The 72,089-nt window shown below is 41.8% G+C and overlaps 2 protein-coding genes across 7 annotated transcripts; both read left to right on the forward strand.

Moving 5' to 3' along the window:
- The first annotated feature begins 278 nt into the window (after window positions 1–278).
- tmem183a (transmembrane protein 183A) lies at window positions 279–7,360 on the forward strand. Of its 2 annotated transcripts, none has more exons than XM_085406227.1 (8): window positions 279–495; window positions 1,596–1,685; window positions 1,760–1,930; window positions 3,147–3,306; window positions 3,716–3,896; window positions 4,292–4,372; window positions 5,093–5,248; window positions 5,984–7,360. In XM_085406227.1, exons 1-8 carry the CDS (start codon window positions 432–434, stop codon window positions 6,167–6,169), a joined length of 1,089 nt encoding a protein of 362 aa, XP_085262353.1. In that variant the 5' UTR covers window positions 279–431; the 3' UTR covers window positions 6,170–7,360. The 2 variants fall into 2 exon arrangements, with proteins under 2 accessions (XP_085262353.1, XP_085262354.1); XM_085406228.1 differs by having other exon boundaries at window positions 5,096–5,248.
- Window positions 7,361–10,296: 2,936 nt separating this feature from the next.
- On the forward strand, window positions 10,297–37,667 carry tfeb (transcription factor EB). 5 transcript variants are annotated; one of them, XM_085406229.1, is made up of 12 exons: window positions 10,297–10,516; window positions 20,677–20,741; window positions 24,460–24,564; window positions 25,654–25,830; window positions 27,241–27,339; window positions 27,457–27,645; window positions 28,343–28,432; window positions 31,619–31,736; window positions 31,880–31,936; window positions 32,453–32,528; window positions 32,637–32,784; window positions 32,882–37,667. In XM_085406229.1, the coding sequence occupies exons 3-12, from the start codon at window positions 24,535–24,537 to the stop codon at window positions 33,452–33,454; spliced, it is 1,557 nt and encodes a 518-aa protein (XP_085262355.1). In that variant the 5' UTR covers window positions 10,297–10,516; window positions 20,677–20,741; window positions 24,460–24,534; the 3' UTR covers window positions 33,455–37,667. The 5 variants fall into 5 exon arrangements, with proteins under 5 accessions (XP_085262355.1, XP_085262360.1, XP_085262359.1 ...); XM_085406234.1 differs by having other exon boundaries at window positions 31,886–31,936; XM_085406231.1 differs by lacking the exon at window positions 10,297–10,516 and adding an exon at window positions 18,277–18,582.
- Window positions 37,668–72,089: the final 34,422 nt, after the last annotated feature.

Consider the following 72,089-nt stretch of genomic DNA (forward strand, 5'->3'; position numbering starts at 1 on the left):
GTGTGATAACACTTCAGCCAGGCAGCACTCGCTGGAGAATAAAGCAATCAAAAACGTGTATAATCTGTCTGGTATCCATATTTACATGCAGTCATCCTCAAAAAGTAAAAATATATATAATTCACCTTAAAGCTATTTTATAAAAAAAAAAAACAATTAACAGGTTTTAAATGGCATACAAGCTGTAGTCCCGATAGACTGAAATCTTAACAAACGCCTACAGATGGCAGTAGTGCGCGGCAAGGAAAAGAGTGAAAACGGTACTCTCGCGTTATTTGCAACGTCACGTCAGTCCATGATGGCTGAAGATCCTGGCGGAACATTTTTCAATTTCTCTGTGATTTTTCTTTCTTTCTCTTTACCTCAGCTTGCCATAGAGACATGGCAGGACTCACAGCCACGTTAAGCGTCCACAGATATTTGGTATCGTCATGCCCAAGAAAGGGAACCGAAAACGGCTGAAATTTAAGGCCGGGGACGTTTGTTCGGAATCAGGTAGGATATGATTAGCCAGAAAGCTAGCCCGCCTTCTCACATTCTGCTGAAGTTTCTGTCATGTTCTCCCAACATCATAAAGCCAAAAGGCATTCTGCGGTTTTACAGGTGACCAATGCGATTTGCAGTGTTTGTGTTATTCTTTTAAGATCATTTTAAGTTCATTTGAATCACGTGACAGGTCAGCAGGGTGCGCCGGTGTTCCAGATTAACTGGCTTTGGTCGAACAGATGTGGCAGACTTGCGTTTCAGGAGCTGCTACCGACAAACTAGCAAAAAAAAAAAAACCCGCCAAATGTGTCATCTGTGACACTTGTGAGGTTATCTCAAACACACTCTGTCAGTCTTGATGCTGTTGAACAACAAAATGTTTAGAAATGTCGCGAGTTTACCTGGTGATATTCTCATGTACGACACGATCGCGAAAACCGCAAACAATTAACACCACGCCGATGTTGTTCACATGCATTTCAAAGGTTTATTTGGATGACGCACAAACAGACACAATTGAAAGGAACAAATGCATTGTGCATGAAACGAATTCAAACGTGATGCAGATGTGTGTCACAAGTTGATCTGGCTGTAGGCTGGGGCACTTGGCCAGAGGTGGCGCTGGTTGATTCGAGTCCATGTTAGTGCACACAAAGTAAACTGCTCGCTTTAGTTGTGAAGCAAAAACGCTGAAATCGGAGAAATAAAACGTATGAGGGGGACGATAACGACGACTAGATTCTCCCGGTCGTTTACTCTTGCTGTCCGGTGAACAACATCGGCGTGGTGTTAATTGTTTGCTGTTTTCGCGATGAGAATATCACCAGGTAAACTCGCGACATTTTTAAACATTCTGTTGTTCAACAGCATCAAGACTGACGGAGTGTGTTTGAAATAACCTCACAAGTGTCACAGATGACACATTTGGCGATTTTTTTTTTTTTTTTTTTTTTTTTTTTTTTTTTTGCTGGTTTGTCGGTAGCAGCTCCTGAAACGCAAGTCTGCCACACATCTGTTCGACCAAATCCAGTTAATCTGGAACACCGGTAAGCTTCACAACTGTGACACTGTGAAAAGTTAAGCTAATGATCTGCTGTTCTTTTCCTTAGTCACTGTAGCTGATTATGCTGATGCCGACCCAGCCGTTGTGAAGTCGGGGAGGGTTAAAAAGGCTGTTGTAAATGCGATTGAAAAAGAAGGTAACCTTTGATGACTGAAGTTATACTGTGGTTGATTCCTGTCCTGGTGCTTTACTTATAATCTTCTGTTTCAGTGAAATTACTCTGTGGCCTGGAAGCATCGCAGGGTGCTGTAGAGGAAGTCCTCTCCTCCGCAGTAAGCGTCAAAGCAGACGCTTTGGGCAGTAGCGACGAGCAGGACCCTGAAGAAGATGGAGAGAACGAAACTAAAGTGTCCCGCAAAAAGAAGAACAAGAGGAGAAAGGGTATCATTTCACTTTATCGTTAATGTTACACCATGACAGTTTACTAGCATTAAGAAAAAGTGGATTTTCCATTCAATAAAGATAAAAAAAAAAAACAAGTCTCACAACAGTCAACTCATTTTGGGGTAAGCTGTTGCTCATTCATCTAGCAACTAGAAGGTCAGTGGTTTGATCCCTCCCACCTCCAAAGCTTATAGACGGATTCTTAGCAAGATGCTGAATCCTGATTTACTCTGGTGGATCCAATGGAGTTTGATGGGGTGTGAACATTAGGATAAGGATGCACAGACAAAAGCACTTGTACACATGAATGTCTGTAAATGAGGTTTGTAGTGTGAAGTGCTTTAAGTGCTTAGGTTGAGTAGAAAAGGACTATATACCAGTCCATTTACCATTACTGTTAATACAAGACCCAGTCTCAACAGCAGGTCGGGAACAGTTTTGCTCCACTTCAGAAAACACTGCAGTCAATCAAAAGCACACCGATTGAACAAACACCCTCTGAATTCCATACCCGATTAGTTTCATTGCAGCCCATGACAAACGTACGCATTCATACAAAAGCCTGTGCAGTCTGGCTGACTGGGGAGTGACCTGAGTGAAGTCAACTTGTATTGTAATGGGGAGGCAAGCAAATGCAGCCAAACAGACATGAAAAAAAGAAACTAGTCCTGCAGCAATGGATCACTTGTACTCTGCCTAGAAACAAATTCTTACTTACTTACAAATTCTCAATATTAAAGCTTTATTAGAGAGACATTTCAAAGCACAGCACTACAGTATTAGTATTAAAATACCTGGTACATCAATCTATCCTCACTGACCAGCAGCTGCTTCCACTCTCAAAGGGGCCCAGGTTTAAAATATAAAAAAAAACTAGATATAAAAAAAATTGCAAAAAAAATACTTTAAACACTATAAAGCAATACAGTTATTCTTGCACTCTAATATTCTGTGATGCCAACAGGGAGAGAGGTGTGCACTTTCCTCCCTCCACTGGTCTGATAGCAACTCACAAAACATCTGTTCCACCTATAATTGATTTTATGTACACAACACATCTAAGTAAGACGTGTGCCTTTTTTACTTCAATGCTAACGGCCACATTAAGTATATAAATATAATCACAAAAATTTGTGGACCATTGTGCAAAATACATTTCGAAACTAGTATGTTTAACTTGGTATTGATTGTGTTTTCTTTGTTTTCTTCACAGAAAACAGTGAGAGCAGTGATGGTGTAGATTATCCGGTGGACATTTGGTTGGTGCTCTCCTCCTACATTCGGCCTGAGGATGTGTGCAGATTTGCTCTAATCTGTAGGAATGCCTGGACGGTCACTTGCACTGCAGCTTTTTGGACTAGGCTCTACAGGAGGTGAGGTGGTTTTGTGATCACTTGCGTACTGGCACTGATAAAAATATTGACACAGAGTAGTCGAGTGTTTGTGATTTCCACTGTTGAAGGCACAGTATACGTTTATGATCTGCTGCTTACTGGATTCATGCATTTGAGTGGTGCTATGTGATTCACTTACAGCAGTAGTTCATGTGGAATACAAGGAAAGTGTACAGTTTTCATGCTCCCACCTCTGAGATTTGTATATATTGCCAGCATAGGGGGAAATTATTAAAGGTGTCATCCTACAGATAATAGTCCTTGTTAAAACATAGTAGCACATCGTTAATGTTGTGATAGAAGCGGTGAATGCAGTGAAAATGGTGTACTAAGTCCTAGTTAACATCACCTCACATCATTCCTCCTTCTCTGCTCTCTCTTTTTAAAGACACTACAGGATTGATGTTGAGCTGCCACTTCGCCTCCAGCCTGTCTCTATTGAGAAGATGCGTTTCTTACGGGCTTGTGTGATTCGTTCCCTTTTCCATTTATATGAGCCGTTCACCTTGCGCGTGTCAAAGATTCCTCCACTGCCAGAATCCACACCCACTACCTTACTCAACTCCAAGGTAAAGCTCCTCAAAGACCTTTTTATTATAGTTGAGGTGGAGCTGTTTGATTTACCTGCAGACATATGCAAGCAGGTGGATCTATTTGCGTATGGCTGATATTTGTGTGTGACCTCTGCTTTGTAGTTGGATAGAAAAGAAATTCAGTGTTTATCACGACTATTATCAACACTGATATGATTTTAGACTTGAGGATGCAAGTTAGTACTAGACCAAACTTTCTATCAAGTGAAGGAATTTCAGTGTGGCTTTACTGAAGACTCTGATCTCAGTTTTTCCACATGCAAAATGCATATTTCTCAGTTTGCTTAACGTCCTTTCCAAGAAATAATTACGAACATCTGCAAAGATGTTAGAATTTCATTGGGTAAATGTCTGCCTTTTTCCTTTTACAGTGTTTACTTTTCTGGGTCAAAAAGGTGTCGGGGACTCGGTCTGAAACGTTGTGGGAGTTCAACTTTAAATTTTTAAAGCAGGTAACATCATTTGCCATCATTTTATTTGGGGTGGGCATTTCTAATACTATAATGTATTCTCTGGGAACTATTCGACTCATCTTTAAAAAAATCACCCACCCACCTCTACTCACAAATGACAAGGCGTACTTGTGGTGCACCAGTGTCATGGCAGAGTTTGCACTGGAGCTCATTTTGGTTTAGTTTTCCGAACCTTTTCTCAGCTGTAGTAGTCATCAGCTTCACTTCTTTCTCCTGTTTGTGCATTGCTCCACACAATTTTCTTCTCCAAGCTGGAAATCCGTAGTTCTATTTTTGTTGTTTAATGCTGGTTGGCATTAAACAACAGGTGCATTATTGCCACCATCTGGCTATAGAGGTGCATTACATTCTGTGAAGCACTGGAAGGAGTAATTTTAAGAGACGTAGACAATACAGAAACTTTTTTGTATAATTAAACTAATATTTTAATAATTGAAAATAAATCATAACCATTCTTTTATATCCCCACATATATGTAGAGACTAAGATACAGCGGTTGAGTTTGATGATGTATCTTATTAGCCTCAGATAAAAAGAAACTGCTTGAAAAAGCTGTTTCTCCATCCATTTAGGTTCACTGCTTAATGTAGACTGACTCATTCATCACTAGCAACATTTCTGACAAACACTCTGACTTATTGTGAGTTCTGCTTTCATGTTTTCTGTTTTAAATGTGTCTCTCTGGTGTCTTTGTCTCAGCAGGGAAACGGTAGGAATGGTTGTGCCAAGTCCTTGCGTATGCCTAGACAGTACGAAGATGTTCACATGAATCCAGACTCTGACTGCTATGTGCTTCAGGTCACCACCCTCAACTTCATCTTCACCCCAGTAGTCATGGGCATGACGCTGAGCCTGGCAAGTAACTCACCTTGTTTTTTTGCCTGCCTTAATGTTCCTTTGAGTACTGGTGTGTGTTATTCTGCAGCTGATCTTTACAAGGTAGCAGTGTCAAGTGCTGCCTATAAAGTTTTTAAATGTGTATATAAAAAGAGTTTCAATCAGTGAAAGCAACTGTCTCATGGCATACACAACCAATCAGTAGGTTGTTGTGGTAACTCTTGTTTGAATTGATTGATGCTTTAAAATAAATGTAATACTCCTCACTAGTATATTATTTTATTAGACAATTGACATTAAATAGCATTAAGATTAAAGAACAAAGATCTGGATGAAGATTGCAACTACTAATTCAGCTGATGTGACCCATTAGTATGCTTTACCAGTTAATTATTTTTACTGTGTTAAACTGCTTGAAATAAGTTGAAGTTATAAAAGGAAATGTGATCAAAATGCAGTTCGGTGTCAGTGATCAATCACACAGGAAGGCTTCAGAGAGCTCTTATGTACTGTTCTGTTGAGTTTTACTAAACACCAGCTTTAGTCTTAACGTCATTCATTGACATACTTGGAAATACAAAATTTTAACCCTGTGTGTTGTTGATAATATAAGACATTTTTACTTTTCTTTTTCCAAAAATCTTCTGTTAAATAAAGTGACTGTATATGTTTCCTCACATGACAAAGGGTTGATTCTTCTTCTGAGCTACAGACTAGAAACTCATGGACTTTTCCTCTTGTTTTGCCTCCTAGTTCACAATAAATGTAAGCACAGACATGCGCCACCACCGCGTTCGGCTTGTGTTACAAGACTCGCCACTCCAACGGGGGAAGAAAAGAGTGGATCAAGGTGGGACCCAGGTGGTGTTGGATCCTGTACACAGTGTGAAGCTCATGGACTGGTGGCATCCACAGTACCCCTCCTTAATCTACTCATGAGTCTCTCTTCTCAGCCCCTACTACAGCAGGCATTGCATCAGGAACCTCATTATCTCGCTACACTCATAAAAGACGATACTTGATGATCTGTATATCATGTTCAGTGAAGGTTTTTGGCAAATACACATTTTGATTGTTAGATGTTTAGTAAAAACCAACACTGAATTGAAGTGTGACGGTCTGGTCATAGACACATGGGAGAGGGGACCCTGTAGTATAATTGTTGCGGTTTTTCAGACTACATTGCTGCATGTTGAATGTACATGTATAACACATTTTCTACTCTGGATAAAAAAAATCAAAAAGCTCAAAGGGATTAAAAGGGTGGGAAGATTGTACTTTGTTAGATATTTGATTTTATAGTCGCTTGACAGTTCTTAAAATACTTTGGCATGTTACTGCAACAACCTTTCGATTGATTTTAGTTTGAAGCGTCCTCACTTAGTATTATGTGAAAAAGATTGAATCAGCTCTGCACTGAAGGGGCCAAAGAGATGATTTACCTCAGACATCATCTGCTGATGCAGGCAGTGTTTTGTTTTTGCTTTTTCTTGGTTAATAAGATCTTGATTGCCTTGCTGACTCTGTGAGCTGTGTTCTGTACTGCCACCCTTGCAGTGTTTCTTCACCCTCAACTTTGAACGTGTTCAGTGTCTTCATGTGTGTTGAATGTGTGTACAGTTTTACCAGTCACATGATGATCGTGGGGGGAGCTACCACTCATACCGATTTATCCATCCATGTGTTTGACAGAGTCACAGTAGACTTTTTTTGTCCCCCCACAGCAGACAGTTTGACTTTGGGAATAGTTTGTGAAAGCACAGGTGGAGTTATTGATGATGTAATTTTGCTATGTTTCCCAGTAAGCTATTACAGCATGCAAAAGAGTAAGACCTCCCCCAGGTGGAACATAACAATCATTCATCAACCTGTGCTTAACTTGCTGTGACAAATTAAAAAGTCTGTTTAACCTGAACTTATTTGCACATCTGTTGTGGGGTAAGAAGTCATTAGATTTAACCATATGCAGTTGCCATAATGACTTTTTGGTGGCATTACCCAGTAGCAGAGGACGGCTGGTTTTTCTGGTTGGCAGCTGCTGATTGCTTTCGAGTCGGGGACTAGTTTTAACAAATGAGTTTCATTGATAAATCGCTGTAGTGAAATAAAAACTGAAACTGCCCTATCAGAGTTCTCTGGGTTGCCTTTGAAATGTTGAACAATGTATTTTTTTTAATTTTTTTTTATTTCCCTCTTACAGTCGTAGTAGGTATTAACAAAGACTTTATAAGGTACTATTTTACCAGTATAAAACCAGTCACCGATGATCCACATAACTGAGATGAGAATTTTCGGCTCCAACGTGCACCGGATAATCCTCCTCCACATCTCATGTGTGAAGGTTTTCTCATGCTGCTTCTAGAATTAAAGTAAAAGTTTGTTCTGTATTGAGAAATATGACACTGGGATCCATTCAAAGTAAATATACTGCTCAAAAAACAAAACAAACATCAGATCTCAGTGGGGGGGAAATGCGGGAAAATTTTACTGATATTTGTGATATCTTGAAATGTGTCGGGAACAAAAAGATGCCACATCGAGATTAAAATGATCAACCTACAGAGGGCTGAATTCAAAGTCTCCCTGAAAATCAAAGTGATTAAATGATGCAGCATGCAATCCACTTTGCTGAAATGTAATTGCAGCCACTCAAAACAGTACTCGGTCGTTTGTATAGTCTCCATGACCTTGTGTGCATGCCTGATGATGTTGGGGCATGCCTCTAATGAGATGACAGTGTCATGGGGGATTTCCCAGCTCTGGACATCAGTGAGCTCCTGGACAGCTTTAGGTGCAACCTTGCAGCATCACAGAGGTGTTTTATTGGATTTAGATCAGGTGAGTGTGGGGGACAGTTGATGGTATTATTTCATTACTCCTCCAGGAACGTCCTGCATCCTGATACTTAATGGCAGTCAGGATAATGTTGCCTAGCCTGTAGAGGTATGTGGGTCCTTCCATTGATACGCCTCCTCAGACCATCACTGACCCAAAAGTATTTACGGGGCTTCACTTATTCCACATTTTGTCATGTTACAGCCTTATTCCAAAATGGATTAAATTTGTTTCACCTCAAAATTCTACACACAATAACCCCATAATGACAAAGTGAAGAAAAAAAACCTCTTGCAAATGTATTAAAAATAAATAACATCCACATAGGTATTCACAGCCTTTGCCATGACACACAGGTACAACTGAGCTCAGCTGCGTCCTGTTTCCACTAATTGTCTGTCACACCTTTATACAACTTGATTGGAGTCCACCTGTGGTAAATTCAGTTGATTGGACATGATTTGGAAAGGCATGCACCTGTTTATATAAGGTCCCATAGCTGACCGATTATGTCACAGTACAAACCAAGCCATGAAGTCCAGGGAGATGGAATGAGGCACAGATCTGGGCTGCAATACAGAGGTGTTTTTACAGCATTGGAGGTTCCAGTTAGCAGAGTGGCCTTCATCATCTGTAAATGGATGAAATTTGGAACCAGTAGGACTTCCTGGAGTTGGCAGCCTGGCCAATTTAAGTCATCTGGGTACAAGAACCTTAGTTAGGAAGGTTCACTCTGTCAGAGCTCTGGCATTACTTTGAGGAGAGAGGAGACCCTTTTAGAAGGACAACCATTTCTGCAGCATTCCACCAATCAGGCCTGTATAATAGAGCGGCCAGATGGAAGACAACCCTCAGTAAAAGGCGTATGACAGCACACCTGGAGTTTACCAAAAGAACTGATGAAACAAAGGCTTTCAAATATTGAAGACCTCTTTTTCTTTTCTTTTCTTTTTTTAAATCAAGATTGAAGTCTCTGGTTTAAATGCCAAGTGTCATGTCTGGAGGAAACCAGGTACTGCTCATCACTTGGCCAATACCATCCCTACAGAGAATCATGGTGGTGGCAACATCATTCTGGGGATCTTTTTGGCAGCAGGAAATGGGAGGCTATTCAGGGTCAAGGGAAAGATGAATGCAGCAACGTAAAGAGACGTCACTGATGATATCCTGCTCCAGAGTGCTCAGGACCTTTGGCCTGGGGTGACTATTCATCTTGCAGCAGGACAAAACTCCTAAGCACACAGCCAAGATGACAAAGGACTGACTTCAAGACAACTCTGTAAATGTCTTTGAGCGGCCCAGCCAGAACCCAGACTTGAACCTGATTGCACTTCTCTGGAGAGAAGTGAAAATTGCTGTACAGCAAAAAAAAATTGCATCCAATCTGATTGAGCTTAAGAAGTTCAAAGTGCAAAGAAGAATAAGAGCCCCAAAACAGGTGTGCCAAGCTTGTAGTATCATGCTCAAAAAGACCTGAGGCATTAATTGCACTTTGAATAAAGAATTGAGCAAAGGCTGTAAATACTTGCCTACTTTTTCCCGCCTTATGGGTTATTGTGTGGAGAATTTTGAGGTGAAAAATGAATTTGAATGTGTTTTGAATAAGGCTGTAACATGACAAAATGTGGAACAAGTGACGCGGTGAAGAAGATGAATAGTTTCTAGATACACTGCATCGCCTCATGCTACCTGTAGTGACACTGACCCCAGCCACATGCAAAACTAGTTTAAATGAAAGGGCAAAAGATGGGGGAGGGGTGGTGACCTCCACCTGGAAAAACCATGACTGTTGTGGGCGGTTCTCATAGTTGCCTTTTTAGTGCACTGGTGAATATCATTAACACTAAAGCAGCTGAACTTGATTAACAACCCCCTCTCCTACCTGACTAACCAGATCAACATCCCAGAAGTTTAACTGAAGCTATGCTGTCTTTCAAAAGTGTTTAATTTTGAGCAGTGTGCCACAAAGACTGACATTTGTTAACGGAAGATCATCAACAGGCTGCACAATGAAACAGTCATACCAGATTTTCCTTTCGTTTAGTTCTTTGAGTGCTTTTGTTGAACGACTCGGAACTAACTTTGCAGTCAACAGGCATCACGTCACTACCTCAAAATAGCGCATCTTCTGGTTTACGCGATGTAAAAACTACATTTCCCACAAGGCCGTTTTGCGCTTTGCCATTGGCGGTGGCACAGGTGACCGCGGACGCTCTGAGTTGTGACAACTTGACCGTCAAAACGAAAACAAATTGGCTAAGTGTCATCGGTTACACACGCGCTGTCGGTGTGTGGAAATACGGGGAAAGTCAAACCTTTTAAACCTTGGTTTAAAACTCAGCTTGTGATAGTTTCTGACGGACTTGGTGCCAGAATATATAGAAGTGGCCACGCACTTTTTTTTCCTCCTGAGCTTGACTCTTATTTTGTACTGTCTGACCTTCAGAGCGGGTAAGTTAGATTTCACCAACGCTACTGAAACTGTTAGCCTCTGCTGAACCGCTGCTGCCTCTAGAAACCCCGTGAAAAGAAAAGACAAGTGCGCGTTTCTCTCTTTCAACGCAAACTTGGGCGATTTATCGACTTAAAATGGAATGGATTAGATTGAACTAATTGATTATGTAGCCCTTTTGGCGAAATAAAAGGCATAATTTCATCAAATTAATACAAAAATGAATTGTGCATACAGGCTACAAACAGAAATTATACAGGACATTTGTTCTACTTACGTAGTTTTGCCGCCTTGAATATATTTGTAGAAAGATTTGAGGTGTTCATGACACATTTCAGAATTTATTGCGTTAAATATTTTTGTACGTGTAGTTTTAACCATAATTTAAATATAAAGACACATTTGCCATTGTGATGAAGACCCTGGAACCACTAGTTTGCAGTGCGCTGCACCACTTTTTCCCTTTTACTGTCCTCTGCGAGTCTGCTGGGAGTTGCCTCTCTTGCCATTTATAAGCTGCAGCCAGACCGGTATCAGTAACAACACCTCAGCCTTGGGGTATGCTGCTATGTATAAGTCTGTGACTGTACAGACTGTATTACTGCTCTGCTTGTTAAAGTACTTACCTTTAAAGGTATGCAAGGTGCCAACGTGATGAAGGCATCCCTGATTTATGCAGCCTTTCCTCTCAGCACAGAGCGCTATTCCTATTTCCATGTGTGTGCGCGCATGTGCTGTATGTATGTTAAGTGGAAAGTAGAGTTTAGCATGACAGTTGCTGTCTGGTAATGCAGCGATAATAGTTGACTCTAAAGGCGCATGCGTGGTTGGGTTTAACAGTCGTTTCACCGTGAAGTTTTAGCTTGCTTTTTCTGGACTGTGGTTAAACTGTTTGACCAACAATTTACTTAGATAGATATGACGTTCCCCAACTAAAGGTGAAATAAATTTAGATGAAGCAACTTATTTAAAAAAGCAGATTCACATCAGCAGAATAATGTTTAGCATCAGCAACCCCTTATTTATTTACCCAACACCTTGGCTTCACATACTCCCCCTCCCCCCCATCCAGACCATGGGTGCAGTGGCTCAATGCCCCCCTCCTGCCTGAGAACATGTTTGCGACTCTATATTACACCATCAACGTTTGGCATAAGACTCTCTTCTCTGACCCTTGGTCTCTGCAATCATACATACTGTTCCCCAGAGAGCAAAGTCGCAGTGGAAATATCAGCAATCTGTTTGTATCATCTTTTGGGTTACTGCTTAAATTCATTTGTCTTTCCAGCTTCCATCCTTTCTGCATGTCTAACAAATCTGTGAAGCTTGGGTTAAGGGGAAATGCAGTGGGTTCCTTTTATTTGCGCTTGCCTTGAATCACTTCCAGTAAAATGAGTTTTGCGAAAAGGCATCAATGAGGTCAGGGTTCATCGTGATACGTGAATATATGCACATGGGTTTTGATATAGAGGACAGGGAGAGCTGTGAGGCAAGAGGATGTCTGTCTACATGTTACTGAAACACAAAAACACCCACAGATAAGTATGCATGTGACTGGATTTAGATCCGACTATGGGAATAATGTATAATTTGAAATATGCTTGATTAGAAACTTTCTTTTTTCCTTCTGCCTCTGTCTAGTTTGCCTCTGACTCTCTTTGTTTCTCTCTCATGACTGTGACCATGACTCTGTAACCAGTCAGAAATGATGAAAAAACTGGGCATCAGCATGGACAGATAGCATAGCTGTAACTAATCCAGTCTGCATGCCAATGAACCATTTTAATTGAATTATTGCCTTGTAATTTTATCACGTGCCTTTCGGCATGTTTACATAACGGAGATTATACTGCTTATTAGCTAAACTTTCAAATAAATGATGGATTGCTGGAGATATATCTACATAGAGTCAATTGATATTGAAACTAAATTTATAAGATTAAATGTATTCATGTGCAAGGTGTCTGTGTAGCTGTTTATACTCCTTTTGAACAAGTGTAGGCACACAGATAAGAATGGGACTGAAGGTCATCGTGAAACCAGCAGGGTTATGTAGTGCACACAATACGAGAGGGGCCAGGGTTATTAAACGCACAGAGCTGTCAGGTCACTGTCAGCAAGGTCAGAGGTCACTGGTCACAGTATGCAGAGCAGCAGTAACCCCTGATAGACTGACTGCACTCTAATTCTCTCCAATAGCACAGCTGCCACCTGTTCAGACAGAGCAGCACAAGAACCCAAAGTTGTGATGGAAACATCACAGGAAATGTGACCACATCAAGTATTCTAATTAAGATTTCATTTTAGTATTTCTGTTCCCTGATTTGTGTTCAACTTGGCACAGAAAGGCACAAATTAGTACAAGCATTGCATCCTGTGTGTGAGAGGGAGAGAGAGAAAGATGTTTTCGGCCTCATTGGGTATGTGTCTGCAGTCCGTTGGTGATGGGATTAATTTTCTTCAGGTAAACATAGGCAGGCAAGGTGTATACACACACACACACACACACACACACACACACACACACACACACACACACACACACACACACACCCTTGCACTTGCACACTGAGACACACAAGCACAGTGGCTCGGTTAAATGGATGTACTCTAGTGTGAAAGAGCATCAGGTGTGTGTAAACACAGCTTCATGCGTTTGCCATATGGACAGTTCTCCCATGACCTACACAGCTTTCTCAGCTCTTGTCCTATCCTGGTGGTTTGTTGGGTTTTCCTTAGAGATAATAATTTAAAAAAGGCAGACAGAAATATAACACAAACTACTGCATAAGCTTTTCACTGAAGCTCGGAGTTTTTCTAGAAAACCACGGGAATGACAGCGTTTCATGTGCTATATGACAACATGACCCATGATCTCCCAGAGGTAAGTGTGGGTGGGGCGTTTTAGGGCATGTGCAAAATGTGTGACTCCACTTCCTCATCTTATCTTCATTCCACAGTTTCACATCCTCTTTTTTTAACTGAGAGACAGTAGTGACAGGCTTGCTCAGTCTCATTTCTCTCTGTAAGAATCGCTGCTCATCTGCATCTGTGAGTTATACACAACTGGGCAGCTGCAGTGTGTGTTTCTACAGTTTTCTTATCATTGTGAACTGCAGTGATCAGTTGTAGTTGGTAGATGTGTCTCTCTTAAACCTCATCTCTTACAGTGGCCCACAGAAAATGTTACAGTTACCTTTTATCTCCTTATTAAGATGTTTTTCAGAAATATTAAACATAAAGTTGCTGCACACTTAACACACAATGTGTGTGACATTTGAAAGTTGTTCACACAAATGGGAATGAATCAGTTATTGTGTTAAAAGCTTTTCTTAATAAAGGAAGGTATGTGTAGTAAGTGTGTTTAATGAATATGAAAGAATGTCCTTGGTAGTTTCACTTCTTTCAGGAAGCTAACAGTTGAAGTGCATTGTGAAATTAACACAAAAAATATAGATTTCAAGGTTCAGTGAAGCACTGATGATAAAAGATAAGTGTTGTATCTGCTACTATTTAAGTTGTGCACAAACTCTCTCCATTTATAATCGTCTTCAGTGCTGTGAAAAGTAGTTCCAGCTGAACAGTTCAGTTCTTTACTAGGAACTTTCACATGTACTCCACAGACTGCTTCCTTAATGTTATGCCCTGTGGGCTCCTCAAACAGGTTTTCATAATGTGATTCCAAGTGTTGTTGCTATTGACTGTACTTTGAAACCACTGGTGATTTGAAAACACAAATCTGCTTTCTCAAGATTATCTCACCAGCATTTTTTAGCTTAGATTTCAGGCTAGTTTTAAGGCATAAAAAAGATCCAGGGAGAGTATTTATTGACTCACTGATGACTCATGATGACATATTTATCCATATTGGATGCATAATGGATGGATGCATCTTCTGCCTTTGACTAATTGTCGTTCGGAAATGGCTGATATCCCAAATTCCTGGAACTTATTATCATCTTGTGTTGACCTTACTTTTTCATCTAGGCTCAGAAATGTTCAATCCTCCTCAGCTTGTACCTTTTTGGGGTCGGGGTGGTCATACTGAGCTCCACAGTGGCGTCACATTGCTTTTCATGTTTGTACTTGAAGATTTAAAACAACAATATTTTACTCCCTCAACAGCATATCTGATTTAAATTTGCCCACTATCCCCTTCAAGGTCAGCTCATTGTGAGGTGCTGTAAGTGTTCCAGCACTCCTGCTCCTGCTAAGCTTGGATCGCTCCTTGGAAGTCCCATTTTGACCATTTCTAGGCATGCATTTGCAGTGCCCGATAACAACTGTTCAACTTGAATGTCATTTTAAGGAAGAATATGGAGTCAAACGGAGTAGTTCTGATTGTAAACAGCTCAAAATGAGCTGAGCCTGTTCTCTAAGTTCAGGTAATTTGAGCCAAATTTTCACTGACAGACATTTGACCTTCAGGGACAAATTTACAGTGACAACTTGTGAATTAAATAAAATGACATGGACCTGGTGGCGCTACTCACCTCATGATCTCCCTTCCACTCTCCCATTTAAGACCACTGTTCGGTCTTTGTGTCAAAAAAGAGAGGCCAGTGTCCCAGTTACCCATGATGATTAGCAAAATGATAGCTGGGTCCGTCTGACTCAGAGGTTGATGTTTGCTGTTCACGAAAGTTTGAGGTTCATGATGAAACTGCAGACAAGCATGGTACTTCCAGGAAGTGATTTAAAAATAGCAGGACTGCTGGAAATGGTGCAGGTCTTCACAAGGAGCCAAAATTAAATCTGGTATATTTTATATGCCTTATGGATTGAGTTCAAGAACTTTCTTTGAATTGTACCTTGTGCAGCTTTCAGTTATGAATTGAATACAAAAAGATACTCAAATTCCAAGTGATTATAACTTGATTCCTTAGATATTTTCTTTCCCCTTGCATTATGCTGTATGTTATATAACCTGAAGGTGGTTGGCTTCTCGCTGTCATTCCCAAAACACTGGCATATTCAGTGTTTTGGGAATGACCAGGGAAAAATCCTGAGTGAAACAAGCATGTATAAATTAATCCTAGTAATTTAATAGCTGCGTTTTTGTTGTTGTTGTTGTTTTTGTCTTTCTTTCTTAGGGCTGGTAATAGTCTATGGAAAAATCTTTAGATTATTCTTTGATAAAGTTATATACAGCATCAAGCTGTGTGTGGGTGTCTTTGTATAGATAACATTCCTTTGTCCATACTGTTTAAATAAAACTTGTCTCATTTTTGATCAGAGGACAAGAAATGCATTCTGATCGGAAACGCAGTCTTGTGCACATGTACAGGCACGTTCGGTTACTTTCCATCACTAAGTTTTTCAAGAGTTTTCTAGATTGCATTACAGCGATTTGATTTTTTTTGTACTCAAGGTGGTCATTAAGTTTGTGTGTGATAGCCAAAGTCAAATTAAGTTCACTCACTCACTCACGTGTGTGTGTGTGTGTGTGTGTGTGTGTCTTTGCCTTATCTCTCATCTCATCTCTAGATTGCCTTCCATTACATTTTCCCCGCATATGATGATGTTCACCCATGCAAAAAGAAATGTAGTGTAGCTGGTTGCTGGTTGGTTAGTTACTGTACTACCCACTCTTAAATTCACAAACAGAGACCACTACTTTTGTTTTGTCTATATTATTAGTGTATATTTTAAATTCTCCAACAAGAAATGGGATTGATTTAAAATAAACAGCTATTTGCTTCATACACGGTGACTGGAATATCATGACGTCGTTGCCTGTAAACTGTAAACGTGTATATTTCTTCAAATTAGAGTTGTAATATCCCATATAATTTATAGCATGTGACAAGTATCATTAAACCACAACAACACTCCTATTAGTCATACACACAGCATGGGGTCACCTCGGGCCAAATGATGTTATGTGCATAGTCGGGAAGTGCTGTGGGTTCTGTTTTTTCTTTTGTTTTCTTTTTCAAAGAGTTTCAGTTATTTAGTGTTTTTAACGTAAAGCAACTCTTACATAAGTGAATATTGGTTTCGTCAGATGCTGTGGTCTGCAAAATCTTGCAAACATCACTTTGGTTACCAAAAATATCATGTGTCATGCTGGTATAGTGGTGTGGCGCCACCTTCTCCCTTCCAAAAGAGATTTTAATCACAGCAGACTTCCTGGTTAAATAAAGCTTAAATGGATTTAAAAAAAGAAAGAACCCCCCCCCCCCCCCCCCCCCCCCCAAAAGAATGCATTTTAAAGTTCTAAAATAGTTATATTTTATTATTTCTTGATACATCTTACACAAAAGCACACACAGGTGAAGTTACAGGCTACATCCAGCTTCTCTGACTTTCCTGGCATATTTACGGCCCTGTTTTATCCTACATCAATAGCACACAGTATAGGTATAAGTGAGCATAGCCAGGTCAGACTTGATTCAAACATATCAAAACACGTGTTTTAGACTTTCAGCAGAGCCGCAGTACTGGTCTTTATAGAGTAGACAGTATCTGGCCCCAACTGTAGTGACTGAGGCACTAAAAAATGGGAAACTTGCGTATCGACAATGGAGAGGGCCTTGATTGGCGTATGTATGTTTGCGTCAATGTATGTGAATCCTTGAAAGGCCGTTGTAAAAGGGTACAAGGCTGTCATGGTCAGAGATTTTTTTCCCCCCCCTACTCCTACTGAAATTAGTTACCATTGGTAGCCTAGAACGCAGTTTCTCTGGCCAATAAGCTGAGGACCCTCATGGGTCCTGCCCCTGGACGAAAATAACCCAGTAAATACACTGTGGGCACTATGAGAACTGGAGCTGGCCTACTGTTTAAAGCTTTGTGTACAAACAAGGGATTCTTGTCAGCTGGGTGCTGCTGAACCATGCTGGCCTGTGTCCTCCTCTGTTGTGTTAGGAACAACTAGCATAGTGGCCTGTTTTTCCTTATTGAGGCATACAGGGTGTGGAGAGGTTGGAAGTGTTTGCATGGAGGGATGTAAATAACTGGGTTAGATACAGTGTTATTAATTGCAATAGTCCTTAACATAAGAGATTTTCAGATGAGTTTTGATGTTCTTTACTGTCTTATAGAGAGCCGCCTTCAGGAGCCATTCATCCATAATATCTCATTAATGACAGAAATACATGGAATACATTTCATATAGGTTTAAGTTTGCAATACTCTGCTGCGCTACTTCAGAAAACGTAAACCCTCATTGGAGGCAGTTTTTTGCTGGTCAGATCTTATGCCTGTAAAGCTACCACTAGTGTTTCAGATGTTTATTTGGATCACATTTTAGCTATGTGTGATGTATCCTGTGTGTGTTTTTTTTCTAAACATAAATTAAATCATACCTGAATAATGCAGAGATCACAGCTTTAGAAATCCATGGCTGTGTTTCATTTATTAGAAAAAGTCAGAAAGCTGTGGAAACAACACTGAAAAAATGCAGATCATCAATGTTAATGTTTTTGTGTGCTTTTTTGTTTGTGTGGTGTGGTTTTAGTGTGTGGGTGTTCAATTAAAGAAGTAAATGTGCTGATTCATTGCCCCATAGGTCATAAAAACACAGTGACCTGGTAGATAAAATAAGGAATTGCATTCAAATTGCGCACGCATATGTGTAGGTGTTGCTGTATGCAAATATTGTGCACTGAATTAAGAAGAGAGGCTGGACTGAGGAGGAGCAGAGAGAGAGAGAGAGAGAGAGAGAGAGAGAGAGAGAGAGAGAGAGAGAGAGAGCGCGCGAGCGAGCACGAGCACGAGCACGAGAACTAAAAGAGTTAGCTAGACACAGGGATCTCCTTGTTGTTGGCCCAGACGATTGCATTCAGGGTAATTTAGGGGAAGAGGAGGGAAACAGCAGGAGGAGGAGGACGTCTAGGAAGCTGAGCTGGTGGTTAGAAAGGGGGCAGAAGGTAACTAATAGTGACTGACACTGTACTTTAAGCAGTTCTGTTGAGGAAGGGGTGGCATCACAATCAGTGGAGCAGCACATGTAAGCTCTGGTTGGCTGAGCAAGCAAACGGCTCATGGTTTACTAACACGTGGAGGAGCTCATTTCACCTGGATACACTATGCTGTCTTTGGAGTAGTTGGAGAGTTTCTGGTAAGAACCTGAAGTTTAACTATACTGAACTATATCCATTGTTGTGTGTGTTTCGTGGTGCCTGGCTGTTGACAGCTGTCACCCTGAGTTCTGTTCGTGCTTACTATGAAACATGTCTGAACATATTATGTGCAAAGTATTTTTGTAAGAGGCAGAGGAACAGAAACACTTACAGCAACAGAAACCACTTTAGATCTGGTCTATTATGGCCCAATTTTAACGTACTGTCTGTGACTTTTAAAAAAGAAAAATGAAAGAAAAACGAAAAATATGATTGAGCAGCTTTGAAGCGTTGTTTAGCATTGTGATCGATTATGGCAGAGGGCAGTTAATCTTAGCTGAACTGCAAGCATAAAAAGAAAAAATGATCAGTGGAGGCCAGACTTTCAGAAGGTTTTCTGTGATGGGTTATCCTCTAGTTTATAAGTTAGCCTGCACTACACCTGCTCTTAGAGATGCTGGATAAAAGTATTATAATTTGCCCTATAGTGCCCTACTGTCTGTGTTTCACTTACATAATCTCTATATGGCTTGTGTATAATTCAGGTCTCGTGTCTGTTTAACCAGTTTGGTTAGATGAAATAGCTTAACTGATTTTAGATTAGACAGCGTTTGTTTTATTGTAGGTTTTTTCTTCCCTTCCTTCTAGGAGTTCAAGTGCTGTATGAGAGTGGCTGTCAGTGTCAAACAATTGCAAAGTTTTTGGTGTAAACTGTTCCTTACTCCTAATTTTAAAAAAAAGTCATGGCTTAAAAAGTTTTCGTTTTTTCCATGGCTTGCCTGGCAAGGAAGTTGCTTCACCGCCAACAGAACTAGGAGTTGTGAAAACTCATGGAAGGAAAGGGGAAGTAATGCGTTGTGGTTTTTATTGATGATGCTGGCTCATTGTCCTTCCTATATCTCTGTGTTGTACAATAGATACTGCGGAGAGCCTGCTGTTGTTCTTTCCGTGCTTTTTTTCACAGTACTCTCTGCTCTGTGATCACTGCAGCTGAGATTCGCTGTGCTCAGGGTCTCTCTTGAGCGACTATAAATAGGCTGTTGAATGTGACAGGCATTGTGATTCAGGCACAGTGTTGATGAGTTATGGTGATTCATTTAGATGACCTTCTGAAAGTTAGCCACTGAGTAGAATCACTCAACCTTCGCACTTCATCTTGGTGAGGAGATGGTAATAAATTACACAGATGTTTCTATCCACGTTACATTTACAGTCTTAAGACTCCTGACTATGTTTGAGTGGTTATTTTGCATCATATATACTCTTTGTGTGTGTGTACCATGTTTAGATATCTTTGTGATGACCAAAAATTGGAACGCTACTATACTTGTGGGGACCACCAGTCCCTTATGGCAACAAAATGCCCGTCCCCACGAGTTTGAAGACGTTTTTGAGACTCAGAATGTGGTTTTGGTGTCAGGGTTACTATTAGGTTTAGGCTAAGGGTTCAGGGATTCATTTTTGATGGTTAGCGTTAGGGTAAGCGGCTAGGGAAAGCAGTATGTCACTTAGATGTCCTCACTAAGATATTAAAAGTGTGCGTTTTGTATATGTGTGTATATTAGATCCCTTTTAACTCTAACCATGATATTGTGCAATGTTTTGATATTTCCTTGGGTGTGCATCCCTTTTCATAAAAACCTTTACATCCTTGACGCTCTTACTTTAATGATTAAGGTGTTAAAATGACTGGAAACCAGGTATAGGAAATGCAGTGCCTGAAGAATGAGCCGAGGTGAAAAAACAACAACTTTCAAATCAGTTATTGAGAATATCTTCCTGTCGCATGTGTTTATACTTAAGCCTCACCATGGTCTGTTGCTTCACTTGCTTCCGCTATGGAAATTCTGCTTTAAGTGTGTGTTGCACACCTGCAGCTCCCCCTTCTTAAATACTTCACTGCTTCCTCAGCTGCTTTTTCACAACTGCCAGATTTGTATGCTTTATTTATAGCTGTTCATTTTATCTGTCAGTTCTCTGTTCAGTTTTACATTTTATAACCAATCATTTCTTCTTTTTCTTTTTGATTGTTGTTGTCTCTTGGTTCTTTCATCCCTTCATCCCATTGGCCATCGACTTTCTCCATCATCCAGACATGTAGTCAGCAGCATAAGCAGAGCACACACTACTTTGTGAACTCTTATTTACTCTCAAACAGGTAATTGTATTTTGTGTGTGTGTCTGTCTGCGTGCTGTTAAGATATCTTTTCATATTCTACCGTCAAAATCATCATGCCAAGTGTTTGTGGCACTGTGCTTCATTCAGAATTAGAAATAAAATCAGTGTGCCTATATAACCCCTGTATACTCTAACCATATATATTTATGTCACAGATATGTTGTGGTAACAGATGAAAATGATCTGCCTGTTTGCCAGTGTGTATTCAAAACAGAGGTCTGTTTACATGTTTTCAAGGGGTCTGCATTAAAACTGGCAAACACCGTAGAGCACTAATACACATGCAGGCTTACTCTTCATGTGCATGCCCTCCTCTCACCTGTACCCGCACCTACAGACAAAAACATGCACAAATGCATGAGGCTACGCACACAAACACAAACACATGAAGAAAACAACAAAAAAACACATTGTAGTTCAGGGGAACATGGTGTTCCTGAAAAGGAGAACAGAGAGCAGGGGTTATTTTAGCCATTAGCACAGGAAGACAGATAACTTAATGAGAAAGCCAGCGTTTGTGTTTTGACTTGAAATTATATTCTTTGGTTTTCCAAGTTTGGTTTGTGAAAACTTTAATGTCTTGTCATGAGGAAGGTTAAGCAGCTTTTGCACTACATTGTTGACGTGTTGGTGTTCAGAGCAGGGCTAGCCATGTTGCACTTCTTGTCTCTATGCTCACTAACTGTGCAGAACTGATTTGCACAGGTCCTACACTTGCTTTAAATAAAGTTTTACATGCTGTTATGTATATGCAGGTTTGACAACATACATGTGCACCATGCATGCATAGAGGTAGGTGTGTGTGTATGTACACACCCCACATATAACTGCTGGTTGCCAAAAAGGCCCTTCTTGGCTTTGCACAGCCACTTCTAAAAATAAACACTCCACAAATTAACACGCTGTCTCCGAGCACAGGTGCTATAGCCCCACACTGCCCCCACATTAGTGTGTACTTCTGTGTGTACCTGCTGTGCTTCTGCCTGGAAGAAAAGCTGTCATCACTCTCTAAGTTGAATATATTACACACGTCTTGGATTTCTTGGTTAGCTGTCATTACCTAGCCATGTTGCCTCCTCACAGATGTATCTGATCAGCCTTTACTTTGACCTGATCTGAAAATGTTTTAATTCACACAAAGTACTGCAGTAACACATGCTTATGGTAGTTTAGACATGAAAGCTGGACTTTGGTTGAGATATATTTGTGTGACTAACGTGGCAGTGTTGGCCTCTGACCCGGGCTTCCTCCGCTCTGCATCCTACTACTGGCTGTCAGTGTTTGAAGTGAAGGGGTTGTGACATTACAGCGTCGGACACACAATAGCTGCTCTGTGCTTCTACTGCGTCACAAATGCCCCCAGTTGATGTCAGGCAATGGGAAGGCCCGTGTGGGGGATCACACTGCCTGGTAGCAGTGTGTCACCATATGATATCAGGAAGTGACATCCTATATGATGAAAATAAGTGTGCAACATTTACAGGACATGTAGGTCATGGATCATGGCTTTGTTACACTGGGTGGATGTATGATACATACTTTGCATGATGAAATGGAGGAAGTGAAATGTAAACATTGCAGCAAACGCATCTGCCACTGTCAGCAGCTTTACAAACAAGGTAGATTTGGAATCCTTTTACTCGTGCATCGGGGATTCAAATGTGTGTCTTTGGGCCATTATTTGTGCCACGTAGCCTGGTTTCTCTACAAAGTAGACCATTAGGTTAAAGTCAAATCTAATATGTTTTTATAAGTAAAGCTTGTGTCTGCAAAGAGCTTTTATGGTCAACGACAACATACCCCTGTGCAACTAGCCCTTGTTATGCACAAGTACACACCTTGAGGACATTTACTACTATCGCTGCAGGAAGGCTCCTTCTGTTGCAGCACTGCATCAACAGCTGTAAATCTTGCAGATTAAAGCAAGCTGGCCTTTAAGATCTGCCGGTTGGCCTGCCCTAAAGTCCAAGTTCTGGCACAAGTGTGTTTTGGAAACTGTATGTGTTTGAATGTGTATCTCTGCATGGGTGTGTGTTTTTCATGTGGGCCATCTAATGGGCACAAAGCAGGCAGTGTGTGCCCCCTCGGTTGCTGAAATGTACACTGTGGACAACAGGCGGCTTCAGTCCTTCTCAATAGGAGCTGCCCTTCTTATTGTACCTCGTGCACAATGAGCTTTTCTCTCTCTCTCGCTCTGTCTTTCTCTCTTTATGAGCATATACAGAGAATGGAGCAATCACATTCTGACTGATGCTGTGCTATTCCATCCCACATCACCGCAAGCACAAGATATTTGACTAGACACTGAGATGTAGCACTGATTTCATCACACCTTTATAAGGGCCAGAGAAGCTTAGTCACGCAGGGGCTAAACGCAAGTCACTGCAGAAGGGGAACTATCAGCCCAGGAACTCCCCAATCCATGCTAACTTTGTGTATGTGAGAGAAAAAAAGCAGATGTTGAAAGGGGTGACGGGTGTTCCCCTCATCTTTTTGCTCACATGATCACTTAAGAACAACAAGACCACATGACTTTGACATGACTGGAAATCATCCTCTATGTGGGGGAGAAAAAAATTATTTCCTGTCTTTTTTTTCATCATAACAAAACTAAAAGGGTCAAGTCAGGGTGACACCAGGAGTGTGCAAGTGATCCTTGTTTTTGCATTAGCTGCTAATGTTATGTGATTGATGCGCATTAGGTGTGAAAGTCAAAAGGTCATTGTAGTTGAGGAATTTTGATTCAAAAGATACAGCATGAAAGGTGGATTTTTAAGTGACATTTCAATTTGGGAACAGTCATGAGATGTATGTTTTTGGGGGGTTGTTTATTTTTTTATTTCTTTGAAAACGTTGCACAACAGGCAGACAATGAATGGATGGTTAGATGAATAGATTTGAGAGGCTTGGCTGCTGGTGATGTGTCAGATTGTTCACTGATCCAGCTTTGCTTACTTGAGGCCTGATCAGAGACTGTGAATCAGCGAATGCTGTGTCAACTTGGTAAACAGTTTTTATGAGTATTCACCCTGCTTTTAAACATCTTTTAGAAATTGGATTTAGTACAGTTGATTCAGTGGGAACACAGAAATCTTGATTATTTATTTTTTTGAATGTTATAAATGAGATATTGCGTTGGTGTGACTACTACCTTGATTTAACTTAACTGAACAGAGGATTTAATCAACTTGGTTCTGGACTTCTTTTATAAGTTTAAATAGCTGTTTGTCCAAACCTTTACTAACTATTGATAATCTTGTTATTGTCAAACAATTGCATACATATACTAGCATAAATAAGACAAACTAAGGTAAGACTTTTGTTTGTTATTTGCAACAAGAAATGAATGCTTAAACTAAAGTTGAGAATCTGCTTCACTGTTAAATAAACAAAGCCAAAAAAATTGTAACATCAAAGTCACAGGTCTGTTCACACGAAAGTATTGCACACAACTCCTCTTGTCTCACACCTCCCTTCCTACCACTGATGTTGCCATTAAACATAAAAGAATTAGTTTAATTAGGCTTTTCTTCAGAGGTTAGATGTGTTTCCATAGTCTAGTTCTTTGCAAATGATCTCTAATAGCGAGGTTACATTTTATGTTAATCAGATCATTTCTAGCTTCTTTCTATGTTACTACAATTTTTTCATTCCCCCCCCCCCCCCCCCCCCCCCCCCCTCGTTGTTTCTTTTACAGCTTCCACTACCTCTCGGGCTGGACTGTGGTGCATTAACGTCAGCTCGCCCTCCCCTGCCCCCCCGCCCCTCAGCCATGGCCTCACGCATTGGCTTGCGGATGCAGGTACAACATAACCTTCCACCGTTCAGTAAACAACATGCGGGAGTTTTGCTGGCTATTTATATCACTTTATATTTGTAATGTTGTGCAATGAATTTGAAACGTTTTTTTCCTTTTAAATGTCTCATAGCATTTTGATTGATAGATGGACGTGTCTACCTATCTAGGTTTCATTAGGGCCTGATTTTCACTGCCATGTATAAGGTATAACACAGAGCCAAAAAAAGAAAAAGAAAAAAACAAATTCTTGTTTTTTCTTTTAACTATGTCATCGTTTTTACATAGATGGATATAAATAGACGCTATTAATCCCACAGTGGTGTAAATGCCTTGTTGCAGCAGCACGAGGGTCAGAAAGAAAAACAATGAATTATTTATACACTAAAATATACTAAAAGGCAGGTCAGAGCTGTTGTTGTTGCTTTTTAATGGACATTGAAGCTTTTAAAATAAAGTAAATTTTAAACGGCTGATTATAAACTTTTACATACAAATCTTACAGTTTTCACAAGTCCTCACCGTGTCCCTTTCAGACACTTTGCACATGTACATTTGATAGTCAAACAATAGTCACGAGCATAGTTGGAGTCACTGCAGCCACTGTTGTTGTTACGATACCTACCGGTAGCAGCATGAAACTTACAAATCCCCTCATTCTAACATTGCGTGCTTCGATTGTTACCAGTGAACGGCTGTGGAATTAAAGCACTTTGAAATCAGATGATGATTGGAAAATATTTATTTTATGTGCATATTTTAAAGTCTGATTGCTGACTACTATTTTTGGGAAAATTCCACCTGGAAAAATGCCCTCCCCTCAAATTCAATTATAGCTCGGAAAAACTTTATGAAGTGAATCAGTAAAAAATAAAGATGCCCTTGAACTATAAGCAAAAAAAAGAAAATCAAATTTGTTTTAACTATTGAAGCATGACATATGCTTCATTTGTTTCTATCATAGGCGATTCTGGTCAGCAACCTTCCAAAAATGTTGCCGGTTTCATTTTAAGATAAGATGCAAGCTGGTGTTGGTTACACTGTCTTTCTGGGTGGAGGATAAACGCTAATGTGTGTGTGCATGTTTGTTTCCAGCTGATGCGAGACCAGCTGCAGCAGGAGGAGCAGCGTGAGCGGCAGCAGCTACAGCAGCAGCAGAATGCAGCCCTGCAGTACATGCAGAACCACATGGCTGGGCCACCTGCACCCACCCCAGCCATTAGCACTCCACAACATTACCAAAGCATGCAGGTCCCCATGGAGGTTCTGAAGGTCAGATATTCTTAAGATGCAAATGGCTTATTGTGATAGATATGTTTTGCTGGATTTACTCCCCACACAGCTTCTTTTTGACAGGACCGCTGCACATTATGCTCAAACAGAGTGTAGTAAAATGTCTGCGGCTCCCAGTCCACATGCAAACATGCCAAGAGAAAGCACTAAACGGATTTATGGGACTGTAAAATAAAGAAAACATGTTGGTCGAGTGTTTGAAAAATATGTCTCTATTTATCTAATTACATGTTATAGCAATAAAGCAATGGCAGGAGCATGCAGCTGGAGGTGGTCAGGTCTTCACTGAGCATTGTGGCCTCCCAAACAAGCAGCACTGACACACAGGCAAAAGTCAGGTTTAAAAAGAAAAAAAAAAACTATAAGAGAACAATGCAGAGGCGCGCCAAGCAGGTAGGAAGACACAAAGGGGAGATAAGAGTGGTTTGACACGTTGTGCAATAGGGCAGACAGGAGCGATAGATAGAGTCAGTCAGGGAGAGATAAAGCCGAAGTGACATTTTGCCCGATTCCGGAGATGCTTGTTGTGTGCGTTATTATCTTACATAATGTGTGTTTGCGAGTTTATGGGTTTGTGGAATACTCCATTATATGACATTGTGCATTTTGCAGTGAGAATTCATACATTGTGTAACTCGTATTGAATGCTCCAACTTGCTGCATTGACACTTTACTCCGTGCACATGCGTGCATATGTGGGAGAGGGGAATGGTGTTTATGAAATCACCACAGAGTTTAAAGTTGTCATTGTTCTTTCTGTAGATAAGGTAAGCTTCTCTATCGCTCCCTCTGAACCATACATGTAAATGCATACATGTAAAGAACTGTTGTTGGACCAGGTATTTACAAGGTAAACACAGTACAAATATCTATTGACTGAAAAGTTCACAGTTCATTTAATATAACCCTACCATGGTTATATAACAGAGAGCTGAGGGGGGGCTGAGGAGTCAAGTCTTTCTTTGTAGTAATGGCGAGCAAGCTTGCTCTCTCCTTTATTCTTTGATCTGAAGGAATGAGGCCAGTCCAATGCTCTGTGTGGCCACATCAGAGGATTCAGTGAGGCTTTACTCCTGTAGGCTTTACCACTGACTTAAACATACTATGTCCTAGTGCCATAACTGAGATAATGAGGTCTGAATCGCATATTCTGTGTTATCTTTTTAAATATTATTGGAAGGTAATAAGCTTATATTGTACATTAAATGTATGTTTTTATAATATCCCTGTGTGGTAACAGAAATAAGCAAACTTGCTGTTAGTCTTGCTTTTTGTTGCCACATATGTTGTGACAAAATAGAAAGAAGTACCCAAAAATGATACTTTGAGTTTCCAGCTGAATTAATAATAGAAAAAGAGCTGATTGCATTTTGTTTGTCCCTACTATAGGTACAGACTCACCTTGAAAATCCTACAGACTACCACATCCGTCAGTCTCGAAGACAGCAAGTGAAAGAATACCTGTCAACCACCTACGCTACCAAACAGGTATACGTTTGTCATTTTCTTCAGTCCGTCCATGTAGTATTGAAATACATCTGCCTATAGTATGTCAGATCTCTGTTCACTAATGCTGTAACACTCTCTTTCTCTGTGTGTTCCTAGGCGGTCAATGCAGTAGCGGGGCTAATACCACCCTCGCCTCCCACAAACATGGGACCTGCAGGGGGTTCAGCATCTGCACCCCCACCTCTCCAGTCCCCACACATGCGCACCGAGCAGCTTATGTCTGGCAACAGTGCCCCCAACAGCCCGATGGCCATGCTCAACATTGGTTCCAGCCACGAGAAAGAGGTAGATGTGTGGGCCGACAGTAGCATAAGCATAAACCCATAAACATTCATTCCTGGGCAGGTCATAAAGTACCATTTACAGGATCCAGACTGAACAAATATCCCTAAAATATGACTTAATTACACTCGTATATAAAATTATGAGGGTTGACTATTACCCCCAAAGTAACATCATCTCCACATTTTATGAAAGCACCATAATGATTTAATTGGTCTTTTGAAGGGTTAGAGGAGCATTTTGTGACTGTGCTGATGTTAATGTGTTGTGCACACAGTAGGGACATGGATGAATGTGTTGACTAACTGGCAATAACTGAGAATGGTAATCAGTGGGATTTAAATGCTCCATAATGGCCTTGCACCAGTAATTACAGCTTAAAAAGTGACAGGGAAGCAGCAGAATGGATGGCCCTTTGAACCTGTAAGACTTTGACCTGCTGTGTGCTTTTAGCATAACCACCTCTCTTCTGTCTCTCTCTAATCCTTTTAGATAGATAAGTAGTGTAACATGCATGTCCGGGGAGGTTACAATCAAGTTTCTGAGGCTTTAATCAATTGAGGAGGAGGGACAGCATTTTGTTTTTAGTTTAGTGTTTTCTAAGCATTCAAATGGTGGTTTTGGTTTGCTTCCCTCTCTTAACATTAGATAAAAACAGGTCACAAAAACATAATTAACACTTCTTTTTTTCCCCCCCCAGATGGATGAGGTCATTGATAACATCATCAGTATGCAGTCCAATGATGAGTATTTTCAAAGTTTCACTGATGCTGTCCAAATGTCAAACACAGTAAGTAGGAACAATACATATAACTAAGCTGCATTGCATCCAAACGTATGATTTTATTTACACATTGTGTAAGCGCACGCAGTTTGTTTTAAGGGACTCTTTGCATATTTAAATGGGTCATTGACTATAAAGGCCACAAAACCTTTACGGGCAAATTTGTCTCTGCTGATTTTATGCTGTGACACTACAGTGGTATTGTGGTAACAAAAACAAATAAGTGACGTATCTATGAAATGGTGCAGCAAAAGAGGTTTGGCCGCTCTGCAACAGTCAGAATTACTTTTAAAATAGATTTTTGCACTGAAAACATTACTGCGTCGCGTTATTCTGAAAATTGAAACCAAGCGTTACATAGATTTGTTCTCTGTATTACCACATGATTCTATAGCTTGAATGCACCACCTTAAAATAAAATAGGGAATTCCCAAGTGTTTTAATTAAGTATGATGTTCTCTGAAACCTGCGACCACTTCAATTCCAGCTCTGTCTGTACTACATGAGTCACAGAGCTGGATATGCCAGGTCATCAGTACTCAGACTTTTAAGTGCTTCCTATAATCATTGTTCTTGTGTGTGAAAAATGGCTCTCTTTATGGCAGTTGTTAATGTTCTTAGTTATTCTTAATGTTATCGGGTATTGCTTTGTGGTCACTGTAACATTAGTGTTTCTAAGTAGAGTTTTCTCTAGATTTGATTCTGTATATTCTCATACGCTAACAATGTTTAATTGACTTAACATTCTGGCCCTGAATGATGTTGGGCATAATTAGAAACTGTAGGGCGGACATACCAGTTGGAAGACTGTACAGTACTTTGTGTTTGAGGGAGCAAACTCAGAAAATTAACAATTAAACTGGCAGCAGTTAGAGTTCAACTTGTTTACAAGACATTTGGAACGGGGGGGGGGAGAAGGGCGGGAGGAATAGAAAGGAGGAGGGAAAGGGGGGCGAGGGCAATTTGTGTAAGGGGAAAACAGGCTGAAAGTCCAGTTAGGGGAAAGTTCACTCCTGTTTGGTTGGGAGCAGAGGTAGAAGAGAGAAAGGAGCGGAGCTGCCGTGGTCATTCTGGCAGCACAGGAGCGGCAGTGCCATTCAGAGCTGCATGTGCTGCTTGTGCCTTTAGAGGGAAGAAGGGAGCGCCTTGGCACTGTAGGAGAAGGAGTTAGAGGATGAAGGAGATGAGTAAGACGTATGCAATTGTGGAAGTTATTGAAGGAGAACAGATTCAACTGGTAAGACAATGAAGCACTCTTGTTTATAATTCTTTGAGTTTTGGTTGGGAGTTGTTGGATTCCTTTCTTTGTCTGAATGAGTTATTTGAACCACAGTGACTCTTAAGTCCCAGCCTTGAGTGCCTGATTATCAGAAAGAGGAATAGCAGGGGTGGTGGTGTGGTTTTGTGTGCGTGCGTGCGTGCGTGTTTGTTAGCATGTGATGGCTGTTTTCTGCTGGACATGAATCAAAACTGTTGCACATTTAAGCTAATTTAAGATTACTCCTGCAGGGTGCACTCAAACATAAAGGTTGGCGGGACTTAGCTTCTGCATTCTCAGACATATTGTGTAGTTGTCCAACGTTTTCCCTGCTCCTGCAGCAGGTAGACAGGGAAACCTACAAAGTCTCCTGTTGCTTTATCTGATACTCATGTCAAACACTGATACAAGCAGCCAATACTGTCTTTTTCCTTCTCTTCTGTGAAACAGTTAAGCTTTTAGTAATTAATTCTGTACACATACATCTGACCATCTGCGTGCAGTGTCTGAGTTAACTGTGAGAATCCTGCATGATGTGTTTAATTGCTTAAATCACTATCACACTGATAAGGTGAACCGTGCTGATCAGGTTTAGATTGATTAAGTGAGAAGCCAGCACAATAAACTACCACAGGCAGAAACTCAGTGATAATCAAAATGTTAAAAAAAAAAAATCCAGCTTTACGCCCAGCTGTCAGAACAGTGTGCGTGGAAGTCACCTGCTAATCCTAATGGGGATTAAAGCAGCAAACTCCATGGAATTCTTGGAATCTCAAAGTTTAGCAAAAGTCTGGAACACCCCTGAATGCCAGGCTCAAGTGAACAGTTTGACTTGTGCGTTGCTCCACTGAGCCATACTGAGTTCAAGTAGAATTTAGTCTTCAAATTGAATTAAATGGGCCTTTACTGGAGTGGAGAATGAAGGTGGTGTTTCCAGTCAGAATGTGGTCGCTGCAGAGGGACGAGGCAGGGAATTTGGGCTTATTAGAGTTGTGTGTTTTTGATTCAATAACTCAATCTGCCCAGATTTGTAATCGTGACAAGGTTTCAAATGGGCTTCTGTCTTCTTCTTAATATGATGTAGAAATTTTAAAAAAAATGTTACCTCTAGAAAACGGTTAATGCTTGAGATCCTACAAATTAAAAGTCTTTGGTATTTAACAGTGTGGGTAAACTTCAGTTCGGTCGATAATGTTATCATTTAAGTTAAAGTTTTACATTTCATATATTCTTTAGATCTTTTGTAAGAATTGTAACAAAAAAATCTAACTTAAATACATAGGTTTGCGTTTATATTAGTGAGTGAATATGTTTGATCTCACAGCTCAGACAGTAGCCAGCAGATTAAGCTATCTCATCCTTTGAGTTCTTTATCTTTCAGGCCTCATTAGCAGCGTCATATTTGCCCTTGCTTCAGGGAGTACGACACGGTTGCTTACAAGGCATAAAAAGTTCATCACGCTAACTAGATTGTACAATTAAAAGGAAATCACGTCTTTTTAGAAGTCCATAGCAAACTAAATCACCATTGTTATACAATGTCTAAAGTGCAATAGTGTGGAGACCACTGCACGAGTGTGAGTTCAGGAGCTGGTGAAAGCAGAGGAGAGAAATGAGCCATAAAGACAGATAAGATAGATGAGGTGATAGTCAATCATTTCTGTACTTGGCAGGCTGTTCTCAGGTGTGATATTACTGCATTATCTGCTGCTATCTGCTCTTTACATCACAATAAACATGAACAGTAACTTTATAAAGGTACTTACTGAGATGTTAGAAAGTCAGGTTTACTTAGTTTTCATTTTGATTAGTTTTTTTTTAATTCAGAAAATTGAAACCTTTGCTCATCTCCTATTTTTACTTTGCAAAGTATTTGTAAGATACTATGCATTTTCTAAATGCATGTGTGTGTGTGACGTGTGTTTCCTTTGCAGCTCCCTCTTTCTAGCAGTCACCTAGATGTGTATGCAGGTCCTGGCATGAAGGGTCCAGCCATTGCTATGACCAGCAACTCCTGTCCTGCCAATCTGACCATCAAGCGAGAACTCTCAGGTGCGAAAGATGTTACAAAGTGATGCAGATTCTGTTGATCAGTGAAAACGTAGCGTGCGTTTATTGGCACTCTTGATAAGCTGTCTTTTTTGAGACATGCCGCTTTCTCAGCCATTAGTTAATCACTTTTTGTTATTGCAAAGACGCAGAAGCCCGTGCGCTGGCCAAGGAGAGACAGAAAAAAGACAACCACAATCTGAGTGAGTCTTTCCCTCAGAATGCTATTTCCCTAAATCCTTTTTCCCTTTTTATTTTCTCACACTGATAATGTGCAGGCCTTCCGAAGAATTTGCACGTACCACATACATGCACACAAAGCATAATCTTTCCGATGCAGAAACAGTGTTATACGGCCCATGTGCTGATTTAGCTGACATAGTCCAACTACTGGGTGGATGGTTAACCTGGTAATTTCTGCTGTCCTTGCACTTAGGTGTAATTGCCTGTGACTGTGTGTGTGTGTGTGTGTGTGTGTGTGTGTGTGTGTGTGTGTGTGTGTGTGTGTGTGTGTGTGTGTGCTTAAATGTTTGCTTCTCTTTACACTTTTTGTATATTTCCAGTATCTGATCTATGCTATACATACTTAAAAAGTAGCATCTGTACAATTTCCTGTTCCTTATTTTAATGCCTTTGATTCACCTGCACAGTGATATTATCTTCAGTGTGTTTTTTCCTTTATGCTAATTTCCATTGGTCTTATCATTCTTCTGCAATAGTTGAAAGGAGGAGGAGATTCAACATTAATGATCGCATTAAAGAGCTGGGCACCATGATCCCCAAAACCAATGACCTGTGAGTTTCTCTTAGTGCACCATGTTTTTAAAGTAAATACAGATGTTGAGTAGTTACTGACATGAACTTACAAGTGAAAATTGCCTGTCTGCTCCCCTGTTTGCTTAGTGATGTGCGCTGGAACAAAGGCACTATATTGCGGGCATCTGTAGAGTACATCAAACGTATGCAAAAGGATGCACAGAGGACAAGAGAAGTAGAGAACAACTTCAAAAGGATGGAGATGGCCAACAAGCAGCTGTTGCTGCGCATCCAGGTAACACATTTGTACAGCACATGTCCAGAATCATAGAAAATGAATAATAATATTAATAGTAATAAAATTGCTTTTGTTCTTTCCCAACTGTCTAAAGGAGTTGGAGATGCAGGCTCATCTGCATGGCCTGCCCAGCAACTCTCCCTCTGGCCTGAACACGGGTGACATTATGGGTTCTTATATAAAACAAGAGACCAGCCTAGAGGAGAACCATTCTCACCCCCAGGCACAAGCACACCACCAGCACCAGCATCTACCCCATAACCAGGCTCATCCCCAGGCCCAGCAGCACCAGTTCCTCTCCCACACACACTTCCACCCTCAGGGCCAGGCCCAGCCCGAACCCAGGCAGCTGCCACCAGTCCCACAGCATCTCCAGCCTCAGCCTCCCATTCAGTACCCAGCTGTGGGCAGCTCCCAGCACTTTGACTTTGCCCAGTCGCTGGACTTGTGCGATGGGATATCAGGGTTTTCAGATGGCATGTCTGGGCTGGGTGACCTGGGTGGACTTGACGTCCAGGCGAGGAGAGGCGACCTAGGTTTCCTTATGATGGACGAGCCTTTGTCCCCTATGGGTGGAGACCCGCTGCTCTCAGCGATGTCCCCTGAAGCGTCTGTCGACTCCAGCCGCAGATCCAGCTTCAGCATAGAGGACGGAGACATAATGTAGACAAGCATGCATTCGCTCAGTCAAACACACGAGGTTTCGCATAGATTGTAGTAAACATAAATATCACGTTTGCAAAACACAAAATGCGTACATTACATACACAGAAATGATTCAGCCCCCAGACATGACATCATTTATATCACACAGTTTCAGGAAACACCAGTGACACTCCTTTGTGGTACATTTAACTTCCCCTCGGTGTCATTAGAGACAGTACACATTCATCACAAACATTCACGAGCGTATAAACCGACACGCACACATACACCTACACACATAAGTGCATGTGAGTTTAACTGAGCAGCTTAAAACTTTGCCCAACACACTGAGCATTTACAAGGTGTGAACCAGCACTGCCAGGTCAGGAGTTATATGGCACAATTGGCCTTGCTTCCATAAAGGTGGCCCTGAATCATAATTGCACAAGGGACAAAACACCCAGTTAATTAGACTGCCATTATCAGATACAAGAACAAACCAAGTGCATCATCACACACGAAGAGGACAAGTTATTTGCCCCTAACATCAGCTCCTTTTAGTAATCATAAACGATTGAATGAACAATAGAGAACAAAATGGAAATGGCTTTATGGCCCTGCATGCATAATTTATCTTGAGGGGATGCAGTGCAGTCACATTGTTCCCTTCCTCAGGCTGTTAGTTGGCCTCAGGTTTTAGCCGTTTGGTGTTGGACAAAACTTTGTGTTAGCCTGCTCAAGTGTCTATATGTATCCATATCTTGGGGAATATTGCCAAAAAAAACCCTGAAGTTTGCTGCAAAAGGTGGATAATTCAGCTTTTAGCAAAGGCCTTTATATTTACTTGTCGAGCTGAAATTGTCATCTTCTGAAAAAATGCATGCACAGGCAGTCACGTAGCGTTGCCCACCTTTTATTTTTTAGCACCTCCAGCACTGTCGCAATCTTTACTCAACACTGTAAAGTCTGTTGACTTTGGAGTGGGGGTAGAGAAAACGCACTGGATGGCCATCAAAAATCTGAGGGCCATCCATTTCTGTGAGGTGTCAAAACACTCAGGTACTGTAACAGAATACACAAGCAGGCTTTTAAATAGAAGTGGATGTTAACCTGAAATATGTCAGGGCTGTAACCCCTGTCTGTTTGTGCCTTTTTACTTTTGCTGCTCCTCTTCAAAGGCACGTGTTTATGGGTCGGAGGTCTTCAGCTTTGACTCTGTATCACATTCATCTATACCTGTAAATGCTTTAGAAGTTGCTTCTGCATCAGTGTGACCTTGTAAGCACAGGAGATACAGTGATTTCCTCCCACTAAGTGACCTTTTAAGGTCTATATATAGGGCGAGGTGAAAGAAAGAATTGACATGTTTAAATAGTTTAATAGTTTGAGATACAGGATATGCAAAATTGCTGGCTTTGTCTGTCTGTTGGTGTCGCCATTCCGGTCATTCAGGCATTGGTAATTTATTCATGTTCCACGCTGTTTCATCCAAGCGTCACCCAAAGCAAACCTGTGTATTCATTCAGACATGAAGCCAAAATGTTAAGGACCTGTCAAATTAATGGAACAGAGTGCATGTCTGAAGGAACTAGAAGTGTTAGTTCTGTCTGTCAGCAGCCGTAGGCTTGTCTTTATGACATTAGAACACACTTGCATGTATTTGTGGTCACACTCACTTCACAGACATGCACACTTTCACCACAAATGATCACTTAGGTATTACAGTACTCACAGGCAGGTGTGTCCATTTTTTTTGTTTCATTTTGTTTTTTTGGACACTGATGTGATTTTTATTATTTTTAGCTGTGTACCAAAACATATTCAAGTTACAGTTACAAGGGGTTAAGGTGCAGATTGTCAACTTTATTTTGAGGGGTTGAACAAAAATATTGCATTTACCTTCAAGAAATTACTGCCTTTTTTTATACACTATTTTCAGGGAGGCAAATTGATGTAACTGTAAATTCAGTTCTTTAATATCTTGTTGAGGTTCCTTTGCAGGCAATGACTGCCTTAAGTCTTGAACTCATGGACTAAAGCAGGGATTCTTCCTGTATTTTCTTTCAAAACTGTTCATCATCTGCTTTTTTTTGCCAAACTTCTCCGGTACATTCTTCTCTTTTTTTTTTTTTTTATCAGAATGTACCGAGCTTCCACTGCCTCTCTCAAGGTTTGTTTTGTTTTTGTACCCTAAGGCCGATCCGTTTGACTTTTTGAGCAACAAATTCCAAATGCAAATGCCACAGTTGAAATCATCTCCAAGACTTTTTATCTGCTTATACAATGAAGAAATGACTGTGTGAAATGGCTGTAATTCCTCACCGGCTGATGCAATATTTCTGTTTAGAGTCTGCACTGTAATAGCGTCTTTTCTTCGAATCATTTGTTGTGACTCGCAGAGGCAAGATTGTGAAAAATGTGCCACTGTCCACATATGCCTGGAGGTAACTGTAAATGAACACAAAGTGGAGTGAGGCAGTTTTTCAGAAGAGCCCACTGCTTCACTCTCTTGCCTCGAGATTCACATGAAGCTGCCAGCTGCAGAGGTAAAGCTCAGGTCTGCTGTTCAAACTGTCACCCAATGGTGATTCATTGCTCCAGCTGTCAAAGTGACGACTGGAGCAGGTTGTGCTCAACCTGTGTCGTATCTCTGCTGTGGTAGACCTGGGGCTTACCTTTGATTGATATAGTTTATGATCAGAACAGAAATCTATTTAGTGAACATACTTTCAAGGGGGTTTGTTTTTGATTAAAAGAAGTGTCTGTTTTCTTTATTATTTAGTTTGTTTATTGTATTTCCCAAAGCACTGAAAGAAATGACATTATTGTTTTTACTTTGTACATGGAAGAAATATGGAATAAGATTTACTTCAGATGTTTTATGCCATTTAAATGTATTTTATTTGTATTTGATATTTTAGTTCTATTTTAATTTTATTCCGAAACAACCCTTTCTTCTCAGAGCCATATTCAGGAGGTGTACTGTACAGGCATTTAAACAATGTTTTAACTGGAGTTGGGGAACCATTTATAAACTTCAAGATTTCAGCTGATTTTAAAAGAGATTGTGTATATTTCTGATGTATGATTGGGATTTTATTTATCTCTCTTTTCACTTTGAAATTTGGATCCAGACATAGATGAAGAGTGATTTTTTTTTTTTTTTTTTTTTTTTTTTTATCATTGGACTGAAATCAAGTTGCTCATTTGATGAATGTAAAGGCTTACCAGTAGTTCTTGTCAGACTGAAGAACATTGTTTTTATAGTTTATTTTTTTTGCCCTACCTGCCTCCTGATTTTCTGTCTTTGGTTTCCATGGAGACTGGAAGCTGATTGACTTCAGCTAAACTAGGCCAGGGATTTGTGACTCTCCTGACGTTGTACCACTTTTTGTCATCATCCGGGGACGAGCCTTTTCCCGTCAGCTACAGTTTGACTGTTGTTGTTCAGTCATCCAACTAGAGCTTCTCAGGCTCCCTTTATTTTTCCACTAGAGGGCGCTCTGCAGAACAAAGGGGGAAGGTGGTTGTGAATTTAATGACGTTATAAAAAAATATTTTAGAACCCATACACTGGCTGAAAGTTTTATTTTCCTTTTGTTTTTTCTGACATGAGAAATGTGTGTGAGTGTTACTCACAAAAAAATATTTCTACGCAGCCCTTATTTTAGATAAAAATTAAAATACCCCTTCATTCCAAAACAGACACCACAGGTTTTGCCTTCACTGTGACGAATGAAAGTGTCTCTAAATTTGATGCTTGCGTGTGCCATTAGAAATATTCTATGTGCAACTTTTGAGTAAGGTGGAAACTTGAAGCATGCAATGCAAATCCACTGATAATGGACTTCAGCCTTTAGCAAAGTCAGTAGCATATTGTATTTAGCAGTTATTTTGAAATGAATATATGGCGTATTCACACATTGTGGATTTGTCAGTGGGCAGGAGGAGAGATTTTGTTTGTATACTCTGTCACTGGGTTATTTATTAAAAAATAATCATTCAAAGCAGTATTTTTATATCATCTTACAAAAAATATTTTAAATTGACATGGTAAATGGGGGAAGAAATATGTGTACACTTTGTATCCCTGCTGAATTTTGGCCAAAAAACAAAGACACAGCTGACTGAGAAAAAATGGATATTTGTTGGTACAGTGTCATTGAAGCATGGTTATGTAACCTACTGACCAATACCAATGTAAGACAATGACTACAAGTGAATTATAGTTTTATGTGCATAAATTCAACTGTCTGTGCCTCGTTTTTATTTGTGTGTGTGTGACTATCGGAGGCTGATTAGAGAAGCAAATTTCATCATGTGTCCACCAGGGAGCACCAGAGATCTACAGTACCACCCCCACCCCCCACCCCCAAAACCACAATCCAGGAGTCTCCTTCAACTCTGCTCTCCTGTAACACTGTCACAGCGGACACAGAAAGGGCTGGGCTGCCGTGCAATTAACCTTTTTAAATGCTACTTGAATAACTAATCAAAAATGTTGCTTCTTCACAAATACCAAGCAGCATTATTTTTCTCTTTTCAAAAGAACAGCAGCAACTGTTAAGGATACTGATTGGATATTTTGGCCCCTTTAAAGGGAAATCCAAACTGTTTATTAAATGAAAGAACTGCATTGCAACTATCCCAGCAAACATCTTTAGTAAGAAAGTTTAAAGGGTCTGATAATTACATTTATTGTTGTCTCTTACCTGCCTCCTTTTTAAAAAATAATTCTCCTCTTCTACTGCTCATTCCGTCATCTCCTGATGTATTAGTTCAGAGCTGCTTCAGGATGATCCATAAACCGTTTAACAGCCTTTTCTTAAGTTAATTCAGAGTAATCTTATCCCTTACCCACACACACACATATACACACACGCACGCACACACACCCGCTTTATACTGCAGAGCATGTTAAAGTGTGGCGATAGTGTCTGCAGCCCATCCACAGGCCCATTCTCCTGGGTCTTTATGATGCTAATGTACTTCCCGGTCTAATAAATCCCTGTAGAGCTGCAAAGAGTAGATCTTATGGCTCACTCAGATCACCACCTTTTCGCCCGTCTCCCCCACAACACACATACACGCACTGCTATTACTGCTGCAGAAACGCCTGCCTTGCACTTCCACTGATACTTAGGTGGCTGTTTAGCGAGTGGGAGCGAGGGAAAGGGTCGAGACAAATCAAACACGAAGGTGCAATTTAAGAGATGCTGGCACGGAAATGCAGAGTCTGGCCCTGGCATAGTGTCCTCGTGGGTGGGCGAACGAAAGGAGGCACTTTGAGAAAATACTCATGACTTCTTTTACTGATGGATCGACCATCTTGAATGGGTTAAGGCATTGCACCTAAGGGATCACTTTATCCTCCTTGAAGAAGAAGAAAAAACAGCATGTTCAACAAGCAGGGGACAAAGAGCTCCACCCAGAGCTCAGGGTAGAAACCTCTGTTGGACTGGGACAGAATGAAGCATCATTTTCTCCTCCAACCAATCCTCTCATTTATCCTCCCTCATCCTCACCCCAACTTCTGCCCCTACACGCAGCCCCCTCCCTCCATAGTCTTCTTCATCTTCTAGCTGCTGACTTGGTGGGTGTGTGTGTGTGTGTGTTAGTCCCACCTACATCCCTGGGGAGCAGTGTGTCACTCAGCTTGAAGCCCGCGGAAGAGGGGTGAAAGGGGGCTGATTGAGCTAATTTAGCCCCTGGATGGGAGAGCAGAAAAGGCCTCACCCTCTGCTAATAGACAGACATCAAAATGGAGATGAGGGGGAGGGGTGGTGGGAAAAGGGAGTGGGGGGAGAGTGGAGGGAGGGGGGACGATAAAACTGAGGCGACTTTTTGATGGATTTATCTCTTTTTGTCCGAGGTGATGTGGAGGGGGAAAAAAAACTTTTATGAACACCGAGTGACATTGCGAAGTTGGTAAAGGTTTATGTGTGTTGCCTGGAATTAAAACCTGCTGATATTACTTATTGATCCATCCTCCTCCATTAAGATACCCTCAATCACAGCCTTCTTTATGATCTCTCCTGCCCGGGCCACTCACCGCACATTCTCCTTTTGACAGGCAGGCTGCAACTCACCCCAAAACTACTGGCTTTTACTGCTATGAATGGAAATTGGAGACACTTTTTATAGCCCTTGTAGGCATGAATAGTCCTGTAGGCTCTGATGGCCCACTATCAAAAAGCCTCTAATGAAGATGGCACAATGACACAACATTGATTCCCCCCCCCCCTTTCCTTTAGCTTCATAATTCATCAGGACCGAAGTTTGCCCTAAAGTTTGGGGCATCTCTGAAGTGCTGATGTCCACGTATTTCTCCCCACCCACCCCTAAAAAAAGTTCTTCCCCTCTGTAAGGAAAGACCCAAGCTCCTTCAAACCATTAAACAGGCTAAAACCAACGCTCCTTCCTCGCACACTGTCTCTAACTAACTAGGTCTCAACACTATCGTCGCGCACCTCCCTGTCCTTCTTCATTCCCTCTTCTCCTGCCCCTCTTTATTCCGCCGCTTCTTTGTCCATCTTCCTCTACATATTTAATACTCTCCACTGACTCCTCTCAACCCCTCGTGCCTCTATTCCTGAAAGAAAAAGGGGCTCAAATTGGCTGGAGAGATGAATAATGTCCCCGCCATTAACAGTGGCGCGGACGGATCAGTCTTTTCATGTGTGCAGAGGTGACGAGATCAGCTGCGGGAGAGTTGAGGGCCGGTTGCAGCGGCACTCTTTTCATTCTCGAACTTTTGCTCAGACTGCGGCAGAGGCAGAGAAGAAATGAGTAAGATGAAGCTTTGCAAAGACGCAAAGAGTAAGGGTTCGTGAGCTGAGATTGCAGCAATTTCAAATTCCTGCTTAAATTTAAAAAAAAAAAAAAGAGTTTGAAAGGACTGTCAGCTGAGGCTTAGACTTTTAGATATTTTGAAACAGGTGTATAAGAAAAAACCCCGCACATTTTGTGAAAGCTGTTATTCAGTTTTTGTGTTTGCCTAACATCATAAGTAGCATTGCGCTTTCTTATTTATTCTATCATCACAATCAAGTAGCCTAATTTCTCCTCATATGCTGCAAATGGTTACTTTTTCTTCTGCATGGCCAGTAGGGGGAGTTAGTGGTCCACACCTCGGTTGAGCCCAGTGAAAATGGAAGTCAAACACGGCCTGACAGTTCTCAGCGCTGAGAATTAATATGTTGTTTTGAATCGCTTGAATGTCATTCGCTGACAGAAAGAACATCTGGTGCAACCTTTGTCAAATTAAGACATGGTGTCCCTCTCTAAATTCCTCCAGAAGGCTTCTCGGGAACATAATAGGCAAACTGTTGTTCGGCTCCTAGTGAGAGATCAGAGCTGGAACACAAATATTTTAACATCTTTTTTTTCCCTCTTTTTTTTTTTTTGATTGAAGAGGCGCTAAAGTAAGCTTATCATTATTAAGACAAATAATGTGCCTGACACCGATTTGACACATTTTGAAGGTTAACTGCTCCATCCCTTTCTCCTGCGGTTGATGGTGTGCCCGTGAAAGTGGTGACTCTGTCATATCTATTGGAAGTTTTGTCAGACTCTATCATGCACAGCATCCGTGACCTTGACCACCAAATCATCACTCTAAGAAAAACATTTTTTTTAAAAACCCAAATTGAAAAACATGAAGATTACAAAATAGTTAATGGTCTGGCACACAGGTGCTATTCTTTGCTAAGCTCCTGAGATCTATTTGTTCTTTTGCTGTGTTTGTTTTTCTGTCTGCCAACCCGTCCAGCCATCCACTCATCCATTCATCCGTCCATCTTGCAAATCCTCGTCTGTTTCGTTCTGTGTTGTTGTTGAGCGAGAGGCTGTTTCCATGAACTTACAATCTGAAGGTTGCAAAGATTTGACTCCTTTTTTTTCATACCTCCCTGAAAAGCAGCGTAGATTATACAGCCTACAGCTTTTATCACATGTATGCCCTTCTTCAAGCTTCTTTTTTATTCTCGTCCTCTCGTCTCCCGCCTTTCAGAGACCTGAAGATAACGGCGCGGCACATGACGCCATTGTCCTCCCTCTCTCGTTCGTAGGTGGAGATTTAAAGTTCTGCTTTAAAACTGCCACTTCTCCAATCCTACTTAACCCCCCATCGTCTTCCTCCTCTTGTCTCCCCCCTTCCTCCTGAGTATACTACCTAACCCTTCTGAACTTCAGTCGGAGTTACTGAAGACCCGGAGTACACTGGGGAGTCAGCTACACCACTGAGAGAGAGACAGAGATAGACAGAGACTTAGCTGCCTGCTATTCTACCACTCTCTCCGGTAATAAGAAAAGTTTCTGTTCTTTTCTGTGTTACAGCAGGGAGATAAAACTAGGGATCACTCACACTCACATGTACTTCTTTTTTTTTTGCACAGACACGCACATAAAACACAAATCTGTGAAGATACGCGCACACTCGCACACAAAAAGAGGCACGTTATGGACAAAGGTGCTCTCTCACGCACACCCTGTAGTATGAGGCTTTTTGCTCAAACTCCTGCAGACAGAGAGAATCCCCCCTCCAAAAAAAAAAATAAAAAAAAATAGATGGGAGTAGAGGAAAAAGAAACAAGTTTAGTCTGTAAACGACTCAAAAAAACCCTGATTCAAATTAGAGGGCGATTTCCACAAAGGTCAATGTATTCAGCTGATATCCTGAGAGGGAGGAAATTTAATACCCCTTTTTGGTTGAATTAATTAATTATAATATTAGGCTAGCTCTGGGGGCCCTTTTCTTCAGTGATTAAGTGAGCACATATCTTTAAAAGACTGCGTCGGTCTCTGGGGCCCTGGGCTTCTGAACCTTGGGGTGAAACAGAGAGAGATGTATTATACATGAGAGGACCGAGAAACACAGACCAGTCCACTCGCCTCCGCAGCAAGACACACCTTGTTCCTTCTTTAGACCTTCAGGAGCACTTGGCTTTCTTTGCAGAGTCACTTTCTGCCGCCCCTCTGCCCTCCTCTGGTCATCTGAACGTTCAGCTCAGCGTGGCTTAAGCTTCACAGATTAGCACTCCTCTTTACTTGCCGTGCATTGTGAGGTGCGTTCCTATTTTAAAAAAGCAAAGAGAGCAACAAATCCTAGGATCAAAATCAGCAACAAAATATATTCAACCATCAGAAGTGAACGGAGTCATTATGCAGAGTGGTCCCCTTTAGAGAGCTAAATTATTGATGTATGAAACCTGCAAGAAGCATTTTGAGGTTACAGGTCACCAAGGTGGTGCTGAGATAAAACTACAGACTTTATACGGTGTGTCGTCTCCAAATTCCTGCATTTTTGGTGTATATTAGTGCATCATTGTTCCAGTTTCACCTCAGTACTACTTTAAAATGCTAAAATGTTACAATATTTATGTATTCTGCACAGAAAATTATCAATTAATTGCACATCTGACATAAACCAAATGAAGTGAAAAGCATAAAGAATGGACAAAATTTAAATGACTTATAAATGAAGTGTAAGGATTTTACAGTAGGGGATTTGATTAACTCACAGTTGGTAGATCTCCAGTTCCGTATAGTACGTATATACGTCTCTGTGGATATGCTAACCCCACTGCTGACTCAGTTGAGGAGCCTCCCAGTAGTTAATCATGTCAGGCGTGTGTGTGTCAGCGTGAGTGACAGGTTTGACATAAAGTCTAAATCATGGTTACTTAATTGTTGCTCCCTTCCTAGGAGAGGTCGACAATGGAGACAAAGAGGAAGGGCAGCGACGACACGAAGGTGATGACAAGGTGGGAGAAGAGAGAAAATGATAGGGTGTGTGTCATAACAGAACAAATACATGTGGAATAAAGTTGCCGTCTGCAGACTGCATTGACCTTCGTGCAACGGTGTCATGGTCCAGAGCCAATGAGCGCTAAGAGTGCTTCTGACTAACACCCTACATCCTCCATCTCACTACACACATGTACACACACACACACACACAACCGTAGGCATCCTGCCCCCACTGCCTGACCCCGCTAAACATTCAGGTACAATTAATTATTCCTTCCTGATCTAACGAACGCGGTGCACTGATTGGACATCCTGAGGGTGTAAGGGCACTATTTTAAAAACACTTTCTGTTCATGAATTTTAATCACTTCAAATGTATTGATAAATTATTAATTAAGTGACTTTAAGTGATGCCAGGTGGGCATAATTTCAGAAGGAGCAATAAAATGCTTTTTTGGGGGGGGTGGGGAATTGAAAATCCTGTGATGTGAAAGCAGAGCCAGGGAGCTTGTTATTTTTCTCTTAAAGCAGCTGTTTTATTTAAAAGGGGATTTCTCTCAAAGTGTTCAACAGTCTACGGGGCTTATTTGGTCAGGCGGAAAACAGCCACCATTTTGCAAAAATTAAGGCCATTTTTCATTCTTTACTTTACTCCAGCTGGAGGGCTCTAACAGCACGAGCAGTCATCCAGACCGAATAGGATGTCTTCCTCTTTCTTTTTCATTTATTTGCTATGTGGTTAATTTGCCATCGATCCTTAAGAGGTCATACCAAACATATTTTCTGGCAATATTTTTGCTCATGTGTTTAAAGTTTCAGAAAGAGCAAATACACATTTGGTTGAGAGACACAAGTGTCACACACCCCAGGTCTTGCTCTCTGAGGTGCCAATATTGCCAATATTAGGTTAATGTTTAAAAACTGGGACTGAATATCTCCGTGACTCCTCGTGGCAGGTTCGGAGTAAAAATACAGCGTGTTTAAGTGTGGGTTCGGGTGCGTGTGCGCTGCTGGTGTCTGTTCTCAGCGTTCTATAGGTTAACCTGCCGAACAAGACCCGAGCGGGAACAGCGCAAATTACAAATTACCTCCCTTATTAGGCCTGACCCCAAATTTCCTTTCATGAATATTCATTATAGTAGCCGCTCTGCATGCCAAGAAATGAATTTGCCCTCTTCACAGAGTGGACTGTGAATAAGGAATGATTAATGAAATTCAGCATGGTATGAATCCATCATTTCTGGGATGGAGGCTAGCCTGGTAATAAGGATCCAATTAGAGCCACAGTGGGTGGGACACAGCAGGAACCATGGTAAGACAGAGCTTGTAACACCTACACACACACTGGTACGTACCCACTAACACACTCAGTGTTTTGCTTTTTTTTTAATATCCAAAATTCATTAGAAGAAGTCTAGAAGCATCAATTTGTTGCAGGCAGAGCAAACTTTACTGGCATCTTCCTGCCTTCGTCCTCCCTCTTCTCACCTGGCTTGCAGCTGAGGTTTGGGTGGCACAGGCCAGCTTCCCACTCCACCTCGTTTTAGCTCTGCTGGCACCTCCACCTCTCCTGGTTAATTTCATGTTCCGGTGCGTCCTGAGACAGCTCATCCTGCTCCCAAATATTTGTGCTGGGAAGACCAGTTTAATCTGGAGCTGGCTGCCCGTTCCCATCCGTGTGTTCACCCCACACAAACACGGGCACCATCACACACTTATCGGCGCACAGGTAGGTTTTGTGTGCCCACAGATGCAATTTGTGTATAGGAACTGATGTGGAGCTTCTGATAGCAGCATGTAGCTTCTGCCTCTGCGAGCTTGTCAACCATTTGGCCAAGTTACAGAAGGTTAATGGTGCGTCAGTGTTTACCGCTCAAGTGCGACTGCCGTGTTTACAGGTGGACGCATCAGTGAAAATCTTCTCGCTTTTTACCTAGCTGTGGAAAAAGGAAATGGCTGAGATCTCCCTCACTTCCTCTGGGTTTGTGTAGAGGCTCAGTGCAAAGGGAAATATATTGTTCTACTAAGTCCATGTTAATTGAAAATAACCCATGTTTCACCTGTGGCCAATGTAAATTCCACTTCCCAGAACATCTTTATTGTCCATTCGTCTATTTTCCCCGTGTCCTCTCTCCTCTCCCTGGCTTTAACGAGGTGTTCGGTTCGTCTTCCTCATAAACTAAAACCTTTTAGATGAATTACATCTCCTTAAGATTCATCTCCAGCGCCGTGGCTTCTTTCCCCCCTTTTATGATTGTATTTAATCCACATCACATCTTTATTCAGAACAAATACCCCCCCACACACAACCCTCCGCATGACACCTTGCGGAGCGCGGGCAGAGGAAGAAGGAATGTTTCAGCGAAAGTAGAAAGAGAGGGGGGGAGACGTGAAGATGTGCCAGCACAGCCGGCTCAGCCTGTTCTCTGATGATATCCTCGATAAGACTTTTAGCTAATTACTGACTGCTGCCTGTGAATGCAGCCTCACTGAAGAGAAAGGCAATGAACCTGCCTGCTAGCTCAATAGAGAGGCAGCAGGAAAAAAGAAAGGGGACGCGGCTGTTGAAAGAGAGACAGATTAACATTTGTTCTTTTACATGCCTCCCTCTGCCACACACACAATAATTTTGCTTATACTAATTAACAATTAGCAAAGACTGGTTGGCTAATTGTGTTATTGCTCCTAATCAAGAGGCTAATTACCAGAATGTCAATTCAGATTTAATTACTAAGTGCTTTGTTAATTCCCACCGAGCATAAGTTACCCTTTCTTTCTCTCCCGCTCTCTCTCCCCCTTTTTCTTTCGCCACCTTCTCCGCCTCTCTTTCCCTCTTTCCCCCTTCCTTTTCTCCCTTGTTCCAAGTTGAACCTTGAGTGTGTTCTGAGGTCCTGTGTTGGGACTGGGAGGAGCGGGTAAATACAGAGATAAATGAGGCAAGGTGTTTGAGTGGGGGGACCTGGAGGCAGAGGCATTAATGAACAAGTTTTTACCACCGGGCCTCCAATTAGCTAACTCTCTCCCACCAACATCACAGAGAAGACAGATCCACAAAGATCCACTCAGCCCCAGCCTCCCTCCTCCTCTTCCTCGCCACCTCCTCACAGCTGTCCCTGACACTCCAGCTGCACCGAGCTCCTCCGCGACCTGATTGTGAATCAGCAGGTGCACTTAAGCAGTTTTGATAATTGTATATTTTAGCAGATTCTAAGCTCATTTCTTTCATAAATGAAAGATATTTTATTTTGATTTCTTGCAGTCCTGCTTTCCCCCCCTTCTTCTTCTTCTCTGACTTTTTTTTTTTTTTTTATCTTAGCCATACGCATGCTGAACCTTCACATAAAGGTGCTGATAGGGTATTTTTCAATGACAGACTCTTTAGTATTTTTTTAAATGGTTACAGTTATAATAATAGCAATAATCCTTATTTTTATTTTTCACACTAGCGTTTCCACTCTTGGTTCAGTGGCTTAACTGGTTTTTTTTTACCTGCCTAATTCTCTCTGCTGATCTATGAGGCTCCGCATCACGGTTTGAGGGATTTGAACATGGAATTAAATGGTCATTACTTGTCTCCCCGCCTCACAGGAGGCACGCAAAGCACAATATATCATACACACGTGCATACTTAATCACACGTATGCTACATTTGTTCAGTCGGAGAAAGCCATTTGTCTCTCTCTCCCTGTGTTTTTCTACTTTACTCGGTTAAAACACTAAATGATCAGTGTCGGTGGAACAGAACGTTTAAACACAGAGCTTGCTGTAAACGTTGCTTATCTGTTACCTGCCTCTGTATGCAGGCATTTTCTCCAACCACAGTTTGGTGCTGTTGTCTTACTATTATTCATCCCCTGGACCACTGCTGAAGATGGGGGGTGGTGGGGGGTGAATGCCTGCATGCGTGTGTGCACACACACAAACACACGCGCGCACATCTCTGTCTCAAAAAGAGCAAGCGCTTTCACTCTCCTCTCTAACTGCCTGGCTCCTCATACTCCTGCCAAAATACCATAAGACAGGGTATAATATATATAATTATCCCCACTTACATTAGCCATTATGCCAGTGGAGCATTGCCTGCAGAATGACACACGACCTGTCAAGACTTCATTCACGCCATTAATAAGCGTCATTAGTGTCTGCTTTGAATACCCCTCTTGCACACTGCAGTCATTTCAACATGTCATAGATTTTAATTTGAGGGTAAAAATAGCTGTGAGGATATTATGCACTCTCCCAGCCAGTCTTTGTGGTCTTCTGATGGGGAGGAAGTTCACAGTGTGACCTTGGATTTTCTCTTTATTGGAATTAGAACCATTACTGTTCTTTAGTGCTGGAGGCCAGCTACTAGCACCAAAGCTGCTATGCTTAGTGTGCGCCTTCTTTTGTGACGTCCATCAACAGCATTTGAAATCAGAATTTCAAACCATTAGTTTGCCACAAAGGATGTTGAGGAAAGTGACCATCTTGCGCAGGGTTATACAAAGTGGGTTTACTGTGCTAAATTATTTTAAAAACAGAATGTACATGGTGACCTGCTGAGAAATGTTAGCTGCTCATCAGCTGTGTCAACCACCATGTAATGAGCGCCGTAGAAAAGAAGGGGGTTGTGATCCAATGGTAAGTCTTTACCAATAATTATAAACTTTTAAAACGTATACATCTCTATGAAATAACAAATGCTATATATTTCTGAGCAATCACTCATTTTTTAAGTACTTAAATGTTCAATAATTTTATGGCTGATGGTGTTCCGCTCTCTGTTTTTCTATTCATGCTTTCACTCATGGTATTCAGTTAATGCCATTCACAATTCCATCAAGATCCCCAACACCAATGGCTGAAAGGCAGCCTCACACCATGACAGAGCCTCTGTTTTGCAGATGGCTACAAATAATCACTTTAGTGATGACAATTTCAACCAAAAATGTCAAATTTGGATTCATCACTCCATCAGACTAGTTGCCCCTGATTTTCAATTTGGCGTACCTCAGGCTTTTCTCCCCATGTCCTTCCTTAAGAATAGCTAGTTTAAAGCCACCTTTCCTCTGAAACCATTTCTGATGAGGCTTTAGTGATGATTTAGTAGATGGACCAGCTGTAAGGCCAGATCCATCTCTCAGGTCTTGTGTCAGCTCTTTGCTGGATTTTTTCCTGTTTCCTAAAGACATGGCAATCAGATGCTTTTCATCTGCGGTAGATTTTTTTTAGGCCTGTCACGGCTTCTTTTATCCCCCACTTCCTCATATCCATTAAGGACAAACTATGCAGTGTGCTGAGGTTTTCAGGGAAAAGCAAAACTATATATTTTTGCTACAGGTTGCTGGTAACAACATCCCTAAAGATATAATTTAAAGTGGCTTTTTTGCTAAGTTGTACATTATGTGTAGAAACAATCCTCATCCATTCCATGAGTTAGGGGTCATTTTTTAACGTTAAATAAAGTTAGGGTTAAGTAGCTTTAAAAAAAAAAACATTTGAAAATGGTCAGCTACAAGGACTGGACAAAAAAGGAGTGAAAGTCACCAGTGTCCAAAGGAAAACCTTGAAAGACCTTCGGAAAGCCCGAAGAATTATTGGTGCTATTCTTACTTAATTTATAATAATTTTGTGACTGCAATAATTAGCAATATAGTAATATCCTTATTTAATATAGGCTAGTGTTTTGTAAAACAGTGTGCCATTTAGAGTAGAAAATATGATTCAGCAGAATGTTTGTGGCATGGTTTGATCCACCCTCACTTGTGATGCTTGGTTTCACCAGCAGGAAGTAGTTGGACAAAAAAAGCAAACTTCACCAGCTTCTAAGCAGGAGTTCACAAAAGTTGAGTGACTTCATATTGACTATGTTAACTAATCAGACAGTGAGTGGTTTGAGCATGGCTCCATTTTTATGTTAAGTGTATTGGATCAGACACTGAACCTCAAATTGCATTATAGCCACCAGTTTTGTGTTTGAATGGGTAAATGTGGTAAAAAAAAAAAGAAAACAACAACAAAAAAACAAAAAACAAAAAAACTAACTATACATATGCCAGTCCGTTTATATTTTATATAAGATTGCAAGACACTAACACCCTGCCATCTAGAAACACATACACCATGCAGGCTAAATATATTATCCAGTTTAACTAACATATAGAAATGTAGTTATACCCCAAACAGGAAAATATAAATGGTAAGTTTAAGGTTTACCTTGATAAAAGGCTTTGAGGATTTTCCTTAGCAGGCCTTTAAATCTACAAGGTGTTGGTTAGCCATAAGCTAGCTGTCTTGTCTGCTTTTAGTTCCAATGCTAAGCTAAATACCAGCTAGCTAGATGTAATGTCAAGCAACATTTCTTTAAATAACAAATGCTTATCAATACATTTTGTACAAATAGCTAATCTGAGATGCAAAACTCACAATCTAAACAAATTATATATATATATATATATGTATATATATATATATATATACACACATATACATACATATATATATATATATATATGTATGTATATGTGTGTATATATATATATATATATATACATATATATACACACATATACATACATATATATATATATATATATATATATATATATATATATATATATATATATATAACACCCAGCACGCCCCTGCGGGCGGTTTATCCTTCAAGCTCGGGTCCTCTACCAGAGGCTTGGGAGCTTGAGGGTCCTGCGCAGTATCTTAGCTGTTCCCAGGACTGCGCTCTTCTGGACAGAGATCTCCGATGTTGTTCCCGGGATCTGCTGGAGCCACTCGCCTAGCTTGGGAGTCACCGCACCACAGGATCTTAGCTCGGTCATTCTCCACCACCCTTGGGGGCATCTCCCATTTTGACCTCGGGACTTCCAGGTTATACTCGGCACAGATGTTCCTGTACACTATGCCGGCCACTTGGTTATGGCGTTCCATGTGTGCCTTGCCTGCTAGCATCTTGCACCCTGCTGTTATGTGCTGGATTGTCTCTGGGGCATCTTTACACAGCCTGCACCTGGGGTCTTGCCTGGTGTGATAGACCCCAGCCTCTATGGATCTTGTACTCAGAGCTTGTTCTTGTGCTGCCATGATTAGTGCCTCTGTGCTGTCTTTCAGTCCAGCTTTGTCCAGCCACTGGTAGGATTTCTGGATATCAGCCACCTCCTCTATCTGCCGGTGGTACATACCGTGCAGGGGCCTGTCCTTCCATGATGGTTCCTCGTCTCCCTCCTCTTTCTTGGGTTTCTGCTGCCTGAGGTATTCACTGAGCACTCGGCCATCTTCCCAATGTATTCTTGGATGTTCGTTGTCTCATCCTGGACTGTGGTGCTGACACTCACCAGTCCCCGGCCCCCTTCCTTCCGCTTAACGTACAGCCTCAGGGTGCTGGACTTGGGGTGAAACCCTCCATGCATGGTAAGGAGCTTTCTTGTCTTTATGTCAGTGGCTTCTATCTCCTCCTTTGGCCAGCCTATTACCCCAGCAGGGTACCTGATCACGGGCAGGGCGTACGTGTTGATGGCCCGGATCTTGTTCTTACCATTCAGCTGACTCCTCAGGACTTGCCTGACCCTCTGCAGGTACTTGGTGGTTGCAGCCTTTCTAGCGGCCTCTTCATGGTTCCCATTTGCCTGCGGGATCCCCAGGTACTTGTAACTGTCCTCTATGTCTGCAATGTTGCCTTCTGGTAGTTCAATCCCCTCAGTTCTGACTACCTTCCCTCTCTTTGTTACCATCCGACTACACTTCTCCAGTCCGAACGACATTCCAATGTCATTGCTGTATAGCCTGGTAGTGTGGATCAGTGAATCGATGTCTCGTTCACTCTTGGCATACAGCTTGATGTCATCCATGTACAGGAGGTGGCTGACAACTGCTCCGTTCCGTAGTCGGTATCCGTAGCCAGTCTTGTTAATGATCTCACTGAGGGGGTTCAGGCCTATGCAGAACAGCAGTGGGGACAGAGCATCTCCTTGGTAGATCCCGCACTTGATGGTGACTTGTGCTATGGGCTTGGAGTTGGCCTCTAGTGTTGTACGCCACATCCCCATTGAGTTCCTGATGAAGGCTCTTAGGGTCCCATTGATCTTGTACAATTCTAGGCATTCCAGTATCCAGCTATGGGGCATTGAGTCATAGGCCTTCTTGTAATCAATCCAGGCAGTGCACAGGTTGGTCAGTCTGGTCTTGCAGTCTCGGCTGACTGTTCTGTCTACCAGTAGCTGGTGTTTTGCGCCTCTGGTATTCTTGCCAATTCCTTTCTGTGTCCCACTCATGTATTGACCCATGTGCCTGTTCATCTTAGCCGATATGATGCCTGACAGGAGCTTCCATGTAGTACTGAGGCAGGTTATTGGTCGGTAGTTGGAGGGGACCGGTCCCTTCTTGGGGTCCTTGGGGATCAGGACCGTCCGACCTTCGGTTAGCCATTCCGGGTGTCTCTCGTTAACTAGCAGCTGGTTCATTTGTGCTGCCAGACGCTCGTGGAGTGCAGTCAGCTTCTTTAGCCAGTAGGCGTGAACCATGTCGGGCCCTGGTGCTGTTCAACTCTTCATACTGGAGACCCTTTCTTGGATATCTGCCACTGTGATGGTTACTGGACCCTGTTCAGGGAGGTCGCTGTGGTCTGCCCTCAGATCCACTAGCCACTGAGCATTGCCGTTATGGGTTGCGTCCTTCTCCCATATGCTCTTCCAGTATTGCTCCATCTCTAGCCTTGGTGGTGCTGTTCTCTTATTATTGTTCCCTTGCCACTGAGAGTACACCTTTGCTGGTTCTGTGGAGAACAGCTGGTTTATTCTCCTGCCTTCTATCTCTCTGGTGTACCTCCTCAAGCGGCTGGCCAAGGCTGTGAGTCTTTGCTTGGCAGTTTCCAAGGCCTCAGGTATGGACAGCTTGCTGTATTTCTTATGCACCCTCTTTGTCGCACCTTTCTGCAACTCCGTTAGTTGGCTAACCTAGCACGGAGGGATATATATATATATATATATGTATATATATATATATATATATAAAAAAAACACCCAGCACGCCCCTGCGGGCGGTTTATCCTTCAAGCTCGGGTCCTCTACCAGAGGCCTGGGAGCTTGAGGGTCCTGCGCAGTATCTTAGCTGTTCCCAGGACTGCGCTCTTCTGGACAGAGATCTCCGATGTTATTCCCGGGATCTGCTGGAGCCACTCGCCTAGCTTGGGAGTCACCGCACCTAGTGCTCCGATTACCACGGGGACCACCGTTACCTTCACCCTCCACATCCTCTCGAGCTCTTCTCTGAGCCCTTGGTATTTCTCCAGCTTCTCGTGTTCCTTCTTCCTGATATTGCTGTCATTCGGAACCGCTACATCGATCACTACGGCCGTCTTCTTCTGTTTGTCTACCACCACTATGTCCGGTTGGTTAGCCACCACCATTTTGTCCGTCTGTATCTGGAAGTCCCACAGGATCTTAGCTCGGTCATTCTCCACCACCCTTGGGGGCATCTCCCATTTTGACCTCGGGACTTCTAGGTTATACTCGGCACAGATGTTCCTGTACACTATGCCGGCCACTTGGTTATGGCGTTCCATGTATGCCTTGCCTGCTAGCATCTTGCACCCTGCTGTTATGTGCTGGATTGTCTCTGGGGCATCTTTACACAGCCTGCACCTGGGGTCTTGCCTGGTGTGATAGACCCCAGCCTCTATGGATCTTGTACTCAGAGCTTGTTCTTGTGCTGCCATGATTAGTGCCTCTGTGCTGTCTTTCAGTCCAGCTTTGTCCAGCCACTGGTAGGATTTCTGGATATCAGCCACCTCCTCTATCTGCCGGTGGTACATACCGTGCAGGGGCCTGTCCTTCCATGATGGTTCCTCGTCTCCCTCCTCTTTCTTGGGTTTCTGCTGCCTGAGGTATTCACTGAGCACTCGGTCAGTTGGGGCCATCTTCCCAATGTATTCTTGGATGTTCGTTGTCTCATCCTGGACTGTGGTGCTGACACTCACCAGTCCCCGGCCCCCTTCCTTCCGCTTAGCGTACAGCCTCAGGGTGCTGGACTTGGGGTGAAACCCTCCATGCATGGTCAGGAGCTTTCTTGTCTTTATGTCAGTGGCTTCTATCTCCTCCTTTGGCCAGCCTATTACCCCAGCAGGGTACCTGATCACGGGCAGGGCGTATGTGTTGATGGCCCGGATCTTGTTCTTACCATTCAGCTGACTCCTCAGGACTTGCCTGACCCTCTGCAGGTACTTGGTGGTTGCAGCCTTTCTAGCGGCCTCTTCATGGTTCCCATTTGCCTGCGGGATCCCCAGGTACTTGTAACTGTCCTCTATGTCTGCAATGTTGCCTTCTGGTAGTTCAATCCCCTCAGTTCTGACTACCTTCCCTCTCTTTGTTACCATCCGACTACACTTCTCCAGTCCGAACGACATTCCAATGTCATTGCTGTATAGCCTGGTAGTGTGGATCAGTGAATCGATGTCTCGTTCACTCTTGGCATACAGCTTGATGTCATCCATGTACAGGAGGTGGCTGACAACTGCTCCGTTCCGTAGTCGGTATCCGTAGCCAGTCTTGTTAATGATCTCACTGAGGGGGTTCAGGCCTATGCAGAACAGCAGTGGGGACAGAGCATCTCCTTGGTAGATCCCGCACTTGATGGTAACTTGTGCTATGGGCTTGGAGTTGGCCTCTAGTGTTGTACGCCACATCCCCATTGAGTTCCTGATGAAGGCTCTTAGGGTCCCATTGATCTTGTACAATTCTAGGCATTCCAGTATCCAGCTGTGGGGCATTGAGTCATAGGCCTTCTTGTAATCAATCCAGGCAGTGCACAGGTTGGTCAGTCTGGTCTTGCAGTCTCGGCTGATTGTTCTGTCTACCAGTAGCTGGTGTTTTGCACCTCTGGTATTCTTGCCAATTCCTTTCTGTGTCCCGCTCATGTATTGACCCATGTGCCTGTTCATCTTAGCCGATATGATGCCTGACAGGAGCTTCCATGTAGTACTGAGGCAGGTTATTGGTCGGTAGTTGGAGGGGACCGCTCCCTTCTTGGGGTCCTTGGGGATCAGGACCGTCCGACCTTCGGTTAGCCATTCCGGGTGTCTCTCGTTAACTAGCAGCTGGTTCATCTGTGCTGCCAGACGCTCGTGGAGTGCAGCCAGCTTCTTCAGCCAGTAGGCGTGAACCATGTCGGGCCCTGGTGCTGTCCAACTCTTCATACTGGAGACCCTTTCTTGGATATCTGCCACTGTGATGGTTACTGGACCCTGTTCAGGGAGGTCGCTGTGGTCTGCCCTCAGATCCACTAGCCACTGAGCATTGCCGTTATGGGTTGCATCCTTCTCCCATATGCTCTTCCAGTATTGCTCCGTCTCCAGCCTTGGTGGTGCTGTTCTCTTATTGTTCCCTTGCCACTGAGAGTACACCTTTGCTGGTTCTGTGGAGAACAGCTGGTTTATTCTCCTGCCTTCTATCTCTCTGGTGTACCTCCTCAAGCGGCTGGCCAAGGCTGTGAGTCTTTGCTTGGCAGTTTCCAAGGCCTCAGGTATGGACAGCTTGCTGTATTTCTTAGGCACCTTATTTGTCGCACCTTTCTGCAACTCCGTTAGTTGGCTAACCTCCCTCCGTGCTACTTTGATCTTGCCCTCTAGCCTCCTTCTCCATGGAGGGTACTGCCCCTTGTGGCTGTTCAACTTGTAGCCAAGCATCTCACTGATCACTGCTGCCGTATTGTAGATCAGCTTGTTAGTGTCGGTAATCGTGGTTGTAGGTATTGCCCGTAGTGCTGCATTAACATCATCTAGCAGACCTTCTGAGGGTACTTCACGTAATCTTGGTAACCGGCTACGGGGGATCCAGGTTTCAAGCTTGGCCATGATCCTATTTTTCAGGTCAGTTCCTCTCGCACTCAACGATCCTTCTCCTATCGCACTTGGGGCTATGTACCCAATCTCGGGTGGGGGTGATGATATCTCCCTCCTGACCTGGCGTCCTGACTCCTCCTTGCCGTAGCATTTGTGTTGTACCTCGTCAATCTCTAGCTGTGAGAGCAGTCCCTTCTTTCGAATGTTGGAACACTGAGCTACTAGTTGTTTCGCTGTCATTGTGGATGTTGGGTATCGAAGAATCCATAGGTCCCTCATCCTATTCATGTAGCCCCTTCCGCCGGGGTTACTTGCGTAGTAGCATTCCAACAACGCCCTGTTTTCGTCCCTTGCCCACCGATGCCTTCTTGTTCCAGTAGCCCACTTTTCGTCAGGGTGCCCTGGTTCCTCAACACCTGACGCGGACCTTGTTGATCCGGGCGACGTCCGAGCCGGCATGCCTTCATATTTATCTGTCTCGCTCATGTCTGCGGTAGGCTTGCTTAGCATAGGGGGTCTAGCCTTAGGACCCTTACTGGATACAGACGCCCCAGGCAGGAATCGAACTTGCGATCCTCTGTTCCAAAGGCGTGTAGTTTAACCACTACGCTATCCAGCTGCTTATATATATATATATATATATATATATATATATATGTATGTATGTATGCCTGGGGCGTCTGTATTGCCTGGGGCGTCTGTATCCAGTAAGGGTCCTAAGGCTAGACCCCCTATGCTAAGCAAGCCTACCGCAGACATGAGCGAGACAGATAAATATGAAGGCATGCCGGCTCGGACGTCGCCCGGATCAACAAGGTCCACGTCAGGTGTTGAGGAACCAGGGCACCCTGACGAAAAGTGGGCTACTGGAACAAGAAGGCATCGGTGGGCAAGAGACGAAAACAGGGCGTTGTTGGAATGCTACTACGCAAGTAACCCCGGCGGAAGGGGCTACATGAATAGGATGAGGGACCTATGGATTCTTCGATACCCAACATCCACAATGACGGCGAAACAACTAGTAGCTCAGTGTTCCAACATTCGAAAGAAGGGACTGCTCTCACAGCTAGAGATTGACGAGGTACAACACAAATGCTACGGCAAGGAGGAGTCAGGACGCCAGGTCAGGGGGGAGATATCATCACCCCCACCCGAGATTGGGTACATAGCCCCAAGTGCGATAGGAGAAGGATCGTTGAGTGCGAGAGGAACTGACCTGAAAAATAGGATCATGGCCAAGCTTGAAACCTGGATCCCGCGTAGCCGGTTACCAAGATTACGTGAAGTTCCCTCAGAAGGTCTGCTAGATGATGTTAATGCAGCACTACGGGCAATACCTACAACCACGATTACCGACACTAACAAGCTGATCTACAATACGGCAACAGTGATCAGTGAGATGCTTGGCTACAAGTTGAACAGCGACAAGGGGCAGTACCCTCCATGGAGAAGGAGGCTAGAGGGCAAGATCAAAGTAGCACGGAGGGAGGTTAGCCAACTAACGGAGTTGCAGAAAGGTGCGACAAATAAGGTGCCTAAGAAATACAGCAAGCTGTCCATACCTGAGGCCTTGGAAACTGCCAAGCAAAGACTCACAGCCTTGGCCAGCCGCTTGAGGAGGTACACCAGAGAGATAGAAGGCAGGAGAATAAACCAGCTGTTCTCCACAGAACCAGCAAAGGTGTACTCTCAGTGGCAAGGGAACAATAAGAGAACAGCACCACCAAGGCTGGAGACGGAGCAATACTGGAAGAGCATATGGGAGAAGGATGCAACCCATAACGGCAATGCTCAGTGGCTAGAGGATCTGAGGGCTGACCACAGCGACCTCCCTGAACAGGGTCCAGTAACCATCACAGTGGCAGATATCCAAGAAAGGGTCTCCAGTATGAAGAGTTGGACAGCACCAGGGCCCGACATGGTTCACGCCTACTGGCTGAAGAAGCTGACTGCACTCCACGAGCGTCTGGCAGCACAAATGAACCAGCTGCTAGTTAACGAGAGACACCCGGAATGGCTAACTGAAGGCCGGACGGTCCTGATCCCCAAGGACCCCAAGAAGGGACCGGTCCCCTCCAACTACCGACCAATAACCTGCCTCAGTACTACATGGAAGCTCCTGTCAGGCATCATATCGGCTAAGATGAACAGGCACATGGGTCAATACATGAGCGGGACACAGAAAGGAATTGGCAAGAATACCAGAGGCGCAAAACACCAGCTACTGGTAGACAGAACAATCAGCCGAGACTGCAAGACCAGACTGACCAACCTGTGCACTGCCTGGATTGATTACAAGAAGGCCTATGACTCAATGCCCCACAGCTGGATACTGGAATGCCTAGAATTGTACAAGATCAATGGGACCCTAAGAGCCTTCATCAGGAACTCAATGGGGATGTGGCGTACAACACTAGAGGCCAACTCCAAGCCCATAGCACAAGTCACCATCAAGTGCGGGATCTACCAAGGAGATGCTCTGTCCCCACTGCTGTTCTGCATAGGCCTGAACCCCCTCAGTGAGATCATTAACAAGACTGGCTACGGATACCGACTACAGAACGGAGCAGTTGTCAGCCACCTCCTGTACATGGATGACATCAAGCTGTATGCCAAGAGTGAACGAGACATCGATTCACTGATCCACACTACCAGGCTATACAGCAATGACATTGGAATGTCGTTCGGACTGGAGAAGTGTAGTCGGATGGTAACAAAGAGAGGGAAGGTAGTCAGAACTGAGGGGATTGAACTACCAGAAGGCAACATTGCAGACATAGAGGACAGTTACAAGTACTTGGGGATCCCACAGGCGAATGGGAACCATGAAGAGGCCGCTAGAAAAGCTGCAACCACCAAGTACCTGCAGAGGGTCAGGCAAGTCCTGAGGAGTCAGCTGAATGGTAAGAACAAGATCCGGGCCATCAACACGTACGCCCTGCCCGTGATCAGGTACCCTGCTGGGGTAATAGGCTGGCCAAAGGAGGAGATAGAAGCCACTGACATAAAGACAAGAAAGCTCCTTACCATGCATGGAGGGTTTCACCCCAAATCCAGCACCCTGAGGCTGTACGCTAAGCGGAAGGAAGGGGGCCGGGGACTGGTGAGTGTCAGCACCACAGTCCAGGATGAGACAACGAACATCCAAGAATACATTAGGAAGATGGCCCCAACTGACCGAGTGCTCAGTGAATACCTCAGGCAGCAGAAACCCAAGAAAGAGGAGGGAGACGAGGAACCATCATGGAAGGACAGGCCCCTGCACGGTATGTACCACCGGCAGATAGAGGAGGTGGCTGATATCCAGAAATCCTACCAGTGGCTGGACAAAGCTGGACTGAAAGACAGCACAGAGGCACTAATCATGGCAGCACAAGAACAAGCTCTGAGCACAAGATCCATAGAGGCTGGGGTCTATCACACCAGGCAAGACCCCAGGTGCAGGCTGTGTAAAGATGCCCCAGAGACAATCCAGCACATAACAGCAGGGTGCAAGATGCTAGCAGGCAAGGCATACATGGAACGCCATAACCAAGTGGCCGGCATAGTGTACAGGAACATCTGTGCCGAGTATAACCTGGAAGTCCCGAGGTCAAAATGGGAGATGCCCCCAAGGGTGGTGGAGAATGACCGAGCTAAGATCCTGTGGGACTTCCAGATACAGACGGACAAAATGGTGGTGGCTAACCAACCGGACATAGTGGTGGTAGACAAACAGAAGAAGACGGCCGTAGTGATCGATGTAGCGGTTCCGAATGACAGCAATATCAGGAAGAAGGAACACGAGAAGCTGGAGAAATACCAAGGGCTCAGAGAAGAGCTCGAGAGGATGTGGAGGGTGAAGGTAACGGTGGTCCCCGTGGTAATCGGAGCACTAGGTGCGGTGACTCCCAAGCTAGGCGAGTGGCTCCAGCAGATCCCAGGAACAACATCGGAGATCTCTGTCCAGAAGAGCGCAGTCCTGGGAACAGCTAAGATACTGCGCAGGACCCTCAAGCTCCCAGGCCTCTGGTAGAGGACCCGAGCTTGAAGGATAAACCGCCCGCAGGGGCGTGCTGGGTGTTTTTTATAAAAAAAAAACACCCAGCACGCCCCGTGCTGGGTATATATATATATATATATATATATATATATATATATATATATATATATATGTATATATATATATATATATATATATATATATATATATATATATATATATATATATATATATATATATATATATAATATTTTCCTAAAGGGCATTCCATAATATATATATATATATATATATATATATATATATATATATATATATATATATATATATATATATATATATATATATATATATATATATATATATATATAATGGAATGCCCTTTAGGAAAATATTATATATATATATATATTCCAACCAAAGTCTGAATATATAGAATGAAGCTTGAATATATAGAATGATCTTTTGAATATATAGAATGAAGCTTGAATATATAGAATGATCTTTTGAATATATAGAATGAAACTTGAATATATAGAATGAAACTTGAATATATAGAATGATCTCTTGAATATATAGAATGAAACTTGAATATATAGAATGATCTTTTGAATATATAGAATGAAACTTGAATATATAGAATGAAACTTGAATATATAGAATGATCTTTTGAATATATAGAATGAAACTTGAATATATAGAATGAAACTTGAATATATAGAATGATCTTCTGAATATATAGAATGAAACTTGAATATATAGAATGAAGCTTGAATATATAGAATGATCTTTTGAATATATAGAATGAAACTTGAATATATAGAATGAAACTTGAATATATAGAATGAAACTTGAATATATAGAATGATCTTTTGAATATATAGAATGAAACTTGAATATATAGAATGAAGCTTGAATATATAGAATGATCTTTTGAATATATAGAATGAAACTTGAATATATAGAATGAAACTTGAATATATAGAATGAAACTTGAATATATAGAATGATCTTCTGAATATATAGAATGAAACTTGAATATATAGAATGAAACTTGAATATATAGAATGATCTTCTGAATATATAGAATGAAACTTGAATATATAGAATGAAACTTGAATATATAGAATGATCTTCTGAATATATAGAATGAAACTTGAATATATAGAATGAAACTTGAATATATAGAATGATCTTCTGAATATATAGAATGAAACTTGAATATATAGAATGAAACTTGAATATATAGAATGAAACTTGAATATATAGAATGTATGAACCTCTTTTTTAGAGATGATGTGTTTCTGAATTCTCTGCCTTTACAAAATGGCATCAGCTGAACTATTTCAGTACTTTTTAGAGCTTGACAACTGTTTTGCGACAGCTGTTCAAATTGCAAATTTCCATAGTCCACTAGTTGTATCCTGTGGTTGTACAGTGTTCCAACATTTACTGACAACATTTGAGATATGGCCATCCAACTAAACCCCAAGTCTCGCATGTCAGTCAGCTGAGTAGCTGGTATGTTGTACCTAAAAGAGTTAGAAACAAAAGAAGAAATATGTTAACTTCTTTCTTATTTCTTGCATTCATTATCTTGTTTGCCATCTCTTGACTCTTTCAAGTGCCATACACATTATGAATGAATTTGTTTCCATTTTTATCACTTACCTTGACCTTCCTCTTTGAGATGTAGAATGATATAATGAGCCCATAACATGTGCTTCAGCTTCTGCTCGAAGTGTTAGCTCAGTTGACATCTCCATCAGTGATTGATAAATTCCCTCAAGAAGTGTGCATAATCTTCTCCCAGAAACATTTTGTTGAACATTATTCATGAGCACTAGAAATGTTGCAATAATGAAAACGTGTTCTTCAAGGTGACGTAGTATAAATTCAAATTATTTCTACCATTTGCAGTTTGAACAGCTGTCGCAAAACAGTTGTCAAGCTCTAAAAAGTACTGAAATAGTTCAGCTGATGCCATTTTGTAAAGGCAGAGAATTCAGAAACACATCATCTCTAAAAATGAGGTTCATACATTCTATATATTCAAGTTTCATTCTATATATTCAAGTTTCATTCTATATTTTCAAAAGATCATTCTATATATTCAAGTTTCATTCTATATATTCAAGTTTCATTCTATATATTCAAAAGATCATTCTATATATTCAAGTTTCATTCTATATATTCAAGAGATCATTCTATATATTCAAGTTTCATTCTATATATTCAAGTTTCATTCTATATTTTCAAAAGATCATTCTATATATTCAAAAGATCATTCTATATATTCAAGTTTCATTCTATATATTCAAGAGATCATTCTATATATTCAAGTTTCATTCTATATATTCAAGTTTCATTCTATATATTCAAGTTTCATTCTATATTTTCAAAAGATCATTCTATATATTCAAAAGATCATTCTATATATTCAAGTTTCATTCTATATATTCAGAAGATCATTCTATATATTCAAGTTTCATTCTATATATTCAGAAGATCATTCTATATATTCAAGTTTCATTCTATATATTCAAGTTTCATTCTATATATTCAGAAGATCATTCTATATATTCAAGTTTCATTCTATATATTCAAGTTTCATTCTATATATTCAAGTTTCATTCTATATTTTCAAAAGATCATTCTATATATTCAAGTTTCATTCTATATATTCAAGAGCTCATTCTATATATTCAAGTTTCATTCTATATATTCAAGAGATCATTCTATATATTCAAGTTTCATTCTATATATTCAAGTTTCATTCTATATATTCAAAAGATCATTCTATATATTCAAGTTTCATTCTATATATTCAAAAGATCATTCTATATATTCAAGTTTCATTCTATATATTCAAGCTTCATTCTATATATTCAAGCTTCATTCTATATATTCAAGTTTCATTCTATATTTTCAAAAGATCATTCTATATATTCAAGTTTCATTCTATATACTCAAAAGATCATTCTATATATTCAAGTTTCATTCTATATATTCAAAAGATCATTCTATATATTCAGACTTTGGTTGGAATATATATATAATATTTTCCTAAAGGGCATTCCATAATATGTATATATATATATATATATATATATATATATATATATATATATATATATATATATATATATATATAAATTGATAAATTAAATTGAAAAAAAGAGAAGCCTACAGCTAAATTTATCATACAAATCAACAATTAATACAATTTGTTTTTATATAGTATTTTTTTCAACTCAAAAGTGGAATTGCTCAGACATTGGATGCTGATGGTAATTTTAAATAGTATTAAGGCTACAAATTATCACAGCTTTATCATTATAATCTATTTTACTTGTTTGCTCTCATCCATGATGCTTCAGTTGATGCAGGCCAGCAACTTTTTCTCATATCAAGACCTAAATCTGCCATCGCAACTCAAGATAAGTCACCCACAACAGTGTAACATATCTTCAGAAAATCTGCATTATCTCAAGGAGACACTGTAGGATAACAGAATGCTTACTCTGTTACTCTTACCCTCATTTCAGTGCTGATTAAGTGTTTAGCCAAAGTGTGTCTGTGTGTGTGCACTCATCTGTGCCAGTATCTCAGAGTATTTCAGAGTGCGCTCTTATAAAAATGGGTCTCTCTTTCCCTCTGTGTGTATGTGTGGCACAGCACCTCAGGAATTAGAGACACCGGGGAATCTCCCACAGGTACAAGACTTGATGAGCGCAAACGCCTGTGTGTGCGTGAGACAGAGAGAGAAAGACTGTCCCACAGGTATGATCGTGTGTGCGTGCCTCTGTGTGACTGTCCCACAGGTACACAGAGTGTTTGAGCCTCCTGACAGGCTGTATCTTTGATCGTTTGGTGAGTCAGTCCTTGCTTGCCTCGCCTGTGTGCAACTGCTGTAGGGGCTAATTAACCAATGAAAGGACTTAATCACTAGAGCCTGCTGTCAACTGTACACCTTGGCTTGCTTTCAGAAAAAAGGGAGGTTGGAGCGTGGGGGTGCCGGTGCAAAGGAGGGAATTAAAAAAAAAAAGAGGTGTTTATTTCATTTTTCATTTGAAAAGTGGCTGTGTGTTCAAATCAAGTTATTATACTGATCAGCTCTGCAATTAACCACATGGTATCTTCAATTTCCTTCTACAGTGAGAATTATCTGAGGGATTTTTTTTATATAAAATACTGGGAGAAAAACTAAAAAAAAAGAAGATTGATAACCATTAATCCTGATCAGTGACCCATCACAGCTTTCTTCCGAAAAAGACAGAAGGGGGAAAAGAAGAGGAGAGGAGAGAATGGGTATGGACGACTGACTCACCATGAACCTCTCCTCCATGTAAAGAGCCAATTAAAGCCAGGAGAAGCCTCTCTTGTTGTCACAGTCACCTGCAACACGGTGACCTCTTCTCCTCTGACACTCCCCTTCTCTTTACTCCCATCAGCAAACTGCCAGTCTGGCATTCACGCTGTCATGGCTGTTTTACCTTTGCCACCCCCACCCCGACACCAGTAAACATACATTACATAACACAAACTCGCATGTGTGTGTTTGTATATGTGTGTAGTGCTGAAGATGCTCACAAGCTCCTGTAATTAGAGAAACAACGTCAAGCACAGAGCTGAGTATTTTCGCTCTGGGTTGAACCCTACTGTTCAGCTGTGAGAGGATGTGTGTGTGTGTGTGTGTCTGTTAGAGGGTGTTGTGCTCGTGTGTTTTAATTGATTTTTGTTGTCACAGGCAGTACGATGTTGTCAGCGTCTCTTCATGCAGATATCTCTGCCCTTTGCAGGCTTCTCTGACTTATTATACTGAAAGTGTCATATGTTATTTATGTGCTATGAGTCACAACCCAGTAAATTAGTTTACAAGTAGTTTGCAAACTTAAAAAGAGTTTATATAAAATGTTTTATAATAAAAAAACAGACACTTTAATAACATAGTGAATGTGTAAGGAAACTAATAGAATATCATGTAATAATTAATCCACACACAGGTGCAGAAATAATAGTTATGGTTTGGTAATTACCTTCTTAAAAAGACCACAAATCCAGAGAAACATAAAAAAAAAATCTTCAAATAAAACCAGCTTTACTGAACAAGCAATTACACACATTTGGGAATTAAAGTAATCTCATTACACATGAAAAAATGCTTTTAAGAAGCAGCAAAAATGGATCTTTTTATTAAAATATTCCTAACATATTTAAATGACATGGATAGTTTTTTTTTCTTTCCAGAAGAGCAGGAACACAGAGACATTTCAGTCAACTTCCTGTAACTCGGAGACTCAACACCGCCAACTTCTATTAAAGATACCAAGGACTATCAGGACAATGCAAGGTCCAACCAAATTATATGCAGCATAAATTTCTTTACAAAAACACACACAGACAGACCTATTTGAAAGAAATGACTGTAATACTTTAATTTGAATAGTTATTAAGCCAGCAAAATACAGTTACACAATAGCTCAAGTGGACAAAAAAGCTTACAAAAACCTTGACAATATACGGGCTGAATATAGTCAGGCCATTGAAATGGGCAGACAAAGGCAAACCTGGCAACCAACAGAAAAGAAGCTCAGGATTTAATCTGCATTTGGGTGACACAGACTTCATGTCCTTGCAGAATACCCCGGTTATAAAGAACTACAAGAACAACATCATAGAGTGGTAGCATTATACAAAAAAACAACAAAAATACCACTTATTGTTTTTTTTTAGTGTGGTTGCTTTTAGGATTCCAGTATGACACATCTGTTTCTACACATCATTCATTTTAAAAATAATACGTTTTAGTATTTTAAGTATCAAAAATAAAGGAAATTACTATTTAATACATATATTAAATACATCGAAGATATCTAAAACGATTTGAATGTGAAAATAATTTTGCATGAATGTAACGTGGCCATTATTTCTGTCCTTTGGTATTAGCCTTGTGGGTGATACTTCTCTAAAGAGAAAATCTTGTTTTTTCTACACTAAAAAATTATGAATCTTCATAAGATGGAGAGAAAATGGGACATTTTTATGAAATTTGTCACATCAGCAGGATCACAGATGCTGCAAGAAGCATCAGTGAGAGCCCTGTTCCGCTTTCATAAGCATACTAGTGAAATGAGTCAGCAGACAAAACATAAAGACCTTGGATTTTTTATTAGTTACTGGTGCCACAAATGCAGAAAAAAACAGATTGCCTTTACGTATGAACAGGGAGCAACTCCACAAGCCTCAGTCCCCTGGCTGATACACTCGTGATTTTTGAAGAGTAAACTTTTCTTCGCCAACAGAACTAGTTCATCCTGAAACTTGGAAATAAAGAAGAGATGGAAGGGGGTGATGGGATTTGAGAAGAGAAGCAGGGAAGCCATTTAAGAAGGCAGACAGATAAGAACAGATGGTACAGGAGAGAGGACTAAGTGGAGAACTAATAGACGGTGTGGGAAAGTGATGAGAAATGAGTTGCAGGCTAAATACCCCCCGCCCCATTTCCCTTCTCTCATTCTCTCCTTCAGCTCTCCTCTGAATATGAGTGACTGACAGGGATGTTAAGTGCCGTTTGACACCAAAGATGGAGGTGACTGTGTGAAGGTAGCTATCTGACTGAGAGGTCTTCAGTGTGTTGGTGTGTGTGAGTGCGCGCGCACATGTCAGAGTGGGGTTGTGTAATGAATTAGAGACATGGGTCCGATTAAAATGACTGGTAATTTCTCTGGGGAGATGAGAGCCTGGAGCAGCATGAATCAAACGACTGCTTGGATGACTCACCAACACCATCTCCTGTAGCCTCAGGCAGAGAGACGAGGTTTGGACAGAGAGGGCTGCAGAAAAGTGGACAGCGGACTGAGAGGAGAGTTGGTGAGGAAAAAAATAATGGGGAGGCGGGGGTGCATAGATGGACAGCATGCAGGGGGGACGATTTCAGTCTGTTCTTCCCAGTCCCCCTTGTATCCCTGGCCTCATTGCATGTGACAGCAGCATGGCTAAATTACCTCATGCTAACACTCAAATTAAACAGGGCATATAGTGAGAGTGAGAGACAGTGAGAAAGAAAGGAGCAGAAAGAGAGCGAGCGACAGTGTGAGCGTGTGTGCGGTGAGTGGAGATGCCTCTGAAAAGAGTGTCCATGGTCACATTAATGCAATTTCTCTCTCAATCCCTCCATTCCCTGAGCCCAGCCCTGGATAATGAGCTAGCGAATGCTCTCCCGTCACCTCCCCCCCACTGGGCCTACCTGCTGTGCACAAAAGGCTCCGAACGCTATTTTTGGAGCCCCTCTTCTCATTTATTTCCTTGATTTGGTGATGATAATAATCATTGTGGCTTCAGGTGCCATATTCAAATTAACTGCCATTCCTCCAGTGCTATCGGCCCAGCATCACCCTGCCTTGCAAAAAGTGTCCCTGCGCCTCCCTCCGTCTGCTTCTCCCTCCCCTCCCTCACCTCTCCTGGAAGCAATACAAAAAGCATTGAAGCAGCGCGGCTTGATATGTTTCCTTGTTGAGCTTATTCAAATCAGGTGTTTGAAAACTAACCTTGTTTGCATTGTACCGTCGTGTGGCAGAGCATCTACAATTGACAATTTACTGATACAGGCCTGTAAGAGGGCTGGGTGCAGCAGTGCTGTGAATATGAAATGAATTAGATTCCCGCCTGTAGTTATTCAGATCAGAGTGTAACATGATAGCTTACATGAGTGGGTTTGAATGGAGGTCTAACTAAATAAATTTGATTTGGAAAAGGGTGTGTTTGGCAGATTGTGCCACTCACCAGGTGCTGCCACGGATAAAGCAAGCAGTTTATTGTACATAATAGGATGCAAGAGTCTTTACATATACATGAATTCTATTAAGCATCGCCGGCACTGGGGGGAGGCACAAAAGGCAGCAGCGCTCGCCGAGAGGAGGTGAGGGAGCTGCTCACATCCATCAGTCTGATAAAGAGATCTGTATGCGTAATTCTCTCTCACACAGACACACGCGCTCTGTGTTTGCGTGCGTGCGTGTGTTCTATTAAAAAAAAAAGGCCATTGTGCTGTCACTGTCACTTTGCACTTTGTTTTAGGAACAAAGAAAATAAAGTGTTTCTGTGAAACAAAACACCTGGGGGATAGCTGTCACTGCAGAGCTTCTTCACAGTATATGTGTGTGTCTGTACATGCATGGTGTCACGTCGATGTGTGTAGGTTTAACCTAGGGCTGGTTGAAATCTTGGCTGATGTGAAAACTTTTTTTTTTTGTCAAAATATTTGTGCAGGCTGCTACAGTACCAGTGGAGTCTTACTTTTCTTTTTCTTTTTTCAAACAGGTGAAGTTTTCAAGAAGTAGAACAGGAGTGATTTCTCCACTCTGTGACACTTCCATATGTGGGTATGTTGTGTGTTTTATCTGCTTTAGCTTAGCAGCTGCTGTGGGTGATCTGGGCTGGTCGGGGCTAATGGCTGACTTGTTTTCTGGTCCAGCTGAGCTCTTAATTACACGACTGAGCTTGTTATAGCCTAATTAAAATGGTAAAACACAGGGCAGAGGGAGAGGGAGAGACTGAGTGAGTGAGTGAAAGAGCAGTGAGAGAGAGGGGAGCCAGTTAGACTAGCAGCACTCACTCCCTCTCTCTCTCTCTTTGCCTCCCCCTTTATTAAACTGTTAACCCACAAGGCCCCAATCCCCCCCTTACCCCCCTGCCTGCCCCTGGCTATTTGGAACAGGCCGCGAACTGCAGCCGTAATCAGCAGGCCTACATTTCAATAACACATTTTATCATTTAACCTCTAGTTATACACATTAAGGTGGCAGAGCATGTGCCATTTGGGGAATTGAAGTAGGGAATTTGTGTCGATAAGAAAGTTAAACACAAAAACAAAATTACCAGCCAGTTATTACAGGAGCCCGAGGACAGAAAAAAAGAAGTTCACCGAGTTTGTATCAGAAACTAAGACACGAGAGGGAGGGGACGGCAGGAGAATAAGGACGAACAGTGTTTTTGTTGTTCAGTTTTCAAGAGTATACTTTTGGGTCAATTAACAATAAAGATCAATTGATATCGCTTTATCCTTTCTTCTGTGAGTTTTAGCCCGCAGTAACGAGATAAATATTTATGAAGGCAGAAAGTCCCCTGCCTCTCCTCCTTGTGTCAAATGCTGAGCATGATCAAAGGCTCAGCCCCCCCAAAAACACACGACACACTAAAAGCATCAAGGCTCTGTTGGCATTGTTTTTCTGCTGTCCCACAGCTCAAACACAGAAAACTATTCGTAACCCCCCCGTACCGTCCATGAGAGAGAGAGAGAGAGAGAGAAAAAGCTGCAGATGGGTTTGGGACCAGAACACTGTCGCTTTAAGATAAAATATTCTATCTTCTACATCATAATTATCTCCTTAAGGTAGAAATATTAGCATATCCACCAATCTTATTATCTGAGAAATTGGCTCATTAAGTCAGCTCGCTCCCCTTGCGCCCACCTTGTTCTCCATTGTCCGTACTTCATCAGCGAGGGAGGGTGCCGAGTGGCATTCTGACTGACAGGAGGCGCACGGCACTCTGAGGAGGCCTCTGTGGGGACTGGCCGGGGCCGGCGCGGGGATGATGGCACAGAGATCCAATGTTCGAGGGAAAAAAGAGGAAGGAAGCATCCTCACTGGTGCTGAAGTCAGATCCCAGAGCGAGCTCTCCCTTGAGATGGGAGGAGAGTGCTTTGACCGACACAGCTTCGCAATCCTTTTGTGATTAGTGAATCTCTAAGGTTGTAATTTTAGGTAGTGATTTAGGCAAAAACTGATCAACGTTGCTTTCTGCAAAATAAAAGTTGCAGAACGTGATTTAACTCTCCTGAGTCGTGCTTGAGTCAGGCTGCCTGTGAGGGAAACCATCAGCGCAACCCCGCCTGGGGATGAGGGCTAAACCCTGGACGGCGACAGTGTTCAAAGCCCAATTTATGGTCTTAAAGAGCAGAGCATACATTTGCTTAGTAATCAGAAAGACAGGCTTTCCAAATTACATTTCCCGTGCTATTAGATATTAATGACGTGCTGGAGAATAGCCCCGGCCTCTAATCTGCAGGATTTAATCCCTCGAATGAAACCTGACACCCATGGAGGCTAATGAAATCATTCTTTTAATCCAGGGAAATGTCGCCCATAAGCCTGCAGCTTTAGGAAACCACAGGAAGCATAGCAGACTGCGCAGTCTGGACAACACAGTGCTGGATGAGGTCAGGTAGAGGCAGCTGATTGGAAGGTAAGGTAAACATAGAAGAGGTTAGAATATAATAGAAAAGACAGAAATAGAGAAAGGATGCAAAATTACAATGTGTGATTAAAGATGAGCCAATCTTTGTGATGTTTCTCCAGACTTCCACGCACTATAGGAGCTCCCTCCCTGCCAGCCTCTCCCTGGCTCTCTCTCCATGGCTGTGTGGGATTGAGTTGTTAATTAGAATCGTGGCCAGGCCAAATGAATTCAGACCTTCTTCCCGTCTTCTTCTGTAATGGTGCTGCAGACCCCAAGCTGTGGGCTTTAATTCTCCTCTCATCAGTAAGATGGAAAAATCACCTCGCTGCCATTCAGCTTTGCCACTCATTAACCAAGCCAAGAAAAGGTGATTGGGACAATGGAGAAATTTTTATTATGGTTTTTTTCCCCGCTGTCATTTTTTTGATGGCCCGCATATGCATAGAAATCATTCTTTCACAAAAACGTGTGAATATGTGCGAGACTAAGAAAAAAAAAATCCCATATGTATAAATCCTGCAGGCAATCCCTCTTTTTTTTTACATCGAGAGAGTTTGAATAAACCATTATCTGACTAATTTTACACTAAACGATCCACGGTATGAAATCGCATCCACCGTCTCAAGAAAAACAAGCGTGCGCGCGTCTCTGCTGTGCAAGTGTGACTCCAAGTGCCTAAATACTTATGAAGGTGCAGCCGCTCAGCTTGTGTGTATTAACAGGCCATGTGTGAGGCATGAGGGTCGAGTTGTGATATGCTTAACAGCCAATTTACAAAGGTCAGGTGAGTGGGATCAAACGGGTGGGAAGATCACACCTCACACTCCTAAATGAGAAACAATCATCCCTCCAAAGGTCACTCAGACACAACTAAGGATTAGAATAATAGAGCAGGCCTTCTGCTCCTCTTTCTCCCTCTCTTTCAGCTCCTCATCTTCCTCCTCCTCCTCCTCCTCTCCACGGGGAGTATGAAGAAAAAAGAATGAGAAACCTCTCTTCATTTATATCTGCTATTCTTCTTCTTCTTTTTCAATCATATATTGCTCTGTGTTTGAAGATGACCACCATCAAGCAGGAAAATACATTTTCTCTCTGGGGTCTTCACGTGCGCATATATAGAATGTATTTATTTATTTTAATAAAGCAAGCTTATATGGGTTTTGCAATTGTCTTTTTTGGAAAAAAACAACAACAATTATCATTTTGAACAACCAAGCAACTAAGCTCTTTAAAATTAATCTGCAGTGTAAGACTGAATTCCATTTTCCAGACCAGCCCTGGCTGTGCAGATGTGTTTATTCATTTTTTTTTATAAATTCACGATTATCACTAGAGGTCAGGGAAAATAAAAAAAAGTCCCTGTCAGTGTCCACACTGCAAAATAAAGATTATTTATTTTTGTACAAATGAAAATGAGAAGCAGGAGCAATATTGTCCAGCCTACAGAGACCAACAGGCACAAAGTGAAGTAACAACAGGGGGCAGTGTTGGGTCATACTAGACAACGCCCAACTGTCTGTCCACCACACTTTCTTTCTCTCTCTCTCTCTGGCCACAGTCCAGTCTCACCACCTTTCAGGATTAATTACACTTTTTCAATTAATGTTCTAATGAGAGCTGCTGGTGCAGAAGTCTGATAAGGCAGTTAGGGAGTGAATGAGAAACACACACACACGCTCGCACACACACTGAGCAGAAATAGACACAGCCTACAATGACAGACTGGACATAACAGAAGCTAACGGAGCTGACACAGTGCAGTGTGTGTCAGAGGTCAGGTTTGCTAGAAAACAAACACGCACGTTTGTTAGACACGTGCTGGGATATTAGATTAGAAAAAAATGAAAAACAAACAATCAGCAAGTTGCGATGACACAGTCCTGCACCCCAATCTGGGTTTCCATGGTAATGAGCTCAACTGGTTCAAGCTGAGCTTCGCACACTCGCGTGAACTTTGCCGGCACGCACCAGGGGACCTGTCAAGTATAAATTAGTGCCGTTGATTTGTCACAAGATGCCCCCGAAGGTCATTAATTGGTCAGTGATTGGAGGTTGGCATGTCATTTATATGAAGATAATTTGCATAAGGCAGTAGACTGCACTCCCTCCTCCCAAAAGCATTCTATAGGGTGAAACCTACTAACTGTCTTCAACCAGGAAGAGTAGTGTGCAGCTTCCACACATCACCGCAGCTCCATAGCTCTCTTTACCTTTTATCTGCATACAAAGCTTCAAGGCTGCATATCCAGTAGTCCAATAAACAGGAATAATTAAAGTTAAAAAAAAAATAGTTTCATCTCAGTAACAATATCTGCCGGTTCAAAAGGGCTTGCATTATGAGCACTATGCCTTTAAATACCAATAAGAATATGCTATCTTGCCAAATACAGAATATTCATACAGTAACTCACAGAAAGAATAAATACATTTTCAAAGGGCGATAATGAAAATCAACGCAGATATGATGAATCTTAAAGAGGCCCCATTGTTCAAGAACCAGACCCAGATTGAAGGTCAAAGAGAGAGAGAAGGGGAAAAAAAGGGAAAATCCCTCACTTTTTCCTGTGACATCCTTTTGAAAGTGTGGAGGCCGACTGGACTGGGAGGACAAAGGAGGAGGTGTGTGTGTGTGTGAGGGAGAGAGAGAGCACTGAGAGAGACGAGCACAGAAATATAGTTTTTTAATTTTAAATAAAGCACTGGATGTGATTCGTACTCTGACTAATCAGAGCAAACCATTACATTACATTTTGCTCTTTTAAAGATAATACGAATTAATAGTGTCTTGTCTGTATATGCATTAGTCCGTATATGCATTAGTTAAGAGTTTGTTAAATTAGAATTCCATTTTCT

Source organism: Rhamphochromis longiceps, linkage group LG5, assembly GCF_057381845.1.
Source record: "Rhamphochromis longiceps isolate RC_006_pf linkage group LG5, R_longiceps_female_GT1.1, whole genome shotgun sequence".
NCBI classification, from domain to species: domain Eukaryota; kingdom Metazoa; phylum Chordata; class Actinopteri; order Cichliformes; family Cichlidae; genus Rhamphochromis; species Rhamphochromis longiceps.

What these genes read in the sequence shown, in the direction of transcription:
- tmem183a (XM_085406227.1), top strand. Translation starts at nt 432, where the DNA reads ATGCCCAAGAAAGGGAACCGAAAACGGCTGAAATTTAAGGCCGGGGAC. An exon ending in TGGACTAGGCTCTACAGGAG is followed by an intron (nt 3,307 to 3,715) that starts GTGAGGTGGTTT and finishes CTCTTTTTAAAG; the next exon opens with ACACTACAGGATTGATGTTG. An exon ending in TGGGCATGACGCTGAGCCTG is followed by an intron (nt 5,249 to 5,983) that starts GCAAGTAACTCA and finishes TTTGCCTCCTAG; the next exon opens with TTCACAATAAATGTAAGCAC.
- tfeb (XM_085406229.1), top strand. Translation starts at nt 24,535, where the DNA reads ATGGCCTCACGCATTGGCTTGCGGATGCAG. An exon ending in CTGTCCAAATGTCAAACACA is followed by an intron (nt 28,433 to 31,618) that starts GTAAGTAGGAAC and finishes TTTCCTTTGCAG; the next exon opens with CTCCCTCTTTCTAGCAGTCA. An exon ending in AGCTGTTGCTGCGCATCCAG is followed by an intron (nt 32,785 to 32,881) that starts GTAACACATTTG and finishes AACTGTCTAAAG; the next exon opens with GAGTTGGAGATGCAGGCTCA.